The 72,089-nt window shown below is 43.0% G+C and overlaps 2 protein-coding genes across 2 annotated transcripts; one reads left to right on the forward strand and one right to left on the reverse strand.

The window, feature by feature from the left end:
* Positions 1-8,179: 8,179 nt before the first annotated feature.
* On the forward strand, positions 8,180-13,259 carry LOC311117377 (serine/threonine-protein phosphatase 6 regulatory ankyrin repeat subunit A-like; the record flags this gene model as incomplete). The annotated part of the gene is made up of 6 exons (XM_084192329.1): positions 8,180-8,186; positions 9,261-9,343; positions 9,438-9,520; positions 9,807-9,898; positions 10,104-10,325; positions 13,252-13,259. 6 exons carry the CDS (start codon positions 8,180-8,182, stop codon positions 13,257-13,259), a joined length of 495 nt encoding a protein of 164 aa, XP_084048455.1.
* Positions 13,260-13,278: 19 nt separating this feature from the next.
* Positions 13,279-33,408, reverse strand: LOC311117378 (cilia- and flagella-associated protein 221-like; the record flags this gene model as incomplete). Its single annotated transcript, XM_084192330.1, has 8 exons — positions 13,279-13,291; positions 13,469-13,628; positions 14,403-14,506; positions 18,625-18,725; positions 19,077-19,172; positions 19,283-19,369; positions 19,519-19,619; positions 33,330-33,408. The coding sequence occupies 8 exons, from the start codon at positions 33,406-33,408 to the stop codon at positions 13,279-13,281; spliced, it is 741 nt and encodes a 246-aa protein (XP_084048456.1).
* Positions 33,409-72,089: the final 38,681 nt, after the last annotated feature.

The following is a 72,089-nucleotide window of genomic DNA, read 5'->3' on the forward strand; positions in this document are numbered from 1 at the left end:
GTTACCAGGAACCTGGACTGTCTGAATCTGCTGCTCAACACAGGGGCAGACTTCAACAGAAAGAACAGCTTCGGAAGGTCTGTCTGTGGCATCAAATAACTTTCATATGTGATCTTTATGATAATGGGGAATATAGTATAGGGGCATATAGGAATTATTATGGGAAATATTGGGCGGCAGGTAGCCTAGCGGTTAAGAGCCTTGGGTCAGTAACCGAGAGCAGTGGCGGCTGGCCGATAGAGGGCGCTAGGGCGCCGCCCCCTTAAATAAAATTATTTTACAAAATAAAAAAATAAAAAAATAAAAATAATAATAATAATAATAAAAACATCAGTATGTCAATATTTGTGTGTTTGAAATATGGAATGCACACAGTAATATGTGTAAGATATGATAGAAAATCATATTCGCAACCTTTCCTCTGCCTGTCAAACGCCTCGTCAGCTCTGGGCGATACAGAAAGTGCCCCGAGGAGGCGGGTCTACGTAGCAGTTAAGCCAATTGCTAATTTAAGATATGAATGTATGACATAAAATGTAGTCAATAAGCGATCTTAAATCGAATCCAAGGAGGGCGATTATTTTATCGCCCCAAGCTCGCCCCTGATAAAATAAGGACCGGGGTCCAGTGACGCCATTTTTACTAGACAACAATGGCGAACGCAAACGTTACTCCTCCAAGACCCAACCCTAACTCGGTGAAATCTCTCCTCCAAGATCCGTTTGAGAGGAGAACTTTGTCAGAGAAAGTTCGGGTCCAGATCAACCTGACCTCTCAATCAGACAGCAGGCTAGCGAGAAAGGGAAGCAGTATATGCGCGGCTTCTCCCGTAGCTGGTACACCAGGAAGGCTTGGCTAGCTGGGTGCACTGATGCTAATGCTTTATTTTGCTTTCCGTGCTTGCTTTTTAAAACGACGGGGTCAGATTCAGCATGGACAGGTACCGGAGTGAGGGATATGAAGCACCTGTCAGAGAAGGTAAAGAAACATGAGAACACCAGGGCACACATGGACAACTCTGTAAAGCTAGCTGTATTAGGAAGGGTGAACATTGCTACGCAGCTGGATGACGGCCACAGGATTGCGGTGAGGAAACACAATGAGGAGGTGGATAAAAACAGGCACATTCTATCCAAAATTATCGATTGTGTGAAGTTCTGTGGGGCTTTTGAGTTGGCCTTGCGTGGGCACGAGGAGACTGACTCCTCAGACAACCCCGGCATTTTCCGGGGCTTAGTGGATTTTGTTGCCTCCCTCGACAGTGTGCTGGAGGAGCACCTGAAGACAGCTACCGTTTTTAAGGGCACGTCAAAGACGATACAGAACGAGCTGTTGGACTGTATGCTGTCAATGCTTAAGGATTACATCCTGGAGGAAGTAAAGAGTGCTGATTTTATCGCCATTCAAGCTGACGAGACGACTGACGTTTCCACCCACTGCCAGTTGGTGCTTGTGTGAGTGATTATCATAGAGCCGTCACAATTATATTTGTTTTAGTATTTTAAAAGGAAAGAGAAGACACAATCAGACGTTGATAATAATGCAGAAAAGTACTACACAGTTTGTAATAATTATTCAGGTGTCCACCAGGTCAATTTCTAGAAGAGGCCTAGTTGTTATTGAATATTAACTTTATTGCTAAGTGAACAGCAGAACAAAATGATGTTGCATCCCTCTCACAAATGTAATAGAAAAAGGCTTTAAAACGTAATAACATCAGTTAATTATGTACATCACAGGTTAAAAGCAGTTACTAGACATAGTTTGTGTGTATATACACACTGTCTGTCTGTCTGTCTGTCTATATATATATATATATATATATATATATATATATATATATATATATATATAAAAGTCACTGGTTGTGTGTTGAGGGGGAATTACAGTGAGTTAAGAAGTCTGATTGCAAGTTATCAAATTAAACTTTATTTTTTGGACCCAGGGCCTCAATTCCCTCTTTGTGTGGGGACAGCGCATCTGACGAGCAGCAACAGCCCATCAAGCGACGGAGGATGCTGGGACCAGGAGAACAACAGAGGTTGGCTATAGAGGTAAGTTGTGATGTAATTGTCAGTGTTTCCCCCTAGAACTTTTTTCAGGCCTGGTAGTATGTAGCCAAAACCCTGAACAATCAGCACCTTGGTAATCATATACTTGAGTTGGACATAGGCATGTGTCAGTCAGGATCACTTGCATCAAAATAGCTTAATTGCAAATTAAAGCTGATGATGTATCTTTTACAGGTATGTGATACCATCCTGAGTCATGCCAAAGAGAGGTTCTCCTTCACCCAGCACCTCATCAGCGCAACACTATTGCACGGAGAGTTGTTCCCACAACACAGTGTGAAGTTCCCCGATACAGCGCTTGAAACAACCGTGGAGGCGTACCCCATGTTGAACAAGGCCAAGCTCAAAACCGAACTGTCCCTCATCTATGAGAACAGTGAGTTCAAGGCTTGTAGTGGTGCAGTGCCCCTGTACCAGTTCTTCATGGAGAACAACCTTCAGAGCACTTTCACAGAGACTGCCAGCCTCCTCAAGATCCTCATCACCACACCCATGACAACTGCTGAGTCAGAATGGTGCTTCTCTACACTGAAAAGGATCAAGACCTTCCTGAGAAACAGCATGACACAGGATCGCCTGAACGCTCTGGCCATGCTCTCCATGGAGAAGAAACTTGTCAGGGACATTCCTGACTTTAATCAAAGGGTCATTGAGAGGTTTGCCACTCAGAAGGACAGACGGGCAAAATTCCTGTACAAATAAGATGACAGACACACACACACAGAGCAGCTCTGGCCGCATGTTTCTTTGTATATAGTTGACCTTAGCATAAAAAATCCAGTTATATATGGTACTCTAGAAAGTCTTAATAGTGTCTTTGCTAATATTACTGTATATAGGTTGTTTTGTATCAATTAATTGTTGCAGTTCTGGAGCACATTAACAATTAGTCACATTTAGTATGATCATAAAATACTGTATGCTATTCTTCCAGTCAAAGGTTTGAGTTCATCCACTTGATATCCATTTCTATATTATACATCCTTTTATACAGTGTAAGATTTCCTATAAACTTTATAATAATTTAATGTTATTGTCCACTTTCCACTCTGTTCTGACAGCATGCCTGTTGCGTTGCCTGTTTACTACCAAAGGTGAAAAGTTCACTTTAAATGCAAATGAAAGGCTTGGGTTTGTGTAATATGTTTTTGTGTAAGAATGCCTCAACTTTTTAATATTGGCATTAAATAATTACTGAATGTTTCACTGAGCACTGCTGTCCTGCAGTTTGTGTTAAAATATATCGCGATGGTTACAGGGAAAAAAAAGTATGGCACAGCCCCACCGAGAATATTTTTCACCAGCCGCCACTGACCGAGAGGTTGCTGGTTCAAATCCCCTAGCTGACTAGGTGAAAAATGTGTCTATGTGCACTGCAGCAAGGCACTTAACCCTAATTGCTCCTGTAAGTCGCACTGGATAAGAGTGTCTGCTAAATGACGTAAATGTAAAATGTAAATGTTTTACAGCTCCAATAAGCTGTTTCTGTTGTTGATGTTGAATGGTTTCTGTGCGTTCTTCTAGGAGTCCTCTGCATTATGCGGCAGCCAATTGTAACTACCAGTGTCTGTTTGCCTTGGTGGGGTCTGGGGCCAGTGTGAACGATCTGGATAAAAGGGGTTGCACCCCGCTCCACTACGCTGCTGCCTCCGACACAGACGGAAAGTACGTCTCACACCTCTCTTACTGTTGTGTGTGTTGTGGTGCCATGACCTTTCACATTTCACTGTAGTCTGGAGAGTATGTTGTGGTGCCATGACCTTTCACATTTCACTGTAGTCTGGAGAGTATGTTGTGGTGCCATGACCTTTCACATTTCACTGTAGTCTGGAGAGTATGTTGTGGTGCCATGACCTTTCACATTTCACTGTAGTCTGGAGAGTATGTTGTGGTGCCATGACCTTTCACATTTCACTGTAGTCTGGAGAGTATGTTGTGGTGCCATGACCTTTCACATTTCACTGTAGTCTGGAGAGTATGTTGTGGTGCCATGACCTTTCACATTTCACTGTAGTCTGGAGAGTATGTTGTGGTGCCATGACCTTTCACATTTCACTGTAGTCTGGAGAGTATGTTGTGGTGCCATGACCTTTCACATTTCACTGTAGTCTGGAGAGTATGTTGTGGTGCCATGACCTTTCACATTTCACTGTAGTCTGGAGAGTATGTTGTGGTGCCATGACCTTTCACATTTCACTGTAGTCTGGAGAGTATGTTGTGGTGCCATGACCTTTCACATTTCACTGTAGTCTGGAGAGTATGTTGTGGTGCCATGACCTTTCACATTTCACTGTAGTCTGGAGAGTATGTTGTGGTGCCATGACCTTTCACATTTCACTGTAGTCTGGAGAGTATGTTGTGGTGCCATGACCTTTCACATTTCACTGTAGTCTAGAGTATGTTGTTGGCCGTGTTTGAATACATACTAGTGTTAAATCTGCAGTGTGAAAGCTTGGCCACGTCTCCTTTGGGAAAGTGTCTCTGCTTGCTTATCTGTCTGTCTTGATGTTGGTATAATGATTAGTGAACTCTTGACCTCTGACCTCTAGGTGTCTGGAATATTTGCTGCGAAACGACGCTAACCCAGGGATCAGGGACAATCAGGGCTACAACGCAGTCCATTACTCGTCTGCGTACGGACACCGCCTCTGTCTGGAGCTGGTGAGTCAGAACCACAGGGGACTAGACGCCCTGCATTCACAGACCATTTTGTCTGCGTCCCAAATGGATGTAGGGCCCATAGGGCTCTGGTCAAAAGTAATGCACTATATAGGGAATAGGGTGCCATTTGGGACAGACGTTGATATTCAGTAGGTTTTAAGGTGTGGTTGCATGTTTGTCGTGGCCGCATCGTCACTCTTGATGTTCTTTTTCCAGATTGCAAGTGAAACACCTTTAGATGTGGTAAGTACCAGTTGGTTACTTTTCCTCACACTAGCTTGTTTAAGATACGAATGCAACACCCCAGTATGTCTGCAGGGGCTGGACACTGAGATTTACAACATGAAACATGCTACTAGACTAACCTTCAAAGTAAATATGTTACAAGTCTAAACTGGCCCGTCCTTGTCTTTCCCCAGCTAATGGAAACCTCAGGGACAGACATCCTGAACGACTCTGATGTCAGAGCTCCCATCAGCCCCCTACACTTAGCTGTGAGTAAAGCCTACCTGCTCCTGTAGGGGTCTCGCCACATGACAAATGGCACCCTATTCCCTATTTAGTGCACTACTTTTGACCAGAACCTTATGGGCCCAGATCAAAAGTACTGCACTACATGGGAAATAGGGTGCTATCTGGGATACAGGCATGGTGTTGTTTTTCCACGAAAAGTTGATTGTCCAGACACTCACACACCATGTTCCTATCTGTTCCTGATTAGTGTAAAATACATGCATATTTTGACACGGTGATGATGAGGATGATTTCCTTATTTTGCCATTTGAGTTAATCAACCTCCAACAGAGGAGTAGTAGTGTGTTTGTTTCTAAATCTCACGCTTGGCAGGGACCTTCGATGTTGATGCTGGGCGGGAGAAAAAATGGGCACCCGATTTGAGAGACACTGGTCTACTTTAGAGGTCTAGGACTGTTTCTGTTCAGGCATACCACTGGTCTACTATAGCACATTGATTATATTAAGAGTGTATTTCTGTTCTGGCATACCACTGGTCTACTATAGGACATTGATTATATTAGGAGTGTATATCTGTTCTGGCTTACCACTGGTCTACTATAGGACATTGATTATATTAGGAGTGTATATCTGTTCTGGCTTACCACTGGTCTACTGTAGGACATTGATTATATTAGGAGTGTATATCTGTTCAGGCATACCACTGGTCTACTATAGGACATTGATTATATTAGGAGTGTATTTCTGTTCAGGCATACCACTGGTCTACTATAGGACATTGATTATATTAGGAGTGTATATCTGTTCAGGTGCACCACTGGTCTACTATAGGACATTGATTATATTAGGAGTGTATTTCTGTTCAGGCATACCACTGGTCTACTATAGGACATTGATTATATTAGGAGTGTATATCTGTTCAGGTGCACCACTGGTCTACTATAGGACATTGATTATATTAGGAGTGTATATCTGTTCAGGTGCACCACTGGTCTACTATAGGACATTGATTATATTAGGAGTGTATTTCTGTTCAGGCATACCACTGGTCTACTATAGGACATTGATTATATTAGGAGTGTATATCTGTTCAGGCATACCACTGGTCTACTATAGGACATTGATTATATTAGGAGTGTATATCTGTTCAGGCATACCACTGGTCTACTATAGGACATTGATTATATTAGGAGTGTATATCTGTTCAGGCATACCACTGGACTTTGCTTCAGACTGTGTGTTTGTTTCCATTCAGGCGTACCACGGCCACCACCATGCTATGGAGGTCCTGGTTCAGTCTCTGCTGGATCTAGACGTGAGGAACAGCCAGGGGCGCACCCCTCTGGACCTGGCTGCCTTTAAAGGCCATGTGGAGTGTGTTGACGTCCTCATCAACCAGGGAGCCTCCATCCTGGTTAAAGACTTCACCCTGAAGAGGACCCCCATCCACGCTGCAGGTACGCATAGGATATCACGTAAGACCTAGAGATTCTGTCATTCAAAAGTTTTCCTTACCAAGATGGACATTTGTTTGGTCATGTTGCTAGGATGCCAATGTCCACTCTAGGGATATTATATAGCATAGTGTGAAAATGCCCACTACACACTGATCTAAGGTCATTTTTTGTCATTATTGCTGAGGATCTGGGGAGGGTAAGCTGATCCTAGATCAGTGCACAGGGGGACTTCTATCCAGAGCCAGGTACACAGCTAGCAGGTGACAGGCTTCGAGGGCCTCAGCCCCAAAATGTTTTATTATCTGCTGTGTTAACATCATGAGGATGTCATCTACCAATACCACTGTTCTAGAAATCTGTCTGTTCATGTGAAGGTAATAGTCGTCCAGCAATCAGCTCATATCCTCTCTGTTTAGCCTCCTCTAGCTACCAACGGTCAATCATCTCACATTCTTATATCCTCTCTGTTTATCCTCCTCTAGCTACCAACGGTCAATCATCTCACATTCTTATATCCTCTCTGTTTATCCTCCTCTAGCTACCAACGGTCAATCATCTCACATTCTTATATCCTCTCTGTTTATCCTCCTCTAGCTACCAACGGTCAATCATCTCACATTCTTATATCCTCTCTGTTTATCCTCCTCTAGCTACCAACGGTCATTCGGAGTGTTTGCGTTTGCTGATTGGAAATGCTGACCTCCAGAGTGCAGTGGACGTTCAAGACGGGAATGGACAGTAAGTCAATTGGGTTTTGGATACAATTCCTGAAATAAAGAGATTTTGACACTAGGTCTACGTCCCAAATGGCACCCTATGCCCTACTTGGTGCACTACTTTAAACCAGAACCCTATGGGCTCAGGTCAAAAGTAGTGTACCATATAGGGAATAGGTTGCCATTTGGGACTCAGCCTGGTTATTACCAGTTTGTAATATGACCTTGTTGTCTTGTGTATCAGAACCCCTCTGATGCTGTCGGTGCTGAGCGGACACACAGACTGTTTGTACTCACTTCTCAACAAGGGAGCCAGCGTAGAAGCCAAAGACAAGTGGGGCAGAACATCGCTACACAGAGGGGTGAGGAGGAGAGCTGGCTGTATACGCTCACACACAGAAAGAGACGGGGAGGCTCAAATATACATATTATCTTCAGAAAAGTAGTTGTCAATGGGTGGTGTATTCATCCCTGTAGGGGGACCTGTCTCCAGACATCATTTGTAATAATTGATGATTCCTTATTATATCATTGATTATTAGTTATTAAAATCCATTCTTGTCTCCCCGCCCTTCCTCCCAGGCGGTGACGGGTCATGAGGAGTGTGTGGAGGCCCTGCTGCAGCACAGCGCCAGCTTCCTGGTTCGGGACTGTAAGGGGTGGACCCCTGTCCACCTGGCAGCGGCATCCGGACACATCGGGGTGCTGGGGGGGCTCCTACACGCCGCCCAGTCAGTGGAGACCCTCTCCGTCATCACAGACAACCAGGGCTACACGCCACTACACTGGGCCTGGTACAATGGTACGTACTGGACTAACAGAACACTAGATCTTTTCTGATTTTCTCTCTTCAGCACCGTAAACATGTCCCTGAATTAGGCAGGCCATACAACGGTACGTACTGACTAACTGGACTGTAGCTCTGTTCTCTCCTCCATGAAGTGTACACTCATTCACTCCCTCTTGTGGCTTGAAAAGCATTCGATTGGTGTGGACGGAGCCATGTGGGGGAATGAACAAGACTACAACAGAATTAGGGGTTATGACTCTCAGTGGAGGACCTTACACTGAAACAGGACTTTGTCAGGGATTGACATAGCATATGTTGTAGCTAAAACATCTTTTGTGACTTCACCATTGTCAGATGTGTAGCTTTCTCTGAGAGTATTGTTGTGGTCTGCAGCGACGTCATCTTTTTCCTGTATGAATCAATCTTCCACTAGGCCATGACACGTGTGTAGAGGTGCTGCTGGAACAGGAGGTTTTCCACAAGACCGAGGGCAACTCGTTCAGCCCCCTCCACTGTGCTGTGATCAATGACAACGAGGGGGCTGCAGAGATGCTGATTGACACTCTGGGGCCGGCCATTGTCATTGCCACTGACACCAAGAACCGGTAACTACAGCACATGACAAAGTCCTTTTCTTCTGGAGAATAATGTTGTCTTGGGAATAAAATGACCTCTGGGGTTGGATGAGGGATTGTAGATTACTTTTAATACATCTATTAGTGATTTTATATTTCTATGGTATAAACAGGGTTAATTGAACAAACTTGTTTATAACAGTCCTACATGATGTCGGTGAAATAAGTTTCCTCTCTCTCCAGGACCCCCCTGCATGCGGCGGCTTTCACGGACCACGTGGAGTGTCTTCAGCTGCTGCTAGGCCACAACGCCCAGGTCAACTTCCCCGATGCCTCCGGGAAGACCTCCCTCATGATGGCTGCTGAGAACGGACAAACCAACGCTGTCGGTACGCAGCCCCCTCTCCTCCGCTTTGCCTCGCCCAGCCGGCTTAAGTTCAACATGTCTGTTTTACATTTTAATAAGTCGCTTCATTTCCTAATTGAGTTTCTTTATGTTTCTCTGTCTGTGTCAGAGCTGTTGGTGAGCAGTGCCAAAGCAGAGCTCACCCTGCAGGATGCAGTCAAGAACACTGCTCTTCATCTGGCCTGCAGTAAGGTGAGCATCCCCACATGAAGATGACGTTCATCTGAACAGTTGGCTCTCTCTGGTTAAAATTTTGGTCTGACATGTTTGACTCTGGTTTTTAAAGGGGCATGAAACCAGTGCTTTGTTGATATTGGAGAAGATTACAGACAGGAACCTCATCAACTCGACTAACGCAGCCTTACAGACGTACGTATGGTTCAGCTGTATTAATTGGGCCAGAAGAATTGGTCCTCTGTAGCTCAGCTGGTAGAGCACGGCGCTTGTAACGCCAAGGTAGTGGGTTCGATCCCCGGGACCACCCATACACCAAAAAAATTATGCACGCATGACTGTAAGTCGCTTTGGATAAAAGTGTCTGCTAAATGGCATATTATTATTATAATTGGAAGAAGTGCACTATATAGTGAATAGTCTGGCATTTGGGAGGTATCTTCATTTGCTGCTGGCTAATCTAACGGTACTTTCTCATCAGGCCGTTACACGTTGCAGACAGAAATGGTCTGACAGTGGTGGTTCAGGAGCTACTAGTGAAGGGTGCTAACGTGCTAGCAGTCGATGAGAATGGTAAGATCCATAACGCTAACACCGTTTTCTTCTGTACTTCTCTTCTCAATGTGTCCACAAATGTTTCTCTCTAGTCCACTGCTTGGTTATTGTCTTAACTTTGTATCTCCTAGCCTGCTGTTATTTCATGTTTTTCACCAAAAGTGTTGTAGTAAACGGTGATGCTCCTGAAGTGACCCTCTGCTGTTCTGTTTGAACCCCTCAGGTTACACGCCTGCCTTGGCCTGCGCCCCCAACAAAGACGTGGCGGACTGCCTGGCGCTGATCCTGGCCACCATGATGCCCGTGTCCCCCTGCAACCCGGCGCCCAGCCTGTCCTTCAGTGCCATTAACCACTACACCACCAGTCCCTCCAAGAGTGTGACCTTCGACAGCCTGCCCGTGCTGCGCAGCGAGCACAGCTCCTACTGCAGCTTCAACAACATCGGCCACCGCGACCACGATGGAGGCTTCTACAAGGATGAGGAACTCAACGACTCAGACTCAGAGACGTACTGAGGGTGGTGGTGGTCGCTGCCCAGGAGTGGAGCCAAGGGCAGGCGGATGGACAGTGAAGTGGGGCAGAGGCCACAAACAAATCCACACATACACACCGTGTCTTAAATCACCACAGCCAGCTTTGGGAGGGCACGAGCCGAGACAGTCCGCACAGGAGCCTTAAGAGTCCCGCAGATGGAGAGAGAGAAATGGAGGGAGGGAGGGAGAGGGGGAGGCACAACAGGCTGGCTGGCCACACTCATCCTCTCGTACCACCAGGTGTCCTTCCAGCAGATACTGGACTTCAGAGGAACTGCTGCTGCTATACCCCACCTTTACCTTTACCCACAAAGGTCCTAAACGGTAGAAACTGTCCAGCCAACAGACAGACAGACACCTTATGACGGCAATAACCTGTAGTCCAAGGGGATAGTAGCACTTCACTGAGTGAAAAACATACATGGACCAAAAGATGTGGAAGAAGCCTTTTCAAAAACCTGTTTTGACAGTAGAAATGGGATTGAGCGTTTTGGGCTGAGAAAAAACATAAGGAGTGATGTTTCATTTAAGTTTTATGAGAGTGATGGTCATGTTTATCCGCACACTAAGACAGTCAGAACGCACCTAGCCTCTTGGCTGTAATCCATGTGGGAGGAGGGGAAATCATTTATTTTTTATGAACAAACATTTAAATAAAATCATTCATGTCTTAAGCTCCTGACCCTCTGTGGGAACCAAAAAATCGTAGTATTTGCTCTCATGAGTAATTTCAAAGAACTTCCATCCCCAATGGCACCCTATTCCCTTTATAGTACACTACTTAAGACCAGGGCCCATAGGGATCTGGTCAAAAGTAGTGTACTCTATAAAGAATAGGGTGCCATTTAGGACGTAAAGTTTTGCATTTGTATGACAGGACTATTTACATTTGTGTTATTAAACCTACCTGTCCTTTGCCCTCTAGAAAATATTTTAGAATATATATATATATATATAAAAGTCACTGGTTGTGTGTTGAGGGGGAATTACAGTGAGTTAAGAAGTCTGATTGCAAGTTATCAAATTAAACTTTATTTTTTGGACCCAGGGCCTCAATTCCCTCTTTGTGTGGGGACAGCGCATCTGACGAGCAGCAACAGCCCATCAAGCGACAGAGGATGCTGGGAGCAGGAGAACAACAGAGGTTGGCTATAGAGGTAAGTTGTGATGTAATTGTCAGTGTTTCCCCCTAGAACTTTTTTCAGGCCTGGTAGTATGTAGCCAAAACCCTGAACAATCAGCACCTTGGTAATCATATACTTGAGTTGGACATAGGCATGTGTCAGTCAGGATCACTTGCATCAAAATAGCTTAATTGCAAATTAAAGCTGATGATGTATATTTTACAGGTATGTGATACCATCCTGAGTCATGCCAAAGAGAGGTTCTCCTTCACCCAGCGCAACACTATTGCACGGAGAGTTGTTCCCACAACACAGTGTGAAGTTCCCCGATACAGCGCTTGAAACAACCGTGGAGGCGTACCCCATGTTGAACAAGGCCAAGCTCAAAACCAAACTGTCCCTCATCTATGAGAACAGTGAGTTCAAGGCTTGTAGTGGTGCAGTGCCCCTGTACCAGTTCTTCATGGAGAACAACCTTCAGAGCACTTTCACAGAGACTGCCAGCCTCCTCAAGATCCTCATCACCACACCCATGACAACTGCTGAGTCAGAAAGGTGCTTCTCTACACTGAAAAGGATCAAGACCTTCCTGAGAAACAGCATGACACAGGATCGCCTGAACGCTCTGGCCATGCTCTCCATGGAGAAGAAACTTGTCAGGGACATTCCTGACTTTAATCAAAGGGTCATTGAGAGGTTTGCCACTCAGAAGGACAGACGGGCAAAATTCCTGTACAAATAAGATGACAGACACACACACACAGAGCAGCTCTGGCCGCATGTTTCTTTGTATATAGTTGACCTTAGCATAAAAAATCCAGTTATATATGGTACTCTAGAAAGTCTTAATAGTGTCTTTGCTAATATTACTGTATATATGTTGTTTTGTATCAATTAATTGTTGCAGTTCTGGAGCACATTAACAATTAGTCACATTTAGTATGATCATAAAATACTGTATGCTATTCTTCCAGTCAAAGGTTTGAGTTCATCCACTTGATATCCATTTCTATATTATACATCCTTTTATACAGTGTAAGATTTCCTATAAACTTTATAATATAATAATAATTTCATGTTATTGTCCACTTTCCACTCTGTTCTGACAGCATGCCTGTTGCGTTGCCTGTTTACTACCAATGGTGAAAAGTTCACTTTAAATGCAAATGAAAGGCTTGGGTTTGTGTAATATGTTTTTGTGTAAGAATGCCTCAACTTTTTAATATTGGCATTAAATAATTACTGAATGTTTCACTGAGCACTGCTGTCCTGCAGTTTGTGTTAAAATATATCGCGATGGTTACAGGAAAAAAAAAGTATGGCACAGCCCCACCGAGAATATTTTTCACCAGCCGCCACTGCATATATGTGCATTTTTTGAAAAATTTAGATACACAGAATGCATCATTATAAAACATTTAGGAAAAAAAATGTATTCAAGTATCTATCAACCGTAAAAATCCTAATGTGGTATATACACACTTAAAAACAGATAAATATTTGATTATAAGAAAATGGAACAGTATGCACTTGTATGGTTCTTCACTGCAAGGGTTCATTTTTATCTCTCTAAATATTTGTACAATTTCCATTTTCAAAGTTTGCAGATGGAGAGTTTCAATACAGTACATGTGCAGCACTTGGTCTCTCTCTCAGCAGTTGCTCTATGAAATGTGCGTAACCACTTAACAATCACGTTTCCATTCTTATCAGTAAAATAAATATATTTGGCTCAGTGCATTAATTGATGGAACTCACAATGACACCAAATAACAAGCAATAACGTGATACAAACCAAGAAAACAGGAACTTTGCTGACCATATATATATACCAGTCTTGTCATTGTAACTATGACCTGGTAAAAGTGACATAATTCAATATAATGTTTGATGAATTAACCTGTAACATTTCAAAATGGATCTGAGATACCTGAGAGGCAGGTGGGGCGAGGAGGACCCGCTGAGGGTGCAGACGTAGGGTTTGGAATTGAACTGGGAGATGACCACTTGTAGAGTGACCTGGGACGTGTCATACTGGAACGGCCTGAATGGGACGGTCACCTCCACCTTCCCATTGGCTGGAATCACTCCTAGAATCACACACAAACAAAGGATTATACCGGTCTTGAATGTAACGCATTTGTTAAAGGAAAACAATACGTAGGCCTACCTAAACTCAACACTTCAATACCCTCAAACCATGGGAAACATAGAGAGATACTTTTTCAGACATCTCTACCCAGTCTGAGTACTAGGCTATTTGCGTAACCCCGGAAATCCATCATCACGCATTGCCTGGAAAGCGTCACCATCCATGCCAGAGACAAAACAACACAGCTCCCCCCTGTGCTAGATGCACTGAGTCCCTGACTGCTTTGTGTCAAGGTGGCAGTTGCAGACTATGAGCATCTTTCCACAGTAATTCAGACACAAGACATGATGGTGATGTTGAGGAATCACAGGTCAGGGCTAGGTAATCAGCTAATAATATTACGTGAGTTTATACAGGTGAGTCTGAGTCTCTGGGAGCCAGCAAAAAATGTTTTATGTGGTTCAAAGTTTTAACTAATCACCTCAAGGAACTAACACAAAAACATATCTGGAACCTTATTGTGAACCAGAAATTATCCTACCATCAAATATAAAAAAATTAATTGATACATATCTGGCAAATAGACTCACAGGCTTAATACATTAATCAAATAATATATACCTACTGTAGATAGAATAATACAGGGGTTTTCCTCACTGTCTGTCTGAGTGAGCAGGTAGGATGTTGTTGCTATCTTGTTAAGGACTGTGTGATTACTACTTTATTCAGTGGCCTAATGTAAAGTGCTACCAAGTCTGCTGATTGGAGTTACCTGACAGGGGCTGGACCGAGAAGGCCTTGTGTGGCTGGATGATGTACACCTGGAACTCAAAGTCAATGGGACAGCTGCAGCTCAGAGGGATCACATGGCTGACACTGGAAGGTCAAAGACAGGTCAAAGGTCAAAGATAACAAGCATATACACCACCAGTCAAAGTTTGGACACACCTACTCATTCAAGGGTTTTTCTTTATTTTTTTACATTGTAGAATAATAGTGAAGACATCAAAACTATGAAATAACACATATGGAAACATGTAGTAACCAAAGAAGTGTTAAACAAATCAAAATATATTTTATATTTGAGATTCTTCAAATAGCCATCGTTTGCCTTGATGACAGCTTTGCACACTCTTGGCATTCTTTCAACCAGCTTCATGAGGTAGTCACCTGGAATGCATTTCAATTAACAGGTGTGCCTCGTTAAAAGTTAATTTGTGGAATTTATTTCCTTCTTAATGAGTTTGAGCCAATCAGTTGTGTTGTGACAAGGTAGGGGGAGTATACAGAAGATAGCCCTATTTGATAAAAGACCAAGTCCATATTATGGCAAGAACAGCTCAAATAAGCAAAGAGAAACGACAGTCCATCATTACTTTAAGACATGAAGGTCAGTCAATACGGAACATTTCAAGAACGTTGAAACTGGTTCTCATGAGGACCACCACAGGAATAGAAGACCCAGAGTTACCTCTGCTGTAGAGGATAAGTTCATTAGAGTTACCAGCCTCAGAAATTGCAACCCAAATAAATGATTCACAGAGTTCAAGTAACAGACACATCTAAACGTCAACTGTTCAGAGGAGACTGTGTGAATCAGGCCTTCATGGTCGAATTGCTGCAAAGAAACCACTACTAAAGGACACCAATAATAATAAGAGACCAGGCTTGGGCCTAGAAACACGAGCAATGGACATTAGACCGGTGGAAATCTGTCCTTTGATCTGGAGTCCAAATTGGATATTTTTGGTTCAAACCGCCGTGTCTTTGTGATACGCGGTGTTGGTGAACGGATGATCTCCGCATGTGTAGTTCCCACCGTAAAGCATGGAGGAGGAGGTGTTATGGTGCTTTGCTGGTGACACTGTCTGTGATTTATTTAGAATTCAAGGCACACTTAACCAGCATGGCTACCACAGCATTCTGCAGCAATACGCCATCCCATCTGGTTTGGGCTTAGTGGGACTATCATTTGTTTTTCAACAGGACAATGACCCAACCCACCTCCAGGCTGTGTAAGGGCTATTTTACCAAGAAGGAGAGTGATGGAGTGCTGCATCAGATGACCTGGCCTCCACAATCCCCCGACCTCAACCCAATTGAGATGGTTTGGGATGAGTCGGACGGCAGAGTGAAGGAAAAGCAGCCAACAAGTGCTCAGCATATGTGGGAACTCTTTCAAGACTGTTGGAAAAGCATTCCAGGTGAAGCTGGTTGAGAGAATGCCAAGAGTGTATAAAGCTGTCATCAAGGCAAAGGGTGGCTATTTTAAGAATCTTAAATATAAAATATATTTTGATTTGTTTATCACTTTTTTGGTTACTACATGATTCCATATGTGTTATTTCATAGTTTTGATGTCTTCACTATTATTCTACAATGTAATTTTTTTTTACAAATAAAGAAAAACCCTTGAATGGGTAGGTGTGTCCACACTTTTGACTGGTACTGTATACCACACAGCCCCAGAGAGAAAGGACAACAGCCTACATGTTCATTGAGACCTACAATAAAATGTAAAGCTAAATCAAATTCAGCCAGCCACTCAGTTCAAAAGACAATCATTTTTATCAAGAGATAAAAATTCCCTCCTATAAAAAATTGTGGAAAGTGGATTGTGTCACAATCTGTAAAATGTAAATAATTATTATATTGTATCTCTATGGCCTTACATATGTTTATATTTGGATTTTTTAAAAAGTATTCTCTTTCCAAGTGTATTGTTTTGACTGAAGATTGTTGAACATGCAAGACAAATACTACTGACCCTAGCATATACCCCAGCATACAGCTTACTTAGAGAACTCCAATTAGCTATCTACTGTGCAAATGGACTCTAATATATTGACTGCTCACCGCATCGTTAGTGTCAACAGAGATGATTAAAAACCAATGTTTATGATGCGTTACATGACCACAGTGGCGGCTCCTGAAAAAATTCTCAGGAGGGGCAATTTTTCTGATGATTTAGGTGACCTACACACATTTTTAAAAAGATATGTCCAGCAACAACATGAAGATAGGGGCAGCATATAAGTCAATACCAGAAGCATTTATTGACTGATCTGGGGAGATGGATTCCAGTTTCTGTGACAGATTATAAATAATCTCTGATGCCTTTGTTATATTAGCTTTTGGTTGAATGTACTGTCGTAGTAAATATATAATGTTATAGCTTGGTCTGACTAAAATCTTGTGCATGACCCATTTTGTGTTGGGCGTTTGTTTTCAATCAATGCTGTTCCTATCCTATAACAATGGACAAAAGAGTCCTATCTTGTCAGCCTTGTCAGCAGGTGGCCAAGGACAACACCCACGCCATAGGTCTCTCAGTTCTTCCAACTCACGAGTTCTTGCTCTGAGGACACACACACACACACACACACACACACACATCATCACTGATAACACACACACACACACACATCATCACTGTTAAACACACACACACACACACACACACACACACAAATCCCCTCTCTTTAGGCTGAACATTTGAAGACAGAGAACCCGACTCAGAGCCAATGCAACAGTGGAGGGGACCTCGCCCAACTCATCAGGACCAATCAGAAGATCAGAACTACTAGATTCAACCTACATCATTTATTGTATAAAATGTCTGCACACAATGTTTTCGGGGCTCTCTTCTCCCTAAGAGTTTGACGAACGAGTCCGTGCACGCGATTCCAGATATCTTTCCCTCTGAATAAACTGCCTTTATTATACCATATCCACCCTGTCCAAAGTCTCTACTTGGTCTCAGTTCTCCAGTAAACTTGTGATTATCAACAGTACACAACGGTAACAAACAATTGGGGGAACTCACGGGGCAGATAGTAAGGTCGCAGTGACACAGAAAGCAGTTCAATGTCGGGGTACAGAGTCGCTCTCTTACCAGGATCGCGGTCCGCTCTGACCAGGGTGAAGCCGGCCGGCTCCACTTCTCTGTCCGGGACTCTGTCATCCAGCCAAGTCTCCCAGCTGTATTGGATTCCGCTGCCAGCAGCGTTTTCATTATTTAGTCCGTTCGTAGCGGGTATGTACACGATCAACAAGATCAGTCCAAAATCCATGGTTGGCAGAATGTTTGTAAACTAAGTCTACAAATTAAAAACATAAAATAACGCCACACTGCAGGTCGCAACAGAGACGCTGCTAGCCGCCATTTTCTTAGTTACGTTCATGGTTACGTCACGTATGACGAAAGCGCGTAAGTGCAAGCCCACAGACACCCATAGAGAATGTATTGAAAGCTTTGAAATGTGAAAAAAATAGATTTTACATGACAGGCTATGAGAGACTTCTGGGCGATTTTCAACCTGACTGAAATCGCCCCAAAAACGGGCGGGGCCATTTGAATCAGGACTTTAGCCTGATTTGACATTTAGTGGCAGTCAGATCAGATTAGAACACTGATAACTACTGTTGCCGTGATATAATTGATTAGAAAAAAAATCCCTTCCTTTTCCCGTTTGGCAGTGCGTCGCCCATATCGCCCTATTGAACAGGCCGTCCCTGCATGACCATAATAACACACTGAGTTTATTCCTCAAACAAGCCTTTGTTGCCACTCATCATGTTTATCTGGCAGGCTAATTCAGAAACTGGTGCACTTAGCAACTACTTAGCAGACTAGGCTGTAGCTGTAGCCTATCCCTTACGGAAAGAACATATGAATTTCACATGTGAAGTGTTCCAAAAACACATGTTTTCATGTGATCATATGTGATCTTATGTGAAGTTAATGTGATAACTTGCGACAACATTTAAAGTAACATGTGATAAAATTAAACTACACGTGTGGAAACGTGATCATATGTGAAGTGTTCCAAAAACACATGATTTCACATGTGAAATGATGTGTTTTTTCTGTAAGGGATTTGAGTGGCCATGCAACTCATGTACAATCCTCTTATGAAGGTTCATTGGTGGGTTTAAAGACTATTCAAAGGGCAAAGATGCACAGTGAGACACGATTGTCCACTTCACCTCACCTTTGGCCCAGTGGGACAGCTGGTATGGTGATGTGTGTTGGGATGTGCAAGTCATCGATGATGGGGTAGGCATGGACTGGTACCTGTAAATTCTCTTCCCCCTGGAGAGAGATTGAGAGAGAATAACAATGCTCCCTGATGCATTCATTTCCTGGAGTTCTAAACAGGAGGGAACCTCCTAGCAGTAAGTAGACTGGTTCCAGATCAGTTTGCCATGGAGTGACAATGACCTTAGAAGTTTGCAAGACAGCACAAACAGATCTGGGACCAGGCTTACCATGCAGCAACTATGGAGAGAAACGTTGACAACAAACAACATGTGATGCATAAACACAGCAAATCACTCTTTTGATGGACAGTTGAATAGATTAGAAGTAGAAGTTGAAGAGATCACTGTCAGGCATGACGGCATGCGAACTTGATTAGAAATTAACATAGCACTGGATTCCAACCTTGCAATGAACCCGAATACAGTCGTAGAAGTAGCGCCATTCTTTAGGACAGAAGTGTACTTTCACTGTGTAGGACAGTCCGGGGACAAGACGATGCTGCATAGAATATCAAAATGGAGGAATTAACCATCAACACTGACACGCATACGAATCAAAGATCATAGACGGAATGCATAACATGACATCAAATAGTAATAAACAAACACCTTTTTTAAATATTTCGTTTGGAAGTGCTTTGTTTGGGTGGGGATAATGTGAATGTTGATCACTTCAGATGATATGTTGATAAGTTTCTGAGGAAGATTAAAACAAAGATGAATTACATGACGCCTTGTATAAGAATGTACTGGTACATGAAGTGCATATATCGGCAAAATCCATCTAAAGTCAGTGCTTTGTCTTTTGTTCTCTTGGACCAGTCAACACTCTTTGCTTCACTCACCAAGGTCCTCTGATAATCCTTCCCCAGTTTAAACCCACTGAAGTGAAGTGCTGAGGGTTCTGCATGGATTGCACTGTTGCTCTGGAGTTTGGTATAGGTTTCTGGAAAGTATAATATAAATGAGATGTCTTCACCATCTGCTTAGTCCCGTGTGGCTCAATTGGTAGAGCATGATGCTTGCAATGCCAGGGTTGTGGGTTTGATTCCCATGGGGGACCAGTACGGGGAAAAGTATGAAATTGTATGCACTCACTACTGTAAGTCGCTCTTGATAAGAGCATTTGCTAAATGAAGTAAATATTAAAACCCAAAACAAGTGGAAAATATTATCAAACGCCTGAGGAACCACACACTGCATAATGTAGGCTACGGTAACTCAGATAGCATCATGAGCATGCATATTATAGTTCTAGCCCTAGCGCTCTACTACAATAAACATATTATTCTTGACTGAATATAGCCTGTTAAATATATGACTGAGAGGTATCAAATTGTTTAAGTGTAAGGGTCCTACGGGTCTCTAGTAGGTGATGAGGGACATTAGAGGGACTTATTTTTGTGTCCTCCACCAGTTGGCACAGGGGAAGAGGGGTCTTCTTCTTTTGACTGTCTGTGAATGTCTCTGATGCAGAGTGTGCCACTTCCATCACTTCTCCATTAAAAACAGGGCTGAAGAAGATAGCAAACAATATCACAATTCATATCACATCAGATATGTAACGTTAAACGCTTGCATTTCAAAGATGCAATGTTGTCCATATGATAATGAAAAGAACCAAATGACACAAAGCTAGCAAGCCAACTTTGTGCATGTGCAGCTACTGTGGTTGACACAGGAAAGTAAGCAAACTAGCTAGGGACGGGTTAGCAAGAAAGAGTGGAAGCTAGCAGCTAGCAGACAGAAACAGCTAACGTCGTTAGCTAGCTTGTTATCAAACTTCATCAAACAGTTGTTTTAGTTTCGATTTGGTAACGTTAGCTCATAAACAACACACGTTTTTATTCGTTGCATGATGTGGGTGCTTTTCAAGGTTGAAAACTGAACGTACCTGTTGTTTCACTGATAGAACATCCACCAAACACTCTCGTCACCATAGTGATTCTTCCGGGATATTTTTTCAAGGGTTAGTATTAGCAAAGAGTTTCTAAACCCAGAGGCGCAACATCTGGGAACGCTTGTGAAACAGGCCAAGCAGACAAGACCGGGGTTTGGGGTTTATGAAGTCAATGAGAGAAGTAAAAATATATTCATTTGTTGTACATTTTCTCGAAATCTAAAGGCACAACCTGGAGTCGAGACATCGTCTTAAGTAGTTGAACATGGTATTACTACAACCTCGTGAAAGTGACACACTGACACGTTTTCATTTTTGTCAAAAACTACTTTATATCAAAAGAGTGCCTTTGACATGACGGTCTGCACATGTGCAGTACAGGGTGAGAAGACCATTAGACCCAATGACGTATTTCTGCGCATGAGTCAAGCGAGCCAACGTTGCCATGACTTCGCCTACATGCGTTATCGGGGATTTATATTGGAGAAGCAGTTTCTGCCTATCTTCATACTGTACTGTCTTTGGTACTAGTCTATTATAAAACTGGTCAGGTGTAATAACTGCTCAAACAAAACACATGCAGTTGGTTTGGACAAAGCCAGTGGATGCTGTTTGATGACTTGCTGGTTTGAATTGGACGATTATTTAAGACTTTTAGTACCGAAAGTCCGTTTGCAGTTTATTCAAGTCTATAATTAGGTTACAGTTTGCTGGTATATTTATTTATTTATTTATTTCACCTTTATTTAACCAGGTATGCCAGTTGAGAACAGGTTCTCATTTACAACTGCGACCTGGCCAAGATAAAGCAAAGTAGTGCAATAAAAACAACACAGAGTTACATATGGGGTAAAAAAAAACATAAAGTCAGAAATACAACAGAAAATATATATACAGTGTGTGCAAATGTAGCAAGTTATGGAGGTAAGGCAATAAATAGGCCATAGTGCAAAATAATTACAATAGTATTAACACTGGAATGCTAGATGTGCAAGAGATTATGTGCAAATAGAGATACTGGGGTGCAAAAGAGCAAAATAAATAACAATATAGGGATGAGGTAGTTGGGTGGGCTAATTTCAGATGGGCTGTGTACAGGTGCAGTGATCGGTAAGGTGCTCTGACAACTGATGCTTAAAGTTATTGAGGGAGATAAGAGTCTCCAGCTTCAGAGATTTTTGCAATTCGTTCCAGTCATTGGCAGCAGAGAACTGGAAGGAATGGCGGCCAAAGGAGGTGTTGGCTTTGGGAATGACCAGTGAGATATACCTGCTGGAGCGCAGACTACGGGTGGGTGCTGCTATGGTGACCAATGAGCTAAGATAAGGCGGGGATTTGCCTAGCAGTGATTTATAGATGGCCTGGAGCCAGTGGGTTTGACGACAGACATGTAGTGAGGACCAGCCAACAAGAGCGTACAGGTCACAGTGGTGGGTAGTGTATGGGGCTTTGGAGACAAAACGGATGGCACTGTGATAGACTACATCCAATTTGCTGAGTAGAGTGTTGGAGGCTATTTTGTAAATGACATCGCCAAAGTCAAGGATCGGTAGGATAGTCAGTTTTACGAGGGCATGTTTGGCAGCATGAGTGAAGGAGGCTTTGTTGCGAAATAGGAAGCCGATTCTAGATTTAACTTTGGATTGGAGATTCTTTATGTGAGTCTGGAAGTTGAGTTTACAGTCTAACCAGACACCTAGATATTTGTAGTTGTCCACATACTCTAGGTCAGACCCGTCGAGAGTGGTGATTCTAGTCGGGTGGGCGGGTGCTAGCAGCGTTCGATTGAAAAGCATGCATTTAGTTTTACTAGTGTTTAAGAGCAGTTGAAGGCTACTGAAGGATTGTTGTATGGCATTGAAGCTCGTTTGGAGGTTTGTTAACACAGTGTCCAATGAAGGGCCAGATGTATACAAAATGGTGTCGTCTGCGTAGAGGTGGATCTGAGAGTCACCAGCAGCAAGAGCGACATCATTGATATACACGGAGAAAAGTGTCGGCCCAAGAATTGAACCCTGTGGCACCCCCATTGAGACTGCCATAGGTCCAGACAACAGGCCCTCCGATTTGACACACTGAACTCTATCTGAGAAGTAGTTGGTGAACCAGGCGAGGCAGTCATTTGAGAAACCAAGGCTATTTAGTCTGCCAATAAGAATGCGGTGGTTGACAGAGTCGAAAGCCTTGGCCAGGTCGATGAAGACGGCTGCACAGTACTGTCTATTATCAATCGCGGTTATAATATCGTTTAGGACCTTGAGCGTGGCTGAAGTGCACCCGTGACCAGCTCGGAAACCGGATTGCATAGCGGAGAAGGTACGGTGGTATTCGAAATGGTCGGTGATCTGTTTGTTAACTTGGCTTTCAAATACTTTCGAAAGGCAGGGCAGGATGGATATAGGTATGTAGCAGTTTGGATCTAGAGTGTCACCCCCTTTGAAGAGGGGGATGACCGCGGCAGCTTTCCAATCTCTGGGGATCTCAGACGTTATGAAAGAGAGGTTGAACAGACTAGTAATAGGGGTTGCGACAATTTCGGCGGCTAGTTTTAGAAAGAAAGGGTCCAGATTGTCTAGCCCAGCTGATTTGTAGGGGTCCAGATTTTGCAGCGCTTTCAAAACATCAGCTGTCTGAATTTGTGTGAAGGAGAAGCGGGGGGGGCATGGGCAAGTTGCAGCAGAGGGTGCAGAGTTGGTGGCCGGGTTAGTGGTAGCCAGATGGAAAGCATGGCCAGCTGTAGCAAAATGCTTGTTGAAATTCTCGATTATTGTAGATTTATCGGTGGTGATAGTGTTTCCTAGCCTCAGTGCAGTGGGCAGCTGGGAGGAAGTGCTCTTATTCTCCATGGACTTTACAGTGTCCCAAAACTTTTTGGAGTTAGTGCTACAGGAAGCAAATTTCTGTTTGAAAAAGTTAGCCTTTGCTTTCCTTACTGCTTGTGTATATTGGTTCCTAACTTCCCTGAAAAGTTGCATATCGCGGGGGCTATTTGATGCTAATGCTGTACGCCACAGGATGTTTTTGTGCTGGTCAAGGGCAGTCAAGTCTGAGGAGAACCAGGGGCTATATCGGTTCTTAGTTCTGTATTTTTTGAATGGGGCATGTTTATTTAAGATTGAGAGGAAATAACTTTTAAGGAACAACCAGGCATCCTCTACTGACGGAATGAGATCTATATCCATCCAGGATACCTGGGCCAGGTCAATTAGGAAGGCCTCCTCGCTAAAGTGTTTTAGGGAGCGTTTGACAGTGATGAGGGGTGGTCGTTTGACCGCGGACCCGTTACGGACGCAGGCAATAAGGCAGTGATCGCTGAGATCCTGGTTGAAGACAGCTGAGGTGTATTTAGAGGGTGTGTTAGTCAGGATGATATCTATGACTTTTGCGATTACAGAAGTCATCAAATGATAGCGCCTGGGGAGTAGGAGTGATACTGAGGGCTGCAGGGCCTGGGTTAGCCTCTACATCACCAGAGGAACAGAGGAGGACTAGAACAAGGATACGGCTAAAGGCTTTAAGAACTGGTCTTCTAGTGCGTTGGGTACATAGAATAAAGGGGGCAGATTTCCGGGTGTTATAGAAAAGATTCAGGGCATTATGTACAGACAAGGATATGGAAGGATATGAGTAAAGTGGAGGTAAACCTAAGCGTTGGGTAACAATGAAAGAGATAGTATCTCTAGAGGCATCAATTGAGTCGGTCTCTGAGTGTATGGGGGGAGGGACAAAATAGCTATCTAAGGCAGGTTTAGCTAGGCTGGGGGGTCTACAGTGATATAGTACAATTAGAAATAACCGAAACAACAATAAACTAACCATGTTTGGGCTGAGGCTAAACATAAACAGGATGTAGTACCGTAAAAAGGAACAGTCCAGCAGATATCAGCTGTATAGCTGAGTTATCATAAGGTCCGGTGGTGAAGCACTAGTGAGTAAGAGGGTTAGCAGGGGCTAGTAAGGGCTAGCAGATGGATGGAATCTTCGTGGTTAACGTCGTAACCACATCAGACGATTTCGTCGGCAGACCAGTCGTGTAGGATCGGCGGGGCTTCGTGTCAACACTAGGTGGTCCCGTCCGGTTGACAGAGAGGTAGATAGCCGGGAGATGGGCCTAGCTCAGGATGATTAGCCAGACCACAGCGTCCGTTTTGTTGTAGCCAGCTGGTAGCAATGAATCCGGAGTTAAAGGTCCAGTGATTCAGTGATTCCGGCGGAAAAACTGATATGTTCTGGGTCGATAACGCGCTGTGCAGACTGGCCGAATATCCGGTGATCAATGTCCAGTGATTAAAATTAATCCCGCGGGGAAAAAAATCCAAGGTTCTGGGTGAAACACCGCTGGCTGTGGCTAATAGCAAGTAGCTAGTTCAGTAGCTAGTTCAGTTTAGTGAGTAAGAGGCCACGGATAGCGTGTGCTAGCGGGCCAGGGGCTAGCAGATGGATGGAATCTTCGTGGTTAACGTCGTAACCACATCAGACGATTTCGTCGGCAGACCAGTCGTGTAGGATCGGCGGGGCTCCGTGTCAACACTAGGTGGTCCCGTCCGGTTGACAAAGAGGTAGATAGCCGGGAGATGGGCCTAGCTCAGGATGATTAGCCAGACCACAGCGTCCGTTTTGTTGTAGCCAGCTGGTAGCGATGAATCCGGAGTTAAAGGTCCAGTGATTCAGTGATTCCGGCGGAAAAACTGATATGTTCTGGGTCGATAACGCGCTGTGCAGACTGGCCGAATATCAGGTGATCAATGTCCAGTGATTAAAATTAATCCCGCTGAAAAAATCCAATGTTCTGAGTGAAACACCGCTAGCTGTGGCTAATAGCAAGTAGCTAGTTATCTGAAACTGGCTAGCTAGTTTCAACTGGAGATTCTAGATTCTAGACAAAGGTAAGTCAACAATAGAATCCATTCCACATTGAGAGAGGCGGGTTGCAGGAAAGTATATTTTGTAGAAGGATGAAAAGTCTGATAGGGAAACATGTACGAAAAATACAAAAAAACAGGGTATTTACAGGCTATTTACAGACACACGACAGAAACAGGACTGCACTACTTCGCCATCTTGGATAGTATATGATGCTTGTGACTGACAAAATGCACATTGGAATTATTGGAATCCTACTGGGCATGTACTTGAAGGTAAGAATGAACGCGCGTGTTTGAAACAGCTGGGCATGTTTGGCAAAGGTACATACATATACACTGAGTGTACGAAACATTAGGAACACCTTCATAATACTGAGTTTGTACCCCCTTTTGCCCTTAGAACAGCCTCAATTCGTCGGGGCATGGACTACAAGGTGTCGAAAGCGTTCCACAGGGATGCTGGCCCATATTGACTCCAATGCTTCCCACAGTTGTGTCAAGTTAGCAGGATGTTTGGTGGACCATTCTTGATACACACTGGAAACTGTTGAGCGTGGAAAAACCCAGCAGTGTTGCAGTTCTTGACACACTCAAACTTGTGCACCTGGCACCTACTACTACCATACCCCGTTCAAAGGCACTTACATTTTTTGTCTTGCCCATTCACATTTAAATTGACGCATACACAATCCATGTCTCAAGGCTTCAAAATCCATATTTAACCTGTCTCCTCCTCTTCATCTATACTGATTTTAAGTGGATTAAACAGGTGACATCAATAACGGATCATAGCTTTCACCTGGATTCACCTGGTCAGTCTACTATGTCATGGAAAAATAATCTAGGTTGAAGGTTATGCCTTTAGATTTTGAGAAACTTTGCAACTAAGGAATACTTTTTTAATGTTTTGTACACTCAGTGCCTTCAGAAATTATTCACACCCCTTGACCTTTTCCAAATGTTGTTGTTACAAAGAGGGTTAAAAATTGGTCAACTATCTACACAAAATACTTTCATGTCAAAGTGGGGGGGAAATGCTAACACATATTAGGAAGGTGTTCCTAATGTTTGGTATACTCAGTGTATATTAGAATCACCTTTGGCAGAGACTTTTCTACAGAGACTACAGCTGTGAGTCTTTTCTGGGTAAGTCTCTCTAAGAGCTTTCCACAGCAGGATTGTGCAACATTTGCCCATTATTCATTTCAAAATTCTTCAAGCTCTGTCAAATTGGTTGTTGATCATTGCAAGACAACCATTTTCAGATCTTGCCATAGATTTTAAAGCTGATTTAAATCAAAACTGTAACTCGGCAACTCAGGAACACTCCAGTGTAGATGTGGTCTTATGTTTTGTCCTGCTGAAAGGTGAATTAATCTCCCAGTGTCTGGTGGAAAGCAGACTGAAGCAGGTTTTTTTCTAGGATTTTGCCTGTGCCCATTCCAACGATTACAAGCATACCCATAACATGATGCAGCCACCACTATGCTTGAAAATATGGAGAGTGCTACTCAGTAATGTGTTGTATTGAATTTCCCCCAAACATAACACTGTGTATTCAGGACAAAAAGTACATTGTTTTGTGAATGTTTTTGCAGTATTACTTTAGTGCCTTGTTGCAAACAGGATGCATGTTTTGGAATATTTTTGTTCTGTACAGGCTTCCTTATTTTCCCTGTCAATTAAGTTAGTATTGTGGAGTAACTACAATGTTGATCCATCCTTAGTTTTCTCTTATCACAGCCATTAAACGCTTAACTGTTTTAAAGTCATCGTTGGCCTCATGGCGAAATCCCTGAGTGGTTTCCTTCCTCTCCAGCAACTGAGTTAGGAAGGACACCGCTATCGTTTTAGTCACTAGGTGTATTGATACACCATCCAAAGTGTAGTTAATAACTTCACCATGCTCAAATGGATATTCAATGTCTGCTTTAATTTTTTTTTTACCCATCTACCAATAGGTGCCCTTCTTTGTGAGGCATTGGAAAACCTCTGTGGTCTTTGTGGTTGAATATGTGTGTAAAGTTGACTGCTCGACTGAGGGACCTTACAGATAATTGTATGTGTGGGGTACAGAGATGAGGTAGTCATAAAAAAAAACTATTATGTGACTTGTTAACATATGTTTACTCCTGAACTTATTTAGGCTTGCAATAACAAAGGGGTTGAATACTTATTGACTAAAGACATTTAAGCTTTTCATTTTTTATTTATTTGTAAACATTTCAAAAAACATAATTCCACTTAATTCCAGTGACAAAAAACTCAATTGAATCCATTTTAAATTCAGTCTGTTACAACAAAATGTGGAAAGAGTCAAGGGGTGTGAATACCTTCTGAAGGCACTGTAGGCTATGGGGAGATGACACATGCACACATTATTTTTCTTTTTAACTATGAAAGGTTCAAGCAGACTGTGAGCCGTACATCATTCTTATTCGAGAGGAGGAGAGGTGCCTTCATGAGTTGCGGCTGCATAATGTGTCCAAAACTCCCCAACCAGGTGAGATGAGACTGTTTCTATATTTTCACCTTAGAAATTCATACCCAGCATGGTTTGTCATGTATTCCTAAGCTAAACAAATATAGGTTAACATGTTCCTTCTCTATTCCATAATAGTCAATGTTCTTAGACATTTTCTGTTCGTTTTTTAAAGTTTTCTCTGAATGGCATTATATGATATACATACAACATAAGAGGAAAATCATTTCCAGTCCCACAGGTATCAAAATCTGAAACTGCACATCAGCACATCACTGGGAACCAGGCCAGTTTGACAGTGGACTAGGTTTCCCTCTAGTGGCAGTATAGAGTAGGTTACAGCTCAACATACTGTATTATTGTTGTAGTTAGTTACCCCCTTTGAGTTCAACATTACTGTCATGTTGGTGAGAGCAGTTCATCAGGTTATCAGAGCTGTTTGTCTTGCTCCTCTTGTTATTACTCTACTTGTTATTACTGTACTATGGGCGGCAGGTAGCCGAAGAGCATTTGGCCAGTAACCGAAAGGTCGCTGGTTCGAATCCCCGAGCCGACTAGGTGAAAAATCTGTCAATGTGCCCTTGAGCAAGGCATTTAACCTCAATTGCTCCTGTAAGTCACTCTGGATAAGAGCATCTGCTAAATGACTAAAATGTAAATTATTCACAACGATCAAACAAGGACTGTCATTGTACTGTTTGCCATATAATGCATGACAATAAACCACCAAACACATGTATACCCCCCCCCCCCCTGTTACGATGTGTGTGTTAGACCCCCACCCCACCCCTGGCTGTTATGTGTTAGACCCCCACCCCACCCCTGGCTGTTATGATGTGTGTTAGACCCCCACCCCACCCCTGGCTGTTATGATGTGTGTTAGACCCCCACCCCACCCCTGGCTGTTATGTGTTAGACCCCCACCCCACCCCTGGCTGTTATGTGTTAGACCCCCACCTCACCCCTGGCTGTTATGATGTGTGTTAGACCCCCACCCCACCCCTGGCTGTTATGTGTTAGACCCCCACCCCACCCCTGGCTGTTATGATGTGTGTTAGACCCCCACCCCACCCCTGGCTGTTATGATGTGTATTAGACCCCCACCCCACCCCTGGCTGTTATGTGTTAGACCCCCACCCCACCCCTGGCTGTTATGATGTGTGTATTAGACCCCCACCCCACCCCTGGCTGTTATGATGTGTATTAGACCCCCACCCCACCCCTGGCTGTTATGTGTTAGACCCCCACCCCACCCCTGGCTGTTACGATGTGTGTGTTAGACCCCCACCCCACCCCTGGCTGTTATGATGTGTATTAGACCCCCACCCCACCCCTGGCTGTTATGTGTTAGACCCCCACCCCACCCCTGGCTGTTATGTGTTAGACCCCCACCCCACCCCTGGCTGTTATGTATGTGTATTAGACCCCCACCCCACCCCTGGCTGTTATGTATGTGTATTAGACCCCCACCCCACCCCTGGCTGTTATGTATGTGTATTAGACCCCCACCCCTGGCTGTTATGTATGTGTATTAGACCCCCACCCCTGGCTGTTATGATGTGTGTATTAGACCCCCACCCCACCCCTGGCTGTTATGTATGTGTATTAGACCCCCACCCCACCCCTGGCTGTTATGTATGTGTATTAGACCCCCACCCCACCCCTGGCTGTTATGTATGTGTATTAGACCCCCACCCCACCCCTGGCTGTTATGTATGTGTATTAGACCCCCACCCCACCCCTGGCTGTTACGATGTGTGTGTTAGACCCCCACCCCACCCCTGGCTGTTATGTGTTAGACCCCCACCCCACCCCTGGCTGTTATGTATGTGTGTTATACCCCCACCCCACCCCTGGCTGTTACGATGTGTGTGTTAGACCCCCACCCCACCCCTGGCTGTTATGATATGTGTTAGACCCCCACCCCACCCCTGGCTGTTATGTGTTAGACCCCCACCCCACCCCTGGCTGTTATGTGTTAGACCCCCACCCCACCCCTGGCTGTTATGTGTTAGACCCCCACCCCACCCCTGGCTGTTACGATGTGTGTGTTAGACCCCCACCCCACCCCTGGCTGTTATGTGTTAGACCCCCACCCCACCCCTGGCTGTTACGATGTGTGTGTTAGACCCCCACCCCACCCCTGGCTGTTATGTGTTAGACCCCCACCCCACCCCTGGCTGTTATGTATTAGACCCCCACCCCACCCCACCCCTGGCTGTTATGTGTTAGACCCCCACCCCACACCTGGCTGTTATGTGTTAGACCCCCACCCCACCCCTGGCTGTTATGTATGTGTGTTATACCCCCACCCCACCCCTGGCTGTTATGTGTTAGACCCCCACCCCACCCCTGGCTGTTATGTGTTAGACCCCCACCCCACCCCTGGCTGTTATGATGTGTGTATTAGACCCCCACCCCACCCCTGGCTGTTATGTGTTAGACCCCCACCCCACCCCTGGCTGTTACGATGTGTGTGTTAGACCCCCACCCCACCCCTGGCTGTTATGTGTTAGACCCCCACCCCACCCCTGGCTGTTACGATGTGTGTGTTAGACCCCCACCCCACCCCTGGCTGTTATGTGTTAGACCCCCACCCCACCCCTGGCTGTTATGTATTAGACCCCCACCCCACCCCACCCCTGGCTGTTATGTGTTAGACCCCCACCCCACCCCTGGCTGTTATGATGTGTGTATTAGACCCCCACCCCACCCCTGGCTGTTATGATGTGTGTTAGACCCCCACCCCACCCCTGGCTGTTATGATGTGTATTAGACCCCCACCCCACCCCTGGCTGTTATGATGTGTGTTAGACCCCCACCCCACCCCTGGCTGTTATGATGTGTGTTAGACCCCCACCCCACCCCTGGCTGTTATGTGTTAGACCCCCACCCCACCCCTGGCTGTTATGTATGTGTTAGTTAATGATCCACCACTAAGATCATTTGTTTCCATTCAAGACAAAAATGTTTGTCTTTCTACCATAAACTGTTGATTGATGCTCATATAGGCGATAGACTAAAAGAACAGAGGAGTGGTAAAGAGTTCATAAAAGGTCTGCTTGTGGAAACAGCGGCATCATGAAGTGATTTATGACAACCTTACATAACACAAATGAAGCCTACAAAAACTACTGCCTGCATTAAAATACCAGAGAGATTGAACCTGCGTACTATGTAGGTCTGTGTGTCTTAGAAAATATTTGGTCTGTTCCACCGTTGCTCTGCATGGTCAAGTTTTTTTACTCTGATGCCGACTATTTTGATGGCCATAATTCATTTATTTGAACAGAACAGTAAGTAAGTTTTGATGAGACTGTATGATTTTCCAGGTAAAGTGTACGGGAACTGCACAGACACGGGCTGGACGGACCCATTCCCTCCTTACGAGCATGCATGTTTCAACGAAACCTTACACTTACTTGGAGAGGTGGGTACATGTGTAATCTTAGTACAGTGGGGAAAAAAAGTATTTAGTCAGCCACCAATTGTGCAAGTTCTCCCACTTAAAAAGATGAGAGAGGCCTGTAATTTTCATCATAGGTACACGTCAACTATGACAGACATATTGAGGAAAAAAAATCCAGAAAATCACATTGTAGGATTTTTAATGAATTTATTTGCAAATTATGGTGGAAAATAAGTATTTGGTCACCTACAAACAAGCAAGATTTCTGGCTCTCACAGACCTGTAACTTCTTGTTTAAGAGGCTCCTCTGTCCTCCACTCGTTACCTGTATTAATGGCACCTGTTTGAACTTGTTATCAGTATAAAAGACACCTGTCCACAACCTCAAACAGTCACACTCCAAACTCCACTATGGCCAAGACCAAAGAGCTGTCAAAGGACACCAGAAACAAAATTGTAGACCTGCACCAGGCTGGGAAGACTGAATCTGCAATAGGTAAGCAGCTTGGTTTGAAGAAATCAACTGTGGGAGCAATTATTAGGAAATGGAAGACATACAAGACCACTGAAAATCTCCCTCGATCTGGGGCTCCACGCAAGATCTCACCCTGTGGGGTCAAAATGATCACAAGAACGGTGAGCAAAAATCCCAGAACAACACGGGGGGACCTAGTGAATGACCTGCAGAGAGCTGGGACCAAAGTAACAAAGCCTACCATCAGTAACACACTATGCCGCCAGGGACTCAAATCCTGCAGTGCAAGACGTGTCCCCCTGCTTAAGCCAGTACATGTCCAGGCCCGTCTGAAGTTTGCTAGAGTGCATTTGGATGATCCAGAAGAGGATTGGGAGAATGTCATGTTGTCAAATGAAACCAAAATATAACTTTTTGGTAAAAACTCAACTTGTCGTGTTTGGAGGACAAAGAATGCTGAGTTGCATCCAAAGAACACCATACCTACTGTGAAGCATGGGGGTGGAAACATCATGCTTTGGGGCTGTTTTTCTGCAAAGGGACCAGGACGACTGATCCGTGTAAAGGAAAGAATGAATGGGGCCATGTATCGTGAGATTTTGAGTGAAAACCTCCTTCCATCAGCAAGGGCATTGAAGATGAAACGTGGCTGGGTCTTTCAGCATGACAATGACCCCAAACACACCGCCCGGGCAACGAAGGAGTGGCTTCGTAAGAAGCATTTCAAGGTCCTGGAGTGGCCTAGCCAGTCTCCAGATCTCAACCCCATAGAAAATCTTTGGAGGGAGTTGAAAGTCTGTGTTGCCCAGCAACAGCCCCAAAACATCACTGCTCTAGAGGAGATCTGCATGGAGGAATGGGCCAAAATACCAGCAACGGTGTGTGAAAACCTTGTGAAGACTTACAGAAAACGTTTGACCTGTGTCATTGCCAACAAAGGGTATATAACAAAGTATTGAGAAACTTTTGTTATTGACCAAATACTTATTTTCCACCATAATTTGCAAATAAATTCATTAAAAATCCTACAATGTGATTTTCTGGAATTTTTTTTCTCATTTTGTCTGTCATAGTTGACGTGTACCTATGATGAAAATTACAGGCCTCTCTCATCTTTTTAAGTGGGAGAACTTGCACAATTGGTGGCTGACTAAATACTTTTTTCCCCCACTGTATATGCTACATCAATGGTTTTGTCTTTGATTCAGGACAAATACATAAAAATAAGGGAAAGCCATAGATGCTGATGTGCCAGTAGATCACACATAGTTCCTGCAACATCTGTCTGACATTGAACTGTGTCCAAGGTTACTAGCCTGGCTCCACAGCTACACCACCGAAAGAGGGTAGAGGGTGATGGCAACTGGCACATTTAGCCCTTGGTCAGAGGTCACCTCTGGTGTGCCACAAGGTGGCGTGGTTTCACCATATCTGTTTCTCCTTTACATGTCCACCCGAAAAGTTGTCTTCAGTGACACTCTGGACACTGGGTATGCAGACGATGTAGGGCTGTCCCGAGCCATACCATAAACCAGCATCCAAGAGGACACTTCCATGGGCTTGGAGATACAGCAGCTGGAAGAGTGGGCCACATCCAACAACATGGTACTAAATGGGAATAAGTCTGTGGAAATTCAGATATGTTTTTATAAAGACCATTCACAACCTGCACCACTAATCCTAGGAGGACAGAAAGTACTAGTGGTAACAACAACCAAGTGTCTTGGTTTTCATCAAGACTCTAACCTCAGTAGTGACACGTGGAGTAGTCAGTGAGAAAGGCCTCAAAACGCCTTTTTGACATTTCTTGCCAGTAATGTCCTACTGAAGATCTGGTCACAGTCTATACTATACTGGCCAGGCCTTGTCTGGAATACGGTGGAGTGCTGTTAGTTGGAGGGCCTTGAGGATAATCTCCAGAGGTGGAGCAGTCCAACCACAGCTCCCGTCACTGCAGAGCAGGTGAGAACAGGCTGCAGTGCACCTGGTGAAGGACATGCACACTCTTGACCATCCACTGAATGACCTGCTCCCTCCAAGAAGAGGTAACTGCACCACCAGGCTCCTGAGAAACAGCCACAAACTGTCCTGTCTAACTGCCCGTACAAACCGCCTGCGAAACGCCACTCTACCCACTGCTATCAGACTGCATAATAACTCCCAAAATCTTTTTTTAAAATCACATTTTAATATTTCAATTTCCATCAAGCGTTCTGTATTCTACTTATGTCACGTATTGTGTTATGTATTTTAAAACGAGTGTTTTGTAGTTATTAGTCATGTAAATTCTGCATTTATTCCGTTTTATCGGTGAGCTAGAATAAATCAACTCAAACTCAAAGGAGGTTGCAACTCAATATTAGGAAGGTGTTCCTAATGTTTTGTGGACTCAGTGTACATCAGATAAAGATGGTGTGATGATCAGTTTTCAGCATTAATTTGGGTGGATTATTTTATATTACTAAACAACTTTTGTTTAATGATAAACAGGCTATGAATTGACTACTTGTGTTTTATGAAATTGTCTTTTAATACTAGATTAATTATTTTAGTAATTGATGATGAATGTATTTGAATAACTGTATTGAAGTTAATTGATCTGGCGGCAGGTAGCCTAGCGGTTAAGAGTGTTGGACCAGTATCTGAAGGGTCGCTGGTTTGAATCCCGTGCCAATTAGGTCCAAAATCTGTCATTGTGGCCTTGTGCAAGGCAATTAACCCCAATTGGTCCTATAAGTCGCTCTGGATAAGAGCATCTGCTAAATTACAAATATGTAATGAAAATTCATGTTTGTACATGAGTTTGTGCTGGGCAACCTCTTCTTCTCTTGTGCATAAATATAACAAACTGTTTAAAGTGAAATAGTTAGTGTCTATACAGTGCATTCTGAAAGTATTCAGACCCCTTGACTTTTTCAACAAGAAAATACGTTACAGCCTTATTGTAAAATTGATTTTAAAAAATAAAATTCCCTCATTAATCTACACACAATACCCCATAATGATAAAGCGAAAACAGGTTTAGACATTTTTGCAAATTTATTAGAAATAAAATGAATCTCAAAATGTAGCTCAGGTGCATCCTGTTTCCATTGATCTTCCTAGAGATCAGGGCGGCAGGTAGCTTAGTGGTTAAGAGCGTTGTGCCAGTAACCGAAAGGTCGCTGGTTCTAATCCCCGAACCGACTAGGTGAAAAATCTGTCGATGTGCCCTTGAGCAAGGCACTTAACCCTAATTGCTCCTGTAAGTCGCTCTGGATAAGAGCGTCTGCTAAAATGACTAATTATTATTATTATTATGTTTCTACAACTTGATTGGAGTCCACCTGAGATACATTAAATTGATTGGACATGGTTTGAAAAGGCACACACCTGTCTATATAACATCCCACAGTTGACAGTGCATGTCAGAGCAAAAACCAAGCCATGAGGTCGAAGGAATTGACTGTAGATCTCCGAGAAAGGATTGTATCGAGACACAGATCTGGGGAAGGGTACCAAAAAAATTCTGCAGCATTGAAGGTCCCCAAGAACAACGTTTCCTCCATCATTCTTAAATGGAAGAAGTTTGGAACCACCAAGACTCTTCCTAGAGCTGTCCGCCCGGCCAACATGAGCAATCGGGGGAGAAGGGCCTTGGTCAGGAAGGTGACCAAGAACCCAATGATCACTTTGACAGAGCTCCAGAGATCAGCCCGCTTGGAGTTTGCCAAGAGGCACCTAAACGACTCTGACCATGACAAACAAGATTCTCTGGTCTGATGTTATCAAGATTGAACTCTTTGGCCTGAATGCCAAGCGTCAAGCGTCATGTCTGGAGGAACCAGGCACCATGCCTACGGTGAAGCATGGTGGTGGCAGTATCATGCTGTGCAGATGTTTTTCAGAGGCAGGGAGACTAGTCAGGATCGAGGGAATAATGAACGGAGCAAAGTACAGAGAGATCCTTGATGAAAACCTGCTCCAGAGCGCTCAGGACTTCAGACTTCAGACTGGGCGAAGGTTCACCTGACCCAACCAGAGCCCAGACTTGAACCCGATTGAACATCTCTGGAGAGACCAGAAAAGAGCTGTGCAGTAACGCTCCCCATCCAACCTGACAGAGCTTGAGAGGATCTGCAGAGATGAATTGAATAAACTCCCCAAATACAGGTGTGCCAAGCTTGTAGCGTCATACCCAAGACGAGTCGATGCTATAATCACTGCCAAAGGTGCTTCAAGAAAGTACTGAGTAAAGGGTCTGAATACTTTTGTAAATTTGATATTTCCGTTTTTTATTAATAAATTAGGAAAAACTTCTAAAAACCTGTCTTTTGCTTTGACATGTGTGACAAGTGTTGGTCCCATGTTTCATGAGCTGAAATAAAAGATCCCAGAAAGTTTCCATATGCACAAAAAGCTTATTTCTCTCAAATTTGGTGCACAAATTTGTTTCCATTTCTGTTAGTGAGCATTTCTCCTTTGCCAAGATAATCCATCCACCTGACAGGTGTGGCATATCAAGAAGCTGATTAAACAGCATGATCATTACACAGGTGCACCTTGTGCTGGGTACAATAAAAGGCCACTCTGAAATGTACAGTTTTGTCACACAACACAATGCCACGGATGTCTACATTTTGAGGGAGTGCACAATTGGCATGCTGACTGCAGGAATGTTCACCAGAGCTGTTGCCAGAGAATTTAATGTTAATTTCTCTACCTGAGAATTTGGCAGAACGTCCAACTGGCTTCACAGCCGCAGACCACGTGTAACCGTGCAAGCCCAGGACCTCCACATCTGGCATCTTAACCTGCAGGATCATCTGAGACCAGCCACCCGGACAGCTGATGAAACTGAGGAGTATTTCTATCTGTAATAAAGCCCTTAAGTGGGGAAAAATCATTCTTATTGGCTGATGGGTGGGCCCCTGTCATGTGAAATCCATAGATTAGGGCCTAATGAATGTATTTCAATTGACTGATTTCCTTATGAACTGTACACTTGTAAAATTGTTGAATGTTGTGTTTATATTTTTGTTCAGTTAGTTAAAATCTTACAAAAAAACTGATGATGAATATGTTTGGAAAACTGCGTTGATCTGCCAATGAAAAAAAAACGTTTTTACATGAATATGTACTGGTCAACCTCTCCTTCTCTTTTGTATTCAGTTCTTCCATATTAGATCTGACAGTATTAATGGTTCTTATGGGCTGAGTGCTTGGAGTGACTACAGTCATACCATGTTTTCTTTGCTGGATAAAAGACCTGAAATGAGTATCACAAAGATCCATTTGACCTATGCACTAACAAGCTTTTTCAATATACGCAGCTTTATCACTGGCTACAGTACTGTAGCTTTAGTAATCTACTGTACTTCAACATGTACTCACATTGGATGGGTTGATTAGGGTTCATACCATGTCTTAAACCGCTAGCTAGCTACTTACAAGCCACAACATTTACATTTTAGTCATTTAGCAGACGATCTTATCCAGAGCGACTTACAGTTAGTCAGTGCATACATTTTCATACTGGCCCCCCGTGGGAAACGAGTCAACAACCCTGGCACTGTGTTGTATCACTGGGGAAAATGTTCATATAAAAGTTAAATTAAAAAATGCAATAGAAATACAAAATATGCTTTTTGAACACGGCACCCAAATATACATTTTTGACTAGAAACATTTTACATTTACATTTACATTTTAGTCATTTAGCAGACGCTCTTATCCAGAGCGACTTACAGGAGCAATTAGGGTTAAGTGCCTTGCTCAAGGGGGTTGGGGGGTAGAAGGATTACTTTATCCTATCCCAGGTATTCCTTAAAGAGGTGGGGTTTCAAATGTCTCCGGAAGGTAGTGAGTGACTCCGCTGTCCTGGCGTCGTGAGGGAGCTTGTTCCACCATTGGGGTGCCAGAGCAGCGAACAGTTTTGAACTGTACTATGAGTCTGTCCTCCGATTGAAAGTGCCACCAGCCACCACTGGTTAGTACAGTTCAGTGGAGGCTGCTGAGTGGAGAACGGCTCATAATAATGGCTGGAACAAAGCAAATGGAATGGCATCAAACACCTGGAAACCATGTGTTTGATGTATTTGATACCGTTCCACTAATTCCGCTCCAGCCATTACCATGAGCCCGTCCTCCCCAATTAAGATACCACCAGCCAGCTGTGGTATCTTTAAATGAGCCAATTTCTCTTCTATATTATTTATCTAGTCAAAACATGTCACTACACCTCTACACATCACTATTGGGACAATCCAATTTGCTAGTCCCCATTATTTTCTATAATGCATATGAATATATGTTTTCAGTATAAAGGACTTAGACAGGTTTTCTTCTTTGGTAACAATTAAATAAAACAACAAATATATTTAAAAAAAAAAATTAAGTGTTTTAAAATGACCCACTTACTATTGGGGAGTGGAACCAGTTGATTATGTAAATAGTATTGTGAACTCTGGTATTGATAGTCCATTTGAGGGTGATTCATTGATATGAATATTCAGAATGAAAGAGCTGAGAATTCATGTGATGGCCCACATCTAACACAATATTTCCTGTTGTGTTAGTAAGCACCACAGCATTTTAGGCAGCAATTGTTCAAATCTGTCCAGAGTCTCCCGAGTGGCGCAGTGGTCTAAGGCACTGCATCGCAGTGCTAGCTGTGCCACTAGAGATCTTGGTTCGAATCCAGGCAGACCGGGACCCCCATGGGGTGGTGCACAATTGGCCCAGCGTCGTCCAGGGTACGGGAGGGAATGGCAGGCAGGGATGTTGGTAGAGTATGGCGTTTGCAACGCCAGTTCGATTCCCACGGGGTCCAGTATGAACAAAAATAATAATAATATGTATGCACTCACTAACTGTAAGTCGCTCTGGATAAGAGCGTCTACTAAAATGTAAAAATGTAAATTAACAGTGAGTACAAACCCAGCCTTCCTCTCTCCTTCCACACTGAGTCCAAACCAACAGTCACTGGGTCCTGATTGTGATAGTGGAGCCCAGTTTGCACTGCAGGATCCAAAGATGGCATCAGTGAAGCTGGAAGACTGCAGTCAAACACTGGAGCTGAATGTCAACATTAAAGATGAAGAAGAGGAGGAGAAGATTGGGGAATCTGTTTCTCATGGTAAGAGCAGGTTCTTTAGTGATCATATACAGTGGGGAAAAAAGGTATTTAGTCAGCCACCAATTGTGCAAGTTCTCCCACTTAAAAAGATGAGAGGCCTGTAATTTTCATCATAGGTACACGTCAACTATGACAGACAAAATGAGAAAAAAAAATCCTGAAAATCACATTGTAGGATTTTTAATGAATTTATTTGCAAATTATTATTAATATTATTATTATTATTATATAACTTCATTGCCTACTTTGTTTCTTTTTCTCTCCATCTCTCCTCCAACCTACCATCTTTACGACCCTACTCTACTCCCTTTCTGCACCCTAGAAAATGTAATTGATACGATTGTGATGCGTTGTTGTCTCACCCAGCTATCTGAAGATGAATGCACTATTGTAAGTCACTCTGGATAAGAGTGTCTGATGAATTAGTCAAATTTAAAAATGTGAATTGATATGGAATTGACCCCAACCCTGATGGTTACTAATCCTTGTGATAGTGAGTGGAGGATGATATGGCTCGTAACACTTTAGAATAGTTGTATTCCCCTGTTTTGTGCAGCATACTTACAGTGGGGAAAAAAAGTATTTAGTCAGCCACCAATTGTGCAAGTTCTCCCACTTAAAAAGATGAGAGAGGCCTGTAATTTTCATCATAGGTACACGTCAACTATGACAGACAACTTGAGAAAAGAAAATCCAGAAAATCACATTGTAGGATTTTTAATGAATTTATTTGCAAATTATGGTGGAAAATAAGTATTTGGTCACCTACAAACAAGCAAGATTTCTGGCTCTCACAGACCTGTAACTTCTTCTTTAAGAGGCTATTCTGTCCTCCACTCGTTACCTGTATTAATGGCACCTGTTTGAACTTGTTTTCAGTATAAAAGACACCTGTCCACAACCTCAAACAGTCACACTCCCAACTCCACTATGGCCAAGACCAAAGAGCTGTCAAATGACACCAGAAACAAAATTGTAGACCTGCACCAGGCTGGGAAGACTGACTCTGCAATAGGTAAGCAGCTTGGTTTGAAGAAATCAACTGTGGGAGCAATTATTAGGAAATGGAAGACATTCAAGACCACTGATAATCTCCCTCGATCTGGGGCTCCACGCAAGATCTCACCCCGTGGGGTCAAAATGATCACAAGAACGGTGAGCAAAAATCCCAGAACCACACGGGGGGACCTAGTGAATGACCTGCAGAGAGCTGGGACCAAAGTAACAAAGCCTAACATCAGTAACACACTACGCCGCCAGGGACTCAAATCCTGCAGTGCTAGACGTGTCCCCCTGCTTAAGCCAGTACATGTCCAGGCCCGTCTGAAGTTTGCTAGAGTGCATCCAGAAGAGGATTGGGAGAATGTCATATGGTCAGATGAAACCAAAATATAACTTTTTGGTAAAAACTCAACTCGTCGTGTTTGGAGGACAAAGAATGCTGAGTTGCATCCAAAGAACACCATACCTACTGTGAAGCATGGGAGTGAAAACATCATACTTTGGGGCTGTTTTTCTGCAAAGGGACCAGGACGACTGATCCGTGTAAAGGAAAGAATGAATGGGGCCATGTATCGTGAGATTTTGAGTGAAAACCTCCTTCCATCAGCAAGGGCATTGAAGATGAAACGTGGCTGGGTCTTTCAGCATGACAATGATCCCAAACACACCGCCCGGGCAACGAAGGAGTGGCTTCGTAAGAAGCATTTCAAGGTCCTGGAGTCTCCAGATCTCAACCCCATAGAAAATCTTTGGAGGGAGTTGAAAGTCCGTGTTGCCCAGCGACAGCCCCAAAACATCACTGCTCTAGAGGAGATCTGCATGGAGGAATGGGCCAAAATACCAGCAGCAGTGTGTGAAAACCTTGTGAAGACTTACAGAAAACGTTTGACCTGTGTCATTGCCAACAAAGGGTATATAACAAAGTATTGAGAAACTTTTGTTATTGACCAAATACTTATTTTCCACCATAATTTGCAAATAAATTCATAAAAAATCCTACAATGTGATTTTCTGGATTTTTTTCCCTCATTTTGTCTGTCATAGTTGACGTGTACCTATGATGAAAATTACAGGCCTCTCTCATCTTTTTAAGTGGGAGAACTTGCACAATTGGTGGCTGACTAAATACTTTTTTCCCCCACTGTATATTAAGTCATCTGTCACCCAGTACAGCCAGAAGAGGACTGGCCACTGCTCAGAACCTGGTTCCTCTCTAGGTTTCTTCCTAGGTTCCTTCCTTCTAGGGAGTTTTTCCTAGCCACTGTGCTTCTGCATTGCTTGCTCTTTGGGGTTGTAGTCTCGGTACCTGCACCCTCAGCGGAGTCAACAAACACCGGAAGCATGCGTGTTTCAGGGAAAAGGCAGAGCAGCAGGCAAAGCATGAAAACCGGAAGCTTCTGGTTTCTGTGGACCTGGTTTAGGTGTTTCTTTTACACCTGATACGTTAGGTTAGGGTATCTGTAAAGCACTCTGTAACAACGGCTGATGTAAAATGGGCTTTATAAAATAAATGTGATTGATGTAAATCACACCAACTGACTGGTTCTTCTGATGTTGTTCACACAGGAGACCATGTTGAGACATTCTCTACATCCAGAGAACAACAGCAGGAAGATCACAGAGCTAAGAGGTCTCACCACTGCCCACATTGTGAGGAGATTTTCCCAATTCTATCAAAGCTAAAAAAATTCACCTAAAAATACACACAGGAGATAATCTATTTCCCTGCTCTGATTGTGGGAAGAGCTGTAAAATATCAAGGGATCTGGTACTCCTGCTCTGACTGTTGGAAGAGTTTCTCTCAACATGGCCACATAAATGTGAGAATCCTCATCAGTTGTCTGACTAGCTAAGATTAAAATCATTCCATCACTTAATTCTCAAGAAATCGTAGAACACTCTATTGTAATCCTATTGTTTCTCACTGTGAGAGAACTGTGCAGAGGAAAGGGAGCGTTATAGAATGTTAGCATCTCTTTACTTTACTTATTAGTGTTCACCTTGTCAGTTTTGGTGTGTTTTGTTAGCTTCTACTGTAAAGATATTGAGATTACCTTGGATTTGCCCTTAGGGTTGAATATCCTCTGTGAGGCGTCTCACAATGGAGTCTGATGGTTGACTGGGTTGTTTTGCTTCCCTCTGCAGTTTTCTGTGGGAATGAGCTAGTAGACACAACATGTATCAGACAGAGATGGTGTGATGATCAGTTTTCACCATTAGTTTGGGTGGATACTTTTTATTTATTAAATTGTATTTTAAAACTAGATTAGTTATTTTAGTCATTAATAGTCATTAAGGTTTAATTCAAGCATGTTTAATTTATCTGCCAATGAAAAATAGTATGTACAGTGGGGGGGGGGGAGTATTTAGTCAGCCACCAATTGTGCAAGTTCTCCCACTTAAAAAGATGAGAGAGGCCTGTAATTTTCATCATAGGTACACGTCAACTATGACAGACAAAATGAGAAAAAAAATCCAGAAAATCACATTGTAGGATTTTTTATGAATTTATTTGCAAATTATGGTGGAAAATAAGTATTTGGTCAATAACAAAAGTTTCTCAATACTTTGTTATATACCCTTTGTTGGCAATGACACAGGTCAAATGTTTTCTGTAAGTCTTCACAAGGTTTTCACACCATTTTGACCCATTCCTCCATGCAGATCTCCTCTAGAGCAGTGATGTTTTGGGGCTGTCGCTGGGCAACACGGACTTTCAACTCCCTCCAAAGATTTTCTATGGGGTTTCTATGTTTGGGATCATTGTCATGCTGAAAGACCCAGCCACGTTTCATCTTCAATGCCCTTGCTGATGGAAGGAGGTTTTCACTCAAAATCTCACGATACATGGCCCCATTCATTCTTTCCTTTACACGGATCAGTCGTCCTGGTCCCTTTGCAGAAAAACAGCCCCAAAGCATGATGTTTCCACCCCCATGCTTCACAGTAGGTATGGTGTTCTTTGGATGCAACTCAGCATTCTTTGTCCTCCAAACACGACGAGTTGAGTTTTTACCAAAAAGTTCTATTTTGGTTTCATCTGACCATATGACATTCTCCAAATCCTCTTCTGGATCATCCAAATGCACTCTAGCAAACTTCAGACGGGCCTGGACATGTACTGGCTTAAGCAGGGGGACATGTCTGGCACTGCAGGATTTGAGTCCCTGACGGCGTAGTGTGTTACTGATGGTAGGCTTTGTTACTTTGGTCCCAGCTCTCTGCAGGTCATTCACTAGGTCCCCCTGTGTGGTTCTGGGATTTTTGCTCACCGTTCTTGTGATCATTTTGACCCCACGGGGTGAGATCTTGCGTGGAGCCCCAGATCGAGGGAGATTATCAGTGGTCTTGTATGTCTTCCATTTCCTAATAATTGCTCCCACAGTTGATTTCTTCAAACCAAGCTGCTTACCTATTGCAGATTCAGTCTTCCCAGCCTGGTGCAGGTCTACAATTTTGTTTCTAGTGTCCTTTGACAGCTCTTTGGTCTTGGCCATAGTGGAGTTGGGAGTGTGACTGTTTGAGGTTGTGGATAGGTGTCTTTTATACTGATAACAAGTTCAAACAGGTGCCATTAATACAGGTAACGAATGGAGGACAGAGGAGCCTCTTAAAGAAGAAGTTACAGGTCTGTGAGAGCCAGAAATCTTGCTTGTTTGTAGACCAAATACTTATTTTCCACCATAATTTGCTAATAAATTCATTAAAAATCCTACAATGTGATTTTCTGGAATTGTTTTCCTCAATTTGTCTGTCATAGTTGACGTGTACCTATGATGAAAATTACAGGCCTCTCTCATCTTTTTAAGTAGGAGAACTTGCACAATTGGTGGCTGACTAAATACTTTTTTTCCCCACTGTATATGAATTTGTACTAGTCAAGCTCTTCTCTTTTGTGTAATGAATTACCAAAAAACTATGTTTGAAGTGACATATTTACTGTTTTGCTGAAGCTGAACAAGACAGGAAGTTTAAATGAGCATCGCAAAGCTAAATCTGACCTATTCACTTACATGTTTTGTCAGCATAAGCAGCTGTGAGACATGCTAGAGTACTGTAACATTACTGATCTACTGAATCATTGTAGTTGTTGGGGGTTATCTTTACAGTAAATATAATGGTGGTGGATAAGCCTCCAATGCAAGCTGCAGGGGTTGCCTTTCATCAAGATGATCCTGACATTTTAAAGGTTAAAAAGGTGGACTTTGTGGCCTTTATTGCAATGGTGATTAACGGCACTGCCAAGGTGGAGAAAATATCTAGGAAGATAGAAATCATTGTGGTTGCGGCAGAACGGTTCCTGGGGCTGAAAGATTTATTGGCAAAAGAGTTACATGGAATATTGTCAAAAGCCGTACCACCATCTCAGGTCCTAGAGACTGAGAAGGGAGATATGGAGATTTAAAGGAAGGAAGAAATGGGAGTTTTGTTTGTTTTGGCAATGTACTATTTTTATTAGGGTGGAGTAAGTTAGTATCACTATTAAGTATGGATGTATTTTTTATTTATTTTATTTTGTGGTTTCAAACCGTCCAGTTGGTGGTGGCAATACAACTTTTGGAAGTAGTCTGCCATAAAACCCACAGAAGAAGAAGAAGATGGCGCTGTTGCATTGTGGTAGTTGGGGAACAGGAACTTCCGGCGAGGCGCGCAACATTCTTCAGAACAAAGAAAACGACAGGACTGTGCCTTCTGTTTCTCTTTATTACTACAGGTATGTAATAGCACGTTTAAACTGTCTAATATCGAAATAACGTCATAACATGTTAGATAACAAATCAGTCAAGGTATTATCACGTTTGGCAAAGGTTTTGTGTAATTTTTGTGTCAATCCGAGTGATTGAAGAACGTGCTAAAAATATTTTACAAGCACACTGCGCGGGGTCCATTACATGTTTTCATTTGTGAGGCTTTCCAGGTTCGTATATAGGTCAGTGCGTTTCGCCTGGGCATGTTCAGTACAAAAACGTTTTTGAAAGTTGCAGATAGAAATGCCCTGAATAGAACTGACATGATTCATTAGAATCAGAGGCATGTTTGCTCTACATAATACATTTGTATCTGATCGTGGCCAACGTCTCCGTCCTCCTGCTGGACGCAGCCCTGGTACCCGCTTGTCCCTACGTATGTGAAGCTAGTCATAATAATGATTAGCCACAATAGTGGAATTTGCGGTTTGCCCTCAAAATAAAAGGCCTTCATTGAAAGTGATGCAAACTGATATAAAATATTGGAATCATGTCAAATGTTGTTACTTAATTTAAAATGAATTACATAAACTAATTATTTTGAAAATAAACAGAAAGAAACGGTTGAAATCCCACTGTGGAGGTATTAGACCACATAATTGCATTGGGGGCATTCTTATATGCACTTATGAAACGGGTTGGATTGTGCTCCCATGAAACACCCACAGAAAACAATGATCAAGAGTTTATACAAATGTTAGCGTCTTAGCGCTTATTGCAGGACTTTGACTGTGAAAAATCACCTTCCCAGTCAGTCTATTGCAGGGGTACTCCAGTACCAGGGGCGGTGTGTTCATTAGGGCGATATGGGCGACGCACTGCCAAACGGGAAAAGGAAGGGATTTTTTTTCTAATCAATTATATCACGGCAACAGTAGTTATCAGTGTTGTAATCTAGACGTCTGATCTGCCACTAAATGTCCAATCAGGCTAAAGTCGTGCTTCAAATGCCCCCCCCCCCCCCTTTTGGGGCGATTTCAGTCAGGTTGAAAATCGCCCAGAAGTCTCTCATAGCCTCTCATGTGAAATCTTTTTTTTTCAAATATCAGAGCTTTCAATACAATCTCTATGGGTTTCTGAGGGCTTGCACTTACGCGCTTTCGTCATACGTAACATAACCATGAACGTAACTAAGAAAAGAGCGGGTAGCAGCGTCAATCAATTCACGTACTACTATCAAGATGGCTATAGCGTTCAGTGCAACTCGATTGTCTCTTTGAAAGAAGTTCACATCAAAGACCATTCAAAACGAGCTACTGGAGTGTATGCTAGCGGTCATGAGGGAACATATTGTGGAGGAGGTGAAGTCGGCGAACTTCGTAGCTATCCAAGCTGACGAGACCACGGACGTTTCTACACATACACAGCTGGTGCTGAGGTACATAGATAGCAACCACAGAGTGCAGGAGCGCTTTTTTGAGTTCCTTCCCATCTCGGAATCAACCTGTCTCAATCGCCAGTGTGCTTTTGGAGAGACTGAAACTGAGAGTCAAACTCATTGCGCAAGCTTACGATGGAGCCAGTGTGATGAGGGGAGAGAAGGCTGGTGTGCAGCAAAAGGTACGTGAGCATTTCAAGAATGCCCATTACGTGCATTGCTATGTGCATCAGCTGAATTTTATGCCTGATTTCAATGAGAAAGTCATTGACCGCTTTGCTGCATTGAAAGAGAGAAGAGAACAGTTTCAGTACAAGTAATGTAGCCTCTCTCTCTCTTTGTCCCTCCCTGTCTGTCTCTTTAACACACACACGCCCAAATCAGTTCAGTTGATGTTGTTTAAAATAGTTATTTTTCATTTTAAAAAAAAGTAAAACTTTTTTTTTTACAAATCTATACAATTGGCCAGAATATGGTTGTTCATATTTACAAATCTATACAATTGGCCAGAATATGGTTGTTCATTTTTACAAAGCCATACAGATAGCTGTGTTTACCTTTTCTAGAAATTATTTTCAAATTCTGTTTTCAGGCAAAATGTCTATCACTGTTCATTTTCACAAATCTATACAAGAGGGCAGAATATGGAAGTGTATAAACATTTCCTATTACCAATAACTTGCATCAATGTTTTCAGTAGCCTCTATCAAAAGCTCCTGCTTGCTTGTTGTGAATTATGCTCAGGTGCACATATTTCCAATTCAACCATGAGGCCTTTTTGAAGCAAGTAATGTGTATATCAGTATTGACTTATATGCTGCCCCTGTCTTCATGTTGTTGCTGGACATATCTTTTTTTAAATGTGTGTAGGTCACCTAAATCATCTGAAAAATTGCCCCCCCTGAGAATTTTTTCAGGAGCCGCCACTGTCCAGTACTATTTGAGAAGGTCCGGTCACACAAATTTCCTAGGTGGCAAAGGTCCGGATGGATATAGTCATTTATTGGTGTAGTAACAAACATTTTACATTTACATTTTAGTCATTTAGCAGACGCTCTTATCCAGAGCGACTTACAGTTAGTGAATACATATATATATATTTTTATACTTGCCCCCTGTGGGAATCGAACCCACAACCCTGGCGTTGCAAACGCCATGCTCTATCAACTGAGCTACATCCCTGCCGGCCATTCCCTCCCCTACCCTGGACGACGCTGGGCCAATTGTGCGCCGCCCATGAGTCTCCCGGTCGCGGCCGGCTGCGACAGAGCCTGGATTCGAACCAGGATCTCTAGTGGCACAGTCAGCACTGCGATGCAGTGCCTTAGACCACTGCGCCACTCAGGAGACAAACCCCCAACATGTGACCCCAAATTGTTCACAACCCTCTTGTTGGCGGAGAAAACATTTAGCAGTTTTAAAGCTAATATCCCGCAATTCTACACATTTTATGACAGGGCTGAGATGTTTTGTTGTTGCTGTTTTTAAGCAATTCTACATGATTCCATGTCTTATGTGTGTTTATATGATACCAGGGGTTGAAGCCCAACCAAAACAGTATTATTATATTATTTTTGGGGGCACCTGTGGTCCATATTGACCCCGTTCTGGGTCCGGACCGCATTCAACCAGTTGAGTATGCTGTTTATTTTGTTTGTATTGGACATTCATATTGCACTGTACAGCCCTACCTATGTATTGTTCAGCCTACTCAGTGACACCCACAGAACACAACTATGTAGAGTTTACACAAATATTAGCGTCTTCACTCTATTGCAGGACTCTGAAACCACTGTTGTCCGGGAGTTTAACCCTGTCAGCTAAATTGTCATGATAATTAGTGGTTTCAAGTTTGTCTCTGTACATTTTTGACGAGATGATCATAGCAAAAAAATTAAATACTTCTGCATTTCCCGCTGTGCAAATGCAATGTTTCTCATTGCAAATAGGCTCAGGATAACTCCTGATAAAGTTGGGTAGCTGATAGGCCTTTTCAGAGCTTAAATAGACAAAATGATTAGTCACAGGGCTCCCGAGTGGCGCAGCGGTCTAAGGCACTGCATCTGTCACTACAGACCCTGGTTGGATTCCAGGCTGTATCACAATACGGCCGTGATTGGGAGTCGCATAGGGCGGTGCAAAATTGGCCCAGCGTCGGCCAGGTTTTGCCAGGGTAAGCCATTATTGTAAATAAGAATTTGTTCTTAACTGACTTGGCCCAAACATTAGACCGGACCAAATCTGAACCAATCACTCAGACATCATTAGGCAGGTTTCCATTGAACCAGGTGCATTCGACAAAAGCAATGTTGCAAAAAAAATCTTTGCACTGTGTGTAATGGAAACGGCAGATATAGGAGAAATGTTCTAAAGCTCGACAACCATTTTTAATCATTGGACGGGTGGGTTTTTCTTTTGTCAAAGTTTCTTTATTCTGACAAGTGAGGATTGAAACAGTGTTTTAAATAAATGATGATTGCCAAACCATTTTGACGGTACAGGGTGAGTCATTACGTCCAGTTGTTTTTATCGACACAGGATAGTTACATGGAAACACACCCTAGATGGCATTTGTCGTATCTATTTTCTATGCAAACCTTTTCTAAATGTCCAGAAAAAAATCAATGGACAAGTTATTGGAAACATAGCTACAGTTTCACAAGATTGGAAAGTACAGTACAGCAGAGTACAGGAAATAGAAGTTTAGTTCAGTACAGTACAACAGTACAGAGTATAGTACAGTATAACATACTGTATTGTATTCTACTTTACTCTAATGTACTCTGTTATGGCTGGGCTATATGGACTAAATCATACAGCTGTATCTTGAGTTTTTTCAAACGTATGGGTGATTCAAGATTTCTCAATTTTGTTTTTCTCTAAGTGTTGTACAATTAAAGGTCAAATACACTGCATTTCAAACAGTCAGCTATAATCTAATGAATTCAGGGCTTGTGAAGTTAAACCTAGGCTAAATATAAGCCATCCACAACCAATAAGACCCACTAATTATTGTATTATTTTATAAAAATAGTTTAACCTGCTTATATTGGCATTAATCACTGATCTGGCTTTCAAGTTGGTCTATGAAAATGCATTTTTTTGTTACAAATTGACAAACTTATTGTAGAAGGCATTTGGCTATAGAAAATTAACACAGGTCTCATCAACAATTTCTCAAGTGCTAGTGATTAACCAGCTAATCTTTATGTTTCAAGTTTAGCCAACTTGGATCTGTCTGCTAACAAGGTTGAACAGTTTAGCTGTTATGAACACACCATTCTGTCTGTCTCCAACTGTTTGAAAAGCATGTTAGCCTGTCCACTTTGTTCAGATGTTGAAATCAAGTGGCCTACCTTATTTCTCAGAATGAGAACGAGTTGCCAATTCCTTACAGTGGATTCAGAAAGTATTCAGACCCCTCCCCTTTTTCCATATATTCAGACACATTCAGTTGTTTCTGTCTTTATCTATGAATGTTATTATGGTGTGAACAGGAAATACAATTGGTTTTTGATTGAAATAATACAGTGAAGACTGTTATTCAGGAAAATATTACATAGTGCTGCCTAAAACAAACTGCAACCTTGTACTAAATGGTTTTTCAGTCATTTATGTGAATTTCTGAAATCTACTATAAGTGCACTTACGTTGTTTAATTTAAAGTGTGCAATTTGTGTCTAATGTGAAATTAATAAATGGTTTGTTGTCAATGCTTAGCTACCTGATCTAATATATTTTTAGACAATAAAGAAAGTGCCAGAACTGTCAAGACAATAACTTTTTGTGTCTGTTTCTCATTACCACAGGACGACTAGAATTAAATCGGAGGCCTGTAACATCAATAGTGAGAACAAACCCAGCCTGCCTCTCTCCTTCCAAACTGAGTCCAAACCTACAGTCACTGGGTCCTGATTGCGACAGTGGAGCCCAGTTTGCTAAGCAGGATCCAGAGATGGCATCAGTGAAGCTGGAAGACTGCAGTCAAACACTGGAGCTGAATGTCAACATTAAAGATGAAGAAGAGGAAGAGAAGATTGGGGAATCTGTTTCTCATGGTAAGAGCAGGTTCTATCTAACTATAAGTTAGCTTTTTTTTTTGTCAAGCAGTGGCAAATATACAGCACCAGTCAAAAGTGTGGACACACCTACTCATTCAAGGGTTTTTCTTAATTTTTACTATTTTCTACATTGTAGAATAATAGTGAAGACATCTAAACTATAAAATAACACATATGGAATCATGTAGTAACCAAAAAAGTGTTAAACAAATCAAAATATATTTTAGATTTTAGATTCTTCAAAGTAGCCACCCTTTGCCTTGATGACAGATTTGCACACTTGGCATTCTCTCAACCAGCTTCACCTGGAATGCTTTTCCAACAGTCTTGAAGAAGTTCACACACATGCTGAGCACTTGTTGGCTGCTTTTCCTTCACTCTGCGGTCCAACTCATCCCAAACCATCTCAATTGGGTTGAGGTCGGTTGATTGTGGAGGCCAGGTCATCTGATGCAGCACTCCATCACTCTCCTTCTTGGTCAAATAGCCCTTACACAGTCTGGAGGTGTGTTGGGTCATTGTCCTGTTGAAAAACAAATAATCCCACTAAGCCCAAACCAGATGGGATGGTGTATCGCTGCAGACTGCTGTGGTAGCCATGCTGGTTAAGTGTGCCTTGAATTCTAAATAAATCACCAGCAAAGCACCATCACACCTCCTCCTCCATGCTTCACGGTGGGAAGCACACATGTAGAGATCATCTGTTCACCTACTCTGTGTCTCACAAAGACACTGCGGTTGGAACCAAAAATCTCAAATTTGGACACATCAGACCAAAGGACAGATTCCCACTGGTCTAATGTCCATTGCTCATGTTTTTTGGCCCAAGCAAGTCTCTTCGTCTTGTTGGTGTCCTTTAGTTGTGGTTTCCTTCCAGCAATTCGACCACGAAGGCCTGATTCACGCAGTCTCCTCTGAACAGTTGATGTTGAGATGTGTCTGTTACTTGAACTCTGTGAAGTATTTATTTGGGCTGCAATTTCTGAGGCTGGTAACTCTAATGAACTTATCCTCTGCAGCAGAGGTAACTCTGGGTCTTCCTTTCCAGTGACGGTCCTCATGAGAGCTAGTTTCATTCATTTTCATTTTAGTCATTTAGCAGACGCTCTTATCCAGAGCGACTTACAGTTAGTGAGTGCATACATTATTATTTTTATTTTTTCATACTGGCCCCCCGTGGGAATCGAACCCACAACCCTGGCGTTGCAAACGCCATTCTCTACCAACTGAGCTACATCCCTGCCGGCCATTCCCTCCCCTACCCTGGACGACGCTGGGCCAATTGTGCGCCGCCCCATGGGTCTCCCGGTCGTGGCCGGCTACGACAGAGCCTGGATTCGAACCAGGATCTCTAGTGGCACAGCTAGCACTGCGATGCAGTGCCTTAGACCACTGGGAGGCCTGATTTGGATTTGATACCAGTATCACGAGTACTCATTATTAGCATCATGGCAAGGAAACAAAACACGAAGCGGATTCGAAACGAACATTATGTTGTCCAGAGTCACATTTATTTATTTTCCAAGCAAAAGCGCACAATGGGTGTTTCTCAATATGCATACTACCATGCTCCACACTCATGCTCCGAGTGCATTCTTCGACGACATGGGTAGCTACCAATTCTTCACGGCTAGCTAGTTATCCTGTTAACCCTATTGACTTACTATGGACTTGGGACTTAATCACTGAACCGTCTTCAAGCCAGGACAATGGCAATAGAGACGAAACAATACAAAGCAACCGTTTCACATCATAACTATCAGCTAGCTCTATGTGAACCGTAATAATGTAGCTAACCAGATAGTTTAACAGGCAAAAATGACCTAAAACGAATATTCCGCAAGATAGGATGTCAAATCTTTGAGGGTAGCAACCGTAGCTTTTTGAGAAACAAAATACATACAGCAAAAAGGACCAAAGAGTTTGGTCTGCTTCGTGTTACAATTTTTGACATGGAAAAAATATAGCGTTACTGGTATCGTCACAGCCCTAGTTGACAATTTAATTGTACCTTTATTTAACTAGGCAAGTCAGTTAAGAACAAATTCTTATTTACAATGACGGCCTACATAGGCCAAACCCGGACGACGCTGGGCCAATTGTGCGCCGCCCTATGGGACTCCCAATCAAGGCTGGTTGTGCTACAGCCTGGAATCGAACCAGGGGGTCTGTAGTGACGCCTCAAGCACTGAGATGCAGTGCCTTAGACTGCTGCGCCACTCGGGAGCCCATCAGTAGAGATGAAGGAGAGAAGACAAGGGGAGAACGTCACTTTAGAATATTGAGGGTAGATAACGGACAGCCTCTGGCTAGTACCCCCACTAACAAACAAACAGTGCCTTAGACCGCTGCGCCACTCGGGAGCCCATATGTCCATAAACACTCCAGCCAGCTGGTCTGCGCATGCTCTGAAGACGTGGCTAGGGATGCCGTCTGGGCTGGCATCGTTTAAATGTCTTACTCACGTCGGCCACAGAAAACGAGAGCTCACAGACCTCGGGAGTGGCCTGTGTCGGCGGCCGAAGAAGGTGTTTAGCTTGTCTGGGAGCAAGACGTCGCTGGTCTTTATAATCCGTGATTGTCTGCAGTCCCTGCCACATACAGTGAGGGAAAAAAGTATTTGATCCCCTGCTGATATTGTACGTCTGCCCACCGACAAAGACATGATCAGTCTACAATTCCAATGGTAGGTCCATTTGAACAGTGAGAGACAGAATAACAACAACAAAAATCCAGAAAAATGCATGTCAAAAATGTTATAAATTGCGCTTGATAGTTTTTGCGACTGCACTTGAAGAATCTTAAAGTAATGATGGACTGTTGTTTCTCTTTAATTATTTGAGCTGTCCTTGCAATAATATGTACTTGATCTTTTACCAAATAGGACTATCTTCTGTATACCACCCCTACCTTGTCACAACACAAGTGATTGGCTCAAGCGCATTAAGAAATTCCACAAATGAACTTTTAACAAGGCACACCTGTTACCGTATTGGTCCGAATATAAGACGGCCTTTTTTCCCCTCGAAATAGGTCCAAAAAAGTCGGGTCGTCTTATATTCGGGGTCTAGTATTCAGAGCGCAGTTTCTCTTCTTCGGCGCTCCCTTTAAATGTCAATACACATTCGCGGGCACAGATGGCGCCAAAAATTCGTTCCGGACGGAGGGAAGAGGCGTCCTTAACAACCAGCCCGTTACCGGTGTTTAAAGATGGAAAGACAGGCTGACCATTTAGAGACAAGTGGCTCAAAAGTGGGCCAGGTCAATAAACAACAGCGGAGGAGCTATGATGCCAATTTCAAAATAATGGTTGTCAATAAGGCAGAGTCATCTAACAACTGCCAAGCTGCCAAGACATTCGGGGTCACTGAGTGTAATGTAAGAAGATGGCGAGCAGAAAAACAACGTCTAAAAGATGCTAACAGTCAGCGAAAATCCTTCCGTGGTCCTCAAAGTGGTCGTTTCATTGAGGTTGACCGGAGGGTTTTTGAATATGTCAGGGAAAAAAGAAGTGAGGGAATGCCCATTACCAGAGCTGTCATCCAGGTTAAGGCCCTGGAAATCGCCAGAGAGCTCAACATCACTGGATTTAAAGCCAGCCTCGGCTGGTGTCGTAGGATGATGCGGCGTAATGGACTGTCACTTAGACGGAGAACGAGTTTGGCCCAACGCCTGCCGTCAGACTTCGGAGAGAAGTCTACTGTGTGAATGGATCCTGCATGCATGGGATGCTATTCCCTCACAGAGCATCATCGATGGCTTTAAAAAATGTTGCATCTCAAATGCATTGGACGGCAGCGAGGACGACGTGCTTTGGGAGGAGCCGGTGGAAGCGGAGCAGCTGGGGAGCGATGACAGCGAGAGCGAACACAGCGGGGCAGAGGACGTGTGTGAGGGATAGAGAGACATCGGAGGAGAAGTTTGGCGAATTTTTGTTAAGTTTAGTTAAATGTGTGGCCTGTATTTTCTCTGTTATTTAAAAATGTTGCTTTATTATTGCTTGATATTAATTTTGAATCATACTGTACATAGTTTGCCTTTGTGTTTAATTCACTGTGTTTTTAATATTGTTATTTTAAAATAAAATGAAGTTCTTTGTTCGGCAAATCTAGTCTGCAAATCTGTTTTTCTAAATGTTTGTGTTGAAAAACGGGGGGTCGTCTTATAATCAGGGTCGTCTTATATTCGGACCAATACGGTAATTGAAATGTATTCCAGGTGAATACCTCATGAAGTTGGTAGAGATAATGCCAAGAGTGTGCAAAGCTGTCATCAAGGCAAAGGTTGCTTACTTTAAAGAATCTCAAATATAAAATATATATTTTGATTTGTTTAACACTTTGTTGGTTACTACATGATTCCATATGTTATTTCATAGTTGTGATGTTTTCACTATTATTATACAATGTAGAAAATAGTAAAAATAAAGAGAACCCCTGGAATGAGTAGGTGTTCTAAAACTTTTGACTGGTGCTGTTTATGAATTTGGGAATACTATAGGTTAAGTACCGGCACCTCAAATATCTAGTGCTTGAGCTCATGTTCCTCTTATAGAATGTTAGCTCAACAGTATTGTGGAGCTCCTGCACCTAAATATAAACAGTACCGGCACCTATTTCAGTCCAAGTCAAGCACTAAATTAGATAATTTAACAAGAAGATATATAATATATTTTTAGAGAATAAAGAAAGTGCCAGAACTGTCAAGACAATAACTTTTTGTGTCTGTTTCTCATTGTTACTACAGGACGACTAGAATTAAATCTGAGGCAGGTAACATCAATAGTGAGAACAAACCCAGCCTGCCTCTCTCCTTCCACACTGAGTCCAAACCAACAGTCACTGGGTCCTGATTGTGACAGTGGAGCCCAGTTTGCTAAGCAGGATCCAGAGATGGCATCAGTGAAGCTGGAAGACTGCAGTCAAACACTGGAGCTGAATGTCAACATTAAAGATGAAGAAGAGGAGGAGAAGATTGGGAAATCTGTTTCTCATGGTAAGAGCAGGTTCTATCTAACTAAGTTTGTGTTATTCATTCCAACTTCCCAATGTGCATGAAAAGTTGCAGTAGAACTGTTTCATCATGAACTGTTTCAATGAGAAGGTAGATATTATTTCATGCTACTGACACTTACATGGTTTGACACCAGTATTGCCAGCATTTGTTTTATTCACTGGGCTATCTGGAGTGATCAGAGAGTAGACTAAAGAAGTGAAGTAGACAAACTGCCAGTGTTTTAAAGTTCAATGAAATGAGTCTGTAGTTACTAACCTTTGTGATAGTGAGTGGAGGATGACACTAACCCTTGTGATAGTGAGTGGAGGATGATATGGCTTCTACATCTGCATTGCTTGCTCTTTGGGGTTTTAGGCTGGGTTTCTGTAAACCACTTTGTGACAACTTCTGATGTAAAAAGGGCTTCATAAAATACATTTGATTGACATGTATATCACACCAACTGACTGGTTCTTCTAATGTTGTTCACACAGGAGACCATGTTGAGACATTCTCTACATCCAGAGAGCAACAGCAGGAAGATCACAGAGCTAGGAGGTCTCACCACTGCCCACATTGTGAGGAGAGTTTCTCAATTCTATCAAAGTTAAAAATACACCTACAAATACACACAGGAGAGAAGCCTTACTCCTGCTCTGACTGTGTAAAATGCTTCACAACATCAACTGAGCTAAAAGTTCACCAGAGAACACACACAGGAGAGAAGCCTTACTCCTGCTCTGACTGTGGGAAGAGTTTCTCTCGACTGGACCACTTTAAAATACATGAACGTATACATACAGGAGAGAAGCCTTACTCCTGCTCTGACTGTGTAAAATGCTTCAAATCATCATTTGAGCTAAAAGTTCACCTGAGAACACACACAGGAGAGAAGCATTACTCCTGCTCTGACTGTGGGAAGAATTTCTCTCGACAGGAAAGTTTAAAATTGCACCAAAGGATACACACAGGAGAGAAGCCTTACTCCTGCTCTGACTGTGGGGCAAGTTTCTCTCAACTGGGCAGCTTAAAAACACATGAACGTATACACACAGGAGAGAAGCCTTACTCCTGCTCTGGCTGTGGGAAGAGTTTTTCTCAACTGGGCCACTTAAAACAACATCTACCTGTACATACAGGAGAAAAGCCTTACTCCTGCTCTGACTGTGGTGCAAGTTTCTCTCAACCTGGCAACTTAAAACAACATGAACGTATACATACTGGAGAGAAGCCTTACTCCTGCTCTGACTGTGTAAAGTGCTTCAAAACATCATTTGAGCTAAAAGTTCATCAGAGAACACACACAGGAGAGAAGCCTTACTTCTGCTCTGACTGTGGGAAGAGTTTCTCTCGACTGGGCCACTTAAAACAACATGAACATATACATACATGAGAGAAGCCTTACTCCTGCTCTGACTGTGGAAAGATTTTCTCTCAAATAGGCCGTTTTAAAAAGACACCAAGGTAAACGTAAAGGAGAGAAGCCTTACAACTGATCTAAAAATGACAGATGAGCTGCAAGGTCATCAGAGAACACACACAGGAGAGAAGCCTTACTTCTGCTCTTAATGTGGCAAGAGATTTTCCCAATTGGCAACGTAAAAACACACCAACGGTTACACACTGGAGAGAATACTTATTACTGCACTGACTGTGAGACGAGATTGTCCATGCCCCGACGATTTAAGGCTGTTCTGATGACAGACTATGAGCTGTTCAGAAAAAAAGGACATCTGGTAACCCAGAACAGAAAGGAGACCTTTGCACCATGTATGGCCAGTACTGACTGGTCTGCCATATATGAGGTGGAGAGCATCAATGCAAAGGTGGAGACGTTCAACTCCTGCATTCAAACTGCACTTGATGTATGCATGCCAATAAGAAATAAGAAAACAACAACACTGGACCAGCCCTGGATGACTGAAAGAATAAAGGCTGCCATCAGGAAAATACAGAATATTTTCAACAGATGGGGAGAAACAATGACATGGAGAAAATACAGAAATACAGTGCAAATGCTTATCAAGGAAGCAAAGACAAGCTACTACAAAACTGAAATCCAGGACCTAAAGAAGAAAAACCCTAAGGAATGGTGGGACTTCATTAACAATGGACTGGGACCAAAGAAAACATCAGGAGGGAGAATACAGGTTGAGGGAATTGAAGACGACGATGTGGCTGATGTTTTGAATGGCTTCTTTGCTGAGACATGGACAAGCACCACACCTCTTGCCATCTTCCCCCTGCCCATGTCTACAAGGCAGGTTGAGCTGTGCAGCATTGGCCAGTTAAAGCAAGCTCTGACCAGACTCAGCCCACGTAAAGCATGTGGGCCTGATGGCATTCCAGCCTGGCTACTAAAGAGCATGCAGAAGATCTAGCCCCTGTCATCAAACACATTGTTAAAACTGTCCCCTGCCAGTAGGAGGTGTTATCTGAGTGCACGATTCAGTATGACTACCTCCCAAAGTCCAGCACTAGTACCGCCCCTGTGAAAGCCACATACTCCTGGCTGACAGCTACAGACTCCATAAAACCAACAATGGTGAGGATGTTACTTGCTGATGTGTCCAAAGCCTTTGATCGAGTAGATCACGCAAAGTTCCTGCAACATCTGTCTGACATTGAACTGTCCAAGGTTACTAGCCTGGCTCCACAGCTACTCCACCGAAAGAGGGCAGAGGGTGATGGCAACTGGCACATTTAGCCCTTGGTCAGAGGACCATCCACAAACTGCACCACTAATCCTAGGAGGACAGCAAGTACCAGTGGTAACAACAACCAAGTATCTTGGTTTTCATCTAGACTCTAACCTCAGTGGTGACACCTGGAGCAGCCAGTGAGAATGGCCTCGATACGCCTTTTTGATTGTTCTTGCCAGTAATGTCCTACTGAAGATCTGGTCACAGTCTATACTACACTGGCCAGGCCTTGTCTGGAATACAGTGGAGTGCTGTTAGTTGGATGCAGTAAAAAGCAGCTGGCCCAACTAGACAGGGTGCAGAGGAGGGCCTTGAGGATCATCTCCAGAGGTGGAGCAGTCCAACCACAGCTCCCGTCACTGCAGAGCAGGCGAGAACAGGCTGCAGTGCACCAGGTGAAGGACATGCACACTCTTGACCATCCACTGAATGACCTGCTCCCTCCAAAAAGAGGTAACTGCACCACCAGGCTCCTGAGAAACAGCCACAAACTGTCCTGTATAACTGCCCGTACAAACCGCCTGCGAAACGCCACTCTACCCACTGCTTTTTTTAAATCACATTTTAATATTTCAATTTCCATCATGAAAAATGTCCTGTAATGTTTCAAGTGTTCTGTATTCTACTTATGTCACGTATTGTGTTATGTATTTAACAGGTAGCCTAGCGGTTTAGAGTGTTGGGCCAGTAACTGAAAGGTCGCTGGTTTGAATCCCGAGCCAACTAGGTCAAAAATCTGTCATTGTGGCCTTGAGCAAGGCAATTAACCCCAATTGGTCCTATAAGTCGCTCTAGATAAGAGCATCTGCTAAATTACAAATATGTAATGAAAAATCATGTTTGTACATTAATTTGTGCTGGGCAACCTCTTCTTCTCTTGTGCATAAATATAACAAAGTGTTTAATGTGAAATAGTTAGTGTCTATACAGTGCATTCTGAAAGTATTCAGACCCCTTGACTTTTTCAACAAAAAAATAAGTTACAGCCTTATTGTAAAAATGTTTTTTTTTTTTTACAAACAACAAAAATCGCTCATCAATCTACACACAATACCCCATAATGACAAAGTGGAAACAGGTTTAGACATTTTTGCAAAACCTTATTTACATTAGTATTCCAGACCCTTTGCTATGAATCTCGAAATTTAGCTCAGGTGCATCCTGTTTCCATTGATATTCCTTGAGATGTTTCTACAACTTGATTGGAGTCCACCTGAGATAAATTCAATTGATTGGACATGGTTTGAAAAGGCACACATCTGTCTATATAACATCCCACAGTTGACATCGCATGTCAGAGCAAAAACCAAGCCATGAGGTTGAAGGAATTGTCCGTAGAGCTCCGAGACAGGATTGTGATGAGGCACAGATCTGGGGAAGGGTACCAAAACATGTCTGCAGCATTGAAGGTCCCCAAGAACACCGTGGCCTCCTCCATACTTAAATGGAAGAAGTTTGGAATCACCTAGATTCTTCCTAGAGCTGTCCGCCCGGCCAACTGCGCAATCGGAGGAGAAGGGCTTTGGTCAGGGAGGTGACCAAGAACCCGATGATCACTTTGACAGAGCTCCAGAGTTCAGCCCGCTTGGAGTTTGCCAAGAGGCACCTAAAGGACTCTGACCATGAGAAACAAGTTTCTCTGGTCTGTTGTTACCAAGATTGAACTCTTTGGCCTGAATACCAAGCGTCACTTCTGGAGGAAACCTGGCACCATGCCTACGGTGAAGCATGGTCGTGGCAGTATCATGCTGTGCGGATGTTTTTCAGAGGCAGGAACTGGGAGACTAGTCAGGATCGAGGGAATAATGAACGGAGCAAAGTACAGAGAGATCCTTGATGAAAACCTGCTCCAGAGCGCTCAGGACTTCAGACTTCAGACATGGCGAAGGTTCACCTGGCCCAGCCAGAGCCCAGACTTGAACCCGATTGAACATCTCCGGAGAGACCAGAAAATAGCTGTGCAGCAACGCTCCCCATCCAACCTGATAGAGTTTGAGAGGATCTGCAGAGAAGAATGAATGAAACTCCCCAAATACAGGTGTGCCAAGCTTGTAGCATCATACCCAAGAAGACTCGATGCTGTAATCGCTGCCAAAGGTGCTTCAAGAAAGTACTGAGTAAAGGGTCTGAATATTTAGATATTTCCATTTTTTATTAATAAATTAGGAAAAATGTCCAAAAACCTGTCTTTTGCTTTGACATTATGGGGTATTGTGTGTAGATTGATGAGGGGGGGAAATGATTTAACCAACTTTAGAATATGGCTGTAACGTAATAAAATGTGGAAAAAGTTAAGGGGTCTGAATACTTTCAGATTGCACTGTATATAGCCAAGCTATCATTGACTATGTATTGGCACCCCATGTATATAGCCAAGCTATCATTGACTAGGTATTGGCACCCCATGTATATAGCCAAGCTATCATTGACTATGTATTGGCAGCCCATGCAATATAGCCAAGCTACCATTGACTAGGTATTGGCACCCCATGTATATAGCCAAGCTACCATTGCTCATCGTGTATTAATTCCTCTTACTACAATCTTTTTCCTATTATTATAATTGTTGGATTATGTTCTCCATTGTTGGTCAACATTTCACTGTTAGTCTACACCTGTTGTTTACCAAACATGTGACAAAATGAAATGACTACGTATTTAGTTAATTGTCTTCTAAAACTATACTGAAAAAATATATAAACTTGACATGTAAAGTGTTGGTCCCATGTTTCATGAGCTGAAATAAAAGATCCCGGATATTTTCCATACCCACAAAAAGTTTATTTCTCTCAAATTTGGTGCACAAATTTGTCTCCATTTCTGTTAGTGAGCATTTCTCCTTTGCCAAGATTATCAATCCACCTGCGAGTTGTGGCATATCAAGAAGCTGATTAAACAGCATGATCATTACACAGGTGCACCTTGTGCTGGGTACAATAAAAGGCCACTCTGAAATGTGCAGTTTTGTCACACAACACAATGTCTACATTTTGAGGGAGTGCGCAATTGGCATTCTGACTGCAGGAATGTTCACAAGAGCCCAGGACCTCCACATCGGTCTTCTTCACCTGCAGGATCATCTGAGACCAGCCACCCGGACAGCTGATGAAACTGAGGAGTATTTCTATCTGTAATAAAGCCCTTTTAGTGGGGAAAAATAATTCTTATTGGCTGATGTGTGGGCCCCTGTCATGTGAAATCCATAGATTAGGGCCTAATGAATGTATTTCAATTGATTGATTTCTTTATATGAACTGTACCCCAGTAAAATTGTTGAATGTTGTGTTTATATTTTTGTTCAGTTAGTTAAAATCTTACAAAACAACTGATGATGAATATGTTTGGGAAACTGCATTGATCTGCCAATGAAAAATAACATTAGTACATGAATTTGTACTGGTCAACCTCCTTCTCTTTCGTATTCAGTTCTTCCATGTTAGATCTGACAGTATGAATGGTTCTTATGGTTGTATTCAGTTCTTCCATATTAGATCTGGCAGTATGAATGGTTCTTATGATTGTATTCAGTTATTCCATATTAGATCTGACAGTATGAATGGTTCTTATGGTTGTATTCAGTTCTTCCATATTAAATCTGACAGTATGAATGGTTCTCATGATTGTATTCAGTTCTTCCATATTAGATCTGACAGTATGAATGGCTCTTATGGGCTGAGTGCCTGGAGTGTTTTGGTATGACCACAGTCAGGAGTTTTCTCTGACCCTGTGATCTCACCAGGACAGAACCACATGTCTCTATCACACTCCAGCCCAGAAGGTGGCAGTGATGTACCTTTAACGTTGGTCTGAACACCACCAATAAACACCATAGAAGAAGAATGCCTGCTTAGCAACAACCAAGGGGCCATGCAGCTTTCCACTGTTCCAAAGACTGTCTATTATATGGAACAGATTGGCATGTGACCACTCTAACAATGTAGACACGTCCTCAAAGATTGGACATGAATCTGTGTTGGTCAAACTCTTCTCTTCTCTATCATTAAATACAACAAAACTATGTTTTAAGTGAAATATTTAGTGTTTGTCTGAAGCTGGAAGAAATACCTGAAATGAGCATCACAAAGATACATTTGACTTATGCACTAACAAGCTTTTTCAATATACGCAGCTTTGTCACCAGCTGCAGTACTGTAGCTTTATTAATCTACTGTACTTCAACATGTAATCACATTGGATGGGTTGATTAGGATTCAAACCATGTCTTAAACCGCTAGCTAGCTACTTACAATCCACAACACATGTACAGATGCTGTAGAACTGTTTCATGGGGTGTGAAAATATATGTAATCAAAACTACTGGATATCTTTTGAAGGAAAATTGTTCTACCATTTTCTTACACTTTGAAAATGTGGAATAGTTTTTGTAGGTCGGCAGGATAAAAACAATATTTTATCCCTATTAAGATTTAAGCTTGCAAAATGTAAAGGGGTGTGTAGACTTTCACTGTGACTGTATACGTACCATTGACTTGCAATGGATTTGTGCCACAAATTCTAAAAAGTTAGTATTTTAAACAATAGTAAGATAAACAATATATGCCCAGGACTATATTGAGGGACAGACTGTTGAAATGCCCAGTTGATTATGTAAACAGTCTTGTAGAAGGATCCGTTACAAGACCATGGTGCTTGCCTATGGAGCAGTGAGGGGAACGGCACCTCTGTACCTTCGGGCTCTGATCAGTCCCTACACCCAAACGAGGGCATTGCGTTCATCGACCTCTGGCCTGCTGGCTCCCCTTCCTCTGCGGAAGCATAGTTCCCGCTCAGCCCAGTCAAAACTAAAAATCAAAACTGTTCACTGCTCTGGCACCGCAATGGTGGAACAAGCTCCCTCACGACGCCAGGACAGCGGAGTCACTCACCACCTTCCGGAGACATTTGAAACCCCACCTCTTTAAGGAATACCTGGGATAGGATAAAGTAATCCTTCTACCCCCCCCGCCCCCCCAAAAAAATGTGTAAAGTGGTTATCCCACTGGCTATAGGGTGAATGCACCAATTTGTGAGTCGCTCTGGATAAGAGCGTCTGCTAAATGACGTAAATGTGCCCTTGAGCAAGGCACTTAACCCTAATTGCTCCTGTAAGTCGCTCTGGATAAGAGCATCTGCTAAATGACTAAAATGTAAATGTAAATGTAGAACTCTGGCATTGATGGTCCATCTGAGGGTGAGTCATTGATATAAATGCTCAGAGTAAAAGAGCTGTGAACTCACCTGTGATGGCCCACGTCTACCACAACCTTTCCTATTGTGTTTGTAAGCACCACAGCATTTTTGGCAGCCATTGTTCAAAATGTGTTCATACATACAGTACAATGGGAGGGCGTGTGGAAGGAACAGGGGAGAACCAGGAGTTTGATCTCTGACTTCTATTTAGGACTGGGATCCCTCTGTGGGCCGGCCTTTTCAGATTATCTCTCGATTCTCATTTAAACATGCTAGAAACATAAAGGACAGCCTAGTAAGAGCAGATGAATATGTTCCCCCTCAGCATTTCCTATCCACCCTCCCCTCAAATCATTGTGAGAACTGTAATGTGATGACCAAGGGGGATTTCTTTCTTTACCCTCATACTGGAAATAAAATGTATGTCATGGGTAGAATTTCCTGTAAAACAAAATATCAAATCTTGGGTGAGAACCTCCTTCCCTCAGCCAGGGCATTGAAAATGGGTTGTGGATGGGTATTCCAGCATGACAGTGACCCAAAACACACGGCCAAAGCACCAAAGGAGTGGCTCAAGAAGAAGCACATTAAGGTCCTGGAGTGGCCTAGCCAGTCTCCAGACCTTAATCCCATAGAAAATCTGTGGAGGGAGCTGAAGGTTCGAGTTGCCAAACGTCAGCCTCGAAACCTTAATGACTTGGAGAAGATCTGCAAAGAAGATTGGAACAAAATCCCTCCTGAGATGTGTGCAAACCTGGTGGCCAACTACAAGAAACGTCTGACCTCTGTAATTACCAACAAGGGTTTTGCCACCAAGTACTAAGTCATGTTTTGCAGAGGGGTCAAATACTTATTTCCCTCATTAAAATGCAAATCAATTTATAACATTTTAGACATGCGTTTTTTTGGATTTTTTTGTTGTTATTCAATAATAATAATATGCCATTTAGAAGACGCTTTTATCCAAAGCGACTTACAGTCGTGCGTGCATACATTTTTTTTGTGTATGGGTGGTCCCGGGGATCGAACCCACTACCTTGGCGTTACAAGCGCCGTGCTCTACCAGCTGAGCTACAGAGGACCACATTATTCTGTCTCTCACTGTTCAAATAAGCCTACCATTAAAATGATAGACTGATAATTTCTTTGTCAGTGGGCAAACGTACAAAATCAGCAGGGGATCAAATACTTTTTTCCCTCACTGTATATATATATATATATATATAACATTTTTTTGCTCCTGAACTACTTCTACTCTCAACCTCTCCGATCATTTCCATGATGTCCATCCGGTTTGCTTCTATATGCCATGTCTTTCTAACTGTGCTCTTTCCCAAAAGCTCCCAACATACAACCTATATACTTATTTACTTATTATGGACACAGTATTCTTACATTATTAGCTATCTTTGTTATTATTTGTTGTTATTTGTTATTAGTCCCATCCTTCAACCATTAAATACCTCCCATCTATCTCTTAACACCATCCATATAGGATTTCTATTTGCCATATATATTTCAACCGTACTGTGATGTTTTACAAAAGTTCTGAACCTTTCTATTCTCATTGCTTCTACAGATTGTGAATTAAAAATAAACATTTTTGCTAAAAGTATTATTATATTATTGATCGATTGACTATGACTTTTCAGATCACCCAGTAATGCTATCTGCAAGGTTAGCTCCAGGTAAATATTGCAATCCTTTAGCCATTCCTGGACCTGTGTCCAAAAACAAGCTACAAATGGACAGAACCAAAACAAATTATCTAATGATTCTGTCTCTTGAAAAAGCTTGTTAGTTCATAGGTCAAATGTATCTTTGTGATGCTCATTTCAAGTATTTTTTCCAGCTTCAGACAAACACTAAATATTTCACTTAAAACATAGTTTTGTTGTATTTAATGATAGAGAAGAGAAGAGTTTGACCAACACAGATTCATGTCCAATCTTTGAGGACGTGTCTACATTGTTAGAGTGGTCACATGCCAATCTGTTCCATATAATAGACAGTCTTTGGGACAGTGGAAAGCTGCATGGCCCCTTGGTTGTTGCTAAGCACGCATTCTTCTTCTATGGTGTTTATTGGTAGTGTTCAGACCAACGTTAAAGGTACATCACTGCCACCTTCTGGGCTGGAGTGTGATAGAGACATGTGGTTCTGTCCTGGTGAGATCACAGGGTCAAAGAAAACTTGGTATGACTGTAGTCACTCCAGGCACTCAGCCCATAAGAACCATTCATACTGTCAGATCTAATATGGAAGAACTGAATACAACCATAAGAACCATTCATACTGTCAGATCTAATATGGAAGAACTGAATACAACCATAAGAACCATTCATACTGTCAGATCTAATATGGAAGAACTGAATACAACCATACGAACCATTCATACTGTCAGATCTAATATGGAAGAACTGAATACAACCATAAGAACCATTCATACTGTCAGATCTAATATGGAAGAACTGAATACAACCATAAGAACCATTCATACTGTCAGATCTAATATGGAAGAACTGAATACAACCATAATACAACCATAAGAACCATTCATACTGTCAGATCTAATATAGAAGAACTGAATACAACCATAATACAACCATAAGAACCATTCATACTGTCAGATCTAATATGGAAGAACTGAATACAAAAGAGAAGGAGAGGTTGACCAGTACAAATTCATGTACAAACATTATTTTCATTGGCAGATCAATGCAGTTTTCCAAACATATTCATCATCAGTTGTTTTGTAAGATTTTAACTAACTGAACAAAAATATAAACACAACATTCAACAATTTTACTAGGGTACAGTTCATATAAGGAAATCAGTCAATTGAAATACATTCATTAGGCCCTAATCTATGGATTTCACATGAATGGGCAGGGGAGCAGCCATGGGTGGGCCTGGGAAGGCATAGGCCCAACCATTTGGGAGCCAGGCCCACCCATCAGCCAATAAGAATGATTTCCCCCACTAAAGGGCTTTATTACAGATAGAAATACTCATCAGTTTCATCAGCTGTCCGGGTGGCTGATCTCAGATGATCCTGCAGGTGAAGAAGTCAGATGTGGAGGTCCTGGGCTTGCACGGTTACACGTGGTCTGTGGCTGTGAAGCCAGTTGGACGTTCTGCCAAATTCTCGGTAGAGAAATTTACATTACATTCTCTGGCAACAGCTCTGGTGAACATTCCTGCAGTCAGCATGCCAATTACGCACTCCCTCAAAATTTAGACATCTGTGGCATTGTGTTGTGTGACAAAACTTCTCATTTCAGAGTGGCCTTTTATTGTACAAGGTGCACCTGTGTAATGATCATGCTGTTTAATCAGCTTCTTGATATACCACACCTGTCAGGTGGATGGATTATCTTGGCAAAGGGGAAATCCTCACTAACAGGGATAGAAAAAAATGTGTGCACAACATTTGAGATTATTAAGCTTTTTATGCATATGGAAATTTTCTGGGATCTTTTATTTCAGCTCATGAAACATGGGACCAACACTTTACATGTCAAGGTTATATTTTTGTTTAGAAGACAATTTACTAAACACGTAGTCATTTCATTTTAATTGTCACATGCTTGGTAAACAACAGGTGTAGACTAACAGTGAAATGTTGACTTCCCTACAATGGAGAACATAATACAACAATTATAATAATAGGAACAAATATTGTAGCACAAGGAATTAATACACGATGAGCAATGGTAGCTTGGCTATATACATGGGGTGCCAATACCTAGTCAATGGTAGCTTGGCTATATACATGGGGTGCCAATACCTAGTCAATGATAGTTTGGCTATATACATGGGGTGCCAATACCTAGTCAATGATAGTTTGGCTATATACAGTGCATTCTGAAAGTATTCAGACCCCTTGACTTTTTCCACATTTTATTACGTTATAGCCATATTATAAAATTGATTTAACCGTTTTTTCCCCTCATCAACCTACATACAATACACCATAATGTCAAAGCAAAAGACAGGTTTTTAGATGTTTTTCCTAATTTATTAATAAAAAACGGAAATATCAAATTTACATAAGTATTCAGGCCCTTTCCTCAGTACTTTCTTGAAGCACCTTTGGCAGCAATTACAGCATCGAGTCTTCTTGGGTAAGACGCTACAAGCTTGGCACACCTGTATTTGGGGAGTTTCTTCAATTTTTCTCTGCAGATCCTCTCAAGCTCTGTCAGGTTGGATGGGGAGCGTTGCTGCACAGCTCTTTTCTGGTCTCTCCAGAGATATTAAATTGTGTTCAAGTCTGGGCTCTGGCTGGGCCAGGTGAACCTTCGTCCCAGTCTGAAGTCCTGAGCGCTCTCGAGTAGGTTTTCATCAAGGATCTCTCTGTACTTTGCTCCGTTCATTATTCCCTCGATCCTGACTAGTCTCCCTGCCTCTGAAAAACATCTGCACAGCATGATACTGCCACGATCATAATAATATATAAAATGCCATTTAGCAGACGCTTTTATCCAAAGCGACTTACAGTCATGCGTGCATACATTTTATTTTTTTATTTTTTGTGTATGGGTGGTCCCGGGGATCGAACCCACTACCTTGGCGTTACAAGCGCCGTGCTCTACCAGCTGAGCTACAGAGGACCACTACAGAGGACCCCCCCCCCCCTCTCTCTCTGTGGATGACTTCGTCAACCACTTTGAAAAGAAGGTTGACGACATTCGATCCTCGTTTGTTAAGTCTAATGACACTGCTGGTCCTACTCACACTGCCCTACCCTATGCTTTGACTTCTTTCTCCCCTCTCTCTCCAGATAAAATCCTGCGACTTGTGACTGCAGGCCGCCCAACAACCTGCCCGCTTGACCCCATCCCCTCCTCTCTTCTCCAGACCATCTCCGGTGACCTTCTCCCCTACCTCACCTCGCTGATCAACTCATCCTTGACCGCTGGCCACGTCCCTTCCGTCTTCAAGAGAGCGAGAGTTGCTCCCTTTCTCAAAAAACCAACACTCGATCCCACTGATGTCAACAACTACAGACCAGTATCCCTTCTTTCTTTTCTTTCCAAAACTATTGAGCGTGCCGTCTTTAGCCAACTCTCTTGCTATCTCTCTCAGAATTACCTTCTTGATCCAAACCAGTCAGGTTTCAGGACTGGTCATTCAACTGAGACTGCTCTTCTCTGTGTCACGGAGGCTCTCCGCACTGCTAAAGCTAACTCTCTCTCCTCTGCTCTTGTCCTTCTAGACCTGTCTGCTGCCTTTGATACTGTGAACCATCAGATCCTCCTCTCCACCCTCTCCGAGCTGGGCATCTCCGGCGCGGCTCACTCCTGGATTGCGTCCTACCTGACAGGTCGCTCCTACCAAGTGGCGTGGCGAGAAGCTGTCTCCGCACCACGTGCTCTCACCACTGATGTCCCCCAGGGCTCAGTTCTAGGCCCTCTCCTTTTCTCCCTATACACCAAGTCACTTGGCTCTGTCATATCCTCACATGGCCTCTCCTATCATTGCTACGCTGACGATACACAACTAATCTTCTCCTTTCCCCCTTCTGATAACCAGGTGGTGAATCGCATCTCTGCATGTCTGGCAGACATATCAGTATGGATGACGGATCACCACCTCAAGCTGAACCCTGGCAAGACGGAGCTGCTCTTCCTCCCGGGGAAGGACTGCCCGTTCCATGATCTCGCCATCACGGTTGACAACTCCGCTGTGTCCTCCTCCCAGAGTGCGAAGAGCCTAGGCGTGACCCTGGACAACACCCTGTCGTTCTCCGCCAACATCAAGGCGGTGACCCGCTCCTGCAGGTTCATGCTCTACAACATTCGGAGAGTATGACCCTGCCTTACAGAGGAAGCGGCACAGGTCCTAATCCAGGCACTTGTCATCTCCCGTCTGGACTACTGCAACTCGCTGTTGGCTGGCCTCCCTGCCTGTGCCATTAAACCCCTACAACTCATCCAGAATGCCGCAGCCGTCTGGTGTTCAACCTACCCAAGTTCTCTCACGTCACCCCCCTCCTCCGCACACTCCACTGGCTTCCAGTTGAAGCTCGCATCCGCTACAAGACCATGGTGCTTGCCTATGGAGCAGTGAGGGGAACGGCACCTCTGTACCTTCGGGCTCTGATCAATCCCTACACCCAAACGAGGGCATTGCGTTCATCCACCTCTGGCCTGCTGGCTCCCCTTCCTCTGCGGAAGCATAGTTCCCGCTCAGCCCAGTCAAAACTGTTCGCTGCTCTGGCACCCCAATGGTGGAACAAGCTCCCTCACGACGCCAGGACAGCGGAGTCACTCACAACCTTCCGGAGACATTTGAAACCCCATCTCTTTAAGGAATACCTGGGATAGGATAAAGTAATCCTTCTACCCCCCCCCCCCCCCCCCCCCCCCGCCAAAAAAAAAATTTGTAAAGTGGTTATCCCACTGGCTATAGGGTGAACGCACCAATTTGTGAGTCGCTCTGGATAAGAGCGTCTGCTAAATGACGTAAATGTGCCCTTGAGCAAGGCACTTAACCCTAATTGCTCCTGTAAGTCGCTCTGGATAAGAGCGTCTGCTAAATGACTAAAATGTAAAATGTAAATGTAAATGTTTCCTCCAGACGTGACGCTTGACATTCAGGCCAAAGAGTTCAATCTTGGTAACATCAGACCAGAGAATCTTGTTTGTCATGGTCAGAGTCCTTTAGGTGCCTCTTGGCAAACTCCAAGCGGGCTGAACTCTGGAGCTCTGTCAAAGTGATCATCGGGTTCTTGGTCACCTTCCTGACCAAGGCCCTTCTCCCCCGATTGCTCAGGTTGGCCGGGCGGACAGCTCTAGGAAGAGTCTTGGTGGTTCCAAACTTCTTCCATTTAAAAATGATGGAGGCCACGGTGCTCTTGGGGACCTTCAATGCTGCAGAATTGTTTTGGTACCCTTCCCCAGATCTGTGCCTCGATACAATCCTGTCTCTGAGATTTACGGTCAATTCCTTCGACCTCATGGCTTGGTTTTTGCTCTGACATGCACTGTCAACTGTGGGATGTTATATAGACAGGTGTGTGCCTTTTCAAACCATGTCCAATCAATTGAATTTATCTCAGGTGGACTCCAATCAAGTTGTGGAAACATCTAAAGGAAGATGAATGGAAACAGGATGCACCTGAGCTAAATTTTGAGATTCATTTTATTTCTAATAAATTTGCAAAAATGTCTAAACCTGTTTTCGCTTTGTCATTATGGGGTATTGTGTGTAGATTAATGAGGGAATTTTTATTTTTTTAATCAATTTTACAATAAGGCTGTAACGTATTTTCTTGTTGAAAAAGTCAAGGGGTCTGAATACTTTCAGAATGCACTGTATAGACACTAACTATTTCACTTTAAACACTTTGTTATATTTATGCACAAGAGAAGAAGAGGTTGCCCAGCACAAACTCATGTACAAACATGATTTTTCATTACATATTTGTAATTTAGCAGATGCTCTTATCTAGAGCGACTTATAGGACCGATTGGGGTTAATTGCCTTGCTCAAGGCCACAATGACAGATTTTGGACATAATTGGCACGGGATTCAAACCAGCGACCTTTTAGTTACTGGCCCAACACTCTTAACCGCTAGGCTACCTCCCGCCAGATCAATTAACTTCAATACAGTTATTCAAATACATTCATCATCAATTACTAAAATAATTAATCTGGTATTAAAAGACAATTTCATAAACACAAGTAGTCGATTCATAGCCTGTTCATCATTAAACAAAATATGTTTAGTAATAAAAAATAATCCACCCAAACTAATGCTGAAAACTGATCATCACAGTCTTTATTTGATATACACTGAGTCCACAAAACATTAGGAACACCTTCCTAATATTGAGTTGCAACCCCCTTTGAGTTTGAGTTGATTTATTCTTGCTCACCGATAAAACGGAATAAATGCAGAATTTACATGACTAATAACTACAAAACACTCGTTTTAAAATACATAACACAATACGTGACATAAGTAGAATACAGAACGCTTGATGGAAATTGAAATATTAAAATGTGATTTAAAAAAAAGATTTTGGGAGTTATTATGCAGTCTGATAGCAGTGGGTAGAGTGGCGTTTCGCAAGCGGTTTGTACGGGCAGTTAGACAGGACAGTTTGTGGCTGTTTCTCAGGAGCCTGGTGGTGCAGTTACCTCTTCTTGGAGGGAGCAGGTCATTCAGTGGATGGTCAAGAGTGTGCATGTCCTTTACCAGGTGCACTGCAGCCTGTTCTCGCCTGCTCTGCAGTGACGGGAGCTGTGGTTGGACTGCTCCACCTCTGGAGATGATCCTCAAGGCCCTCCAACAAACAGCACTCCACCGTATTCCAGACAAGGCCTGGCCAGTGTAGTATAGACTGTGACCAGATCTTCAGTAGGACATTACTGGCAAGAAATGTCAAAAAGGCGTTTTGAGGCCTTTCTCACTGACTACTCCACGTGTCACTACTGAGGTTAGAGTCTAGATGAAAACCAAGACACTTGGTTGTTGTTACCACTGGTACGTCCTGTCCTCCTAGGATTAGTGGTGCAGGTTGTGGATGGTCTTTATAAAAACATATCTGAATTTCCACAGACTTTTTCCCATTCAGGACCATGTTGTTGGATGTGGCCCACTCTTCCAGCTGCTGTATCTCCAAGCCCATGGAAGTGTCCTCTTGGATGCTGGTTAATGGTATGGCTCGGGACAGCACTACATCGTCTGCATACCCAGTGTTCAGAGTGTCACTGAAGACAACTTTTCGGGTGGACATGTAAAGGAGAAACAGATATGGTGAAACCACGTCACCTTGTGGCACACCAGAGGTGACCTCTGACCAAGGGCTAAATGTGCCAGTTGCCATCACCCTCTGCCCTCTTTCGGTGGTGTAGCTGTGGAGCCAGGCTAGTAACCTTGGAGACAGTTCAATGTCAGACAGATGTTGCAGGAACTTTGCGTGATCTACTCGATCAAAGGCTTTGGACACATCAACCAGTAACACCCTCACCATTGTTGGTTTTATGAAGTCTGTAGCTGTCAGCCAGGAGTGTGTGGCTTTCACAAGGGCGGTAGTAGTGCTGGACTTTGGGAGGTAGTCATACTGATTCGTGCAC

Source organism: Coregonus lavaretus, assembly GCF_964263955.1.
Source record: "Coregonus lavaretus genome assembly, contig: HAP1_SCAFFOLD_56, whole genome shotgun sequence".
Taxonomy (NCBI): Eukaryota; Metazoa; Chordata; class Actinopteri; order Salmoniformes; family Salmonidae; genus Coregonus; species Coregonus lavaretus.